The sequence below is a fragment of the Thamnophis sirtalis genome, unplaced genomic scaffold, assembly GCF_051295495.1.
Source record: "Thamnophis sirtalis isolate CommonGarterSnake01/CBP01778 unplaced genomic scaffold, rThaSir2_p1.2 scaffold_7, whole genome shotgun sequence".
In the NCBI taxonomy this organism is placed as follows: domain Eukaryota; kingdom Metazoa; phylum Chordata; class Lepidosauria; order Squamata; family Natricidae; genus Thamnophis; species Thamnophis sirtalis.
The window spans coordinates 95689285-95759656 of NW_028261387.1; the positions used below are offsets into that span (position 1 = coordinate 95689285).

General features: G+C 46.5%; 2 protein-coding genes across 2 annotated transcripts; both read left to right on the forward strand.

The window, feature by feature from the left end:
- Positions 1-2407: 2407 nt before the first annotated feature.
- On the forward strand, positions 2408-25123 carry LOC148044803 (BPI fold-containing family B member 3-like). The gene is made up of 16 exons (XM_087720896.1): positions 2408-2519; positions 5142-5378; positions 5487-5604; positions 7331-7432; positions 9624-9764; positions 11252-11315; positions 11698-11758; positions 13389-13480; positions 14112-14294; positions 15280-15333; positions 16579-16749; positions 18343-18410; positions 20070-20106; positions 22124-22187; positions 23627-23703; positions 24855-25123. The coding sequence occupies exons 1-16, from the start codon at positions 2408-2410 to the stop codon at positions 24885-24887; spliced, it is 1614 nt and encodes a 537-aa protein (XP_087577022.1). The 3' UTR covers positions 24888-25123.
- Positions 25124-34253: 9130 nt separating this feature from the next.
- On the forward strand, positions 34254-59913 carry LOC148044804 (BPI fold-containing family B member 4-like). The gene is given in 18 exon segments (XM_087720897.1): positions 34254-34500; positions 35401-35517; positions 36157-36340; positions 38215-38273; positions 38276-38318; positions 39638-39781; positions 41834-41894; positions 43042-43102; positions 44440-44531; positions 47263-47317; positions 47320-47474; positions 48516-48569; positions 50523-50693; positions 53152-53219; positions 55884-55926; positions 57065-57128; positions 58561-58637; positions 59815-59913. Coding segments are annotated over 18 exon segments (1713 nt in total). The 5' UTR covers positions 34254-34259; the 3' UTR covers positions 59839-59913.
- The last annotated feature ends 10459 nt before the right edge of the window (positions 59914-70372 follow it).

Here is a 70372-nt window from a genome sequence, read left to right on the forward strand (position 1 = left end):
CTACCTAGTTGGGTAATGAAACGTTTGCAAGAAAACAATCAAGCTCAGAGAGCAGCAAGGACCCCGGGTTTTTCCTCCTCTCCCCTACCTCCTCTCTGCAAACCCCACCACCTTCTACCACTGATGATGTTACCCAGTTGGGTAATGAAACGTCTGCAAGAAAATAACCGAGCCCAAAAACCACCAAGGACCTCATAATACAAGCATATTTCATATCCCTCCACGCTAAAACCAGAGATTGGAGAGAAATCTCCCTTCCATGAAGTTTCAGAGAGCAGAGCCACAATCTCATCCGGGATATCCGGAGGTCATTGGAGGGGAGATGGCTGTGAAACAGGATCTCGGCTTTCCTGGTTAGGTTTGGGGGTGGGGAGGGGGGGTGGGATTGAGATTAGCAATCGGCATCCCCATTCAAGTTGGATCAAATGCACCTGCTGAGATGTTCCACACACATTGCTCAACTGACCCATTTTCAAGATTTCTAAAGGTATATTTGCCTTGGGAATAATCGCTTGCTATTTTACACCAAAGCAAATATCACAGCCTTTCCCCCCGAGAGACTCTTTTCCTCATTCCTGACACAGATCTTTGGTAATAAAAGGACCATCAGTTTTGGGTCCCTGACATCCTCCTTGGTGACGGACAGGAACTGGGGAACACCTCCTTGTAAAGCCTCTAGTTGACAAAGGTAAGGATCTTCGTTCACCTCCATGGGGAGAGATATTTCAAAGTTCTCTTATTTCCGAATTAAATCGAGAAGGTAAGGATGATTCTCAAGGATCCTCTTTACCTCATCTTTGAAGAAATGGTCTAGGGTCTCCTGCTTGAGCAGGGGGTTGGACTAGAAGACCTCCAAGGTCCCTTTCTTTATCCTGTAATTCCATAAGGATCTCCTGCTTGAGCTGGTGGTTGGACTAGGAGACCCTGCACCATTTCTGACCGATGGCAGCCCAGTGTCTTCTTTTTTTATTTTATTTTATCAATTTCATATATACATTCACAATTATATGATCTCATAACTGTTATTAATAATATGTATTTATAACAATTTTCCCTACTGTTGACAATATACTTGAAGATCCATCTTATCTTACAACGGTCCTACTTCTTCTTCCCTCCCTCCCTCTTTCCTTCCCTCGTTTCTTCTCTCCTACTCCCCTTCCTTCCCTCCCTCCTTTTCTCCTTCTTCCTTCCCTCCTTTCTTTTCTCATTCTCTCCTTCCTTTCCCCCTTCCTGTCCTCCTTCCTTCCCCCCTTCCTTCTCTCCTACATTCCCCCCTTCCTTCCCTCCTTTCTTCTCTCCTTCCTTCCCTCCTTTCTTCCCTCCTTTCTTCTCTCCTTCTCTCAGTCTCTTCTTGAAAGCCTCCAGTGATGAAGCTCCCACAACTTCCGAAGGCAACTTCTATTCCATCGGTTGATTGTTCTCACTGTCAGGAAATTCCTCCTTATTTCCAGGTTGAATTACACAATAACAGCGTTGGAAGGGACCTTGGAGGTCTTCTAGTCTAACCCCTTGCTCAAGCAAGAGACCCTATAACATTCCAGACAAGCGATTGTCCAGTCTCTTTCTAAAAATCCTCCAGTGAAGAAGCAACCACAACTTCTGGAGGAACCTCTTCCACTGGTTATATCCACAAAATATTTAAAAGTATTAGAAATTTTTAAAATATTGCAAAAAATATTCATGCCTCTGACTTATTTGTAAACCACAAAAGGAGACAGAATGATAATTGCAGTTCAAAGCAATTAAAAAAACATTCCAGGACAATAGCCAAAGTGACGCAGTGGTTAGGGTGCAGTACTGCGGGCCACTTCAGCTGACTGTTATCTGCAGTTCAGCGGTTCAAATCTCACCGGCTCAAGGTTGACTCAGCCTTCCATCCTTCCGAGGTGGGTAAAATGAGGACCCAGACTGTGTTGGCGGAGATATGCTGACTCTGTAAACCGCTTAGAGAGGGCTGAAAGCCCTATGAAGCGGTATATAAGTCTAACTGCTATTGCTATTATTTGTAATTCACAAAAGGAGACAGAATGATAATTGCAGTTTGAAGCAATTAAAAAAACAACAACATTCCAGGACAATAAAAAATGTCCAATGCAGGGTAAAACTTGACAACAGTTGCAAGCGCCTTTTCAAAATGTCCCTTCAGTTTTCTCAGGATTGTTCCATATATTAATTTTAAAAAATTGTATTCATGATTCCTTCATGATTATTTAGTTAATAAAGACTGGCATCTTTATAAATATGCAGAGAGAAAAGGCAAACATCTTTGCAAACGGAGCTGTATTTCATTCGCTAGAGAAAGAGAAAGGGAAAAAGACTTCAGCATTCTGCTCTCTGCAGACCTGTTGATGGATCTCCATTCCTACGTTATCCTATTTTTTTCCCCCCAGGCACCAGAATCAACATGCTGAAGGCTTTGGTCCTTCTTCTCCTCGGTGGCCTCCTGCCCGTCTGCCAAGGTGGAGCAGAAAGCTTATTATCTGTGGCTCAGGTGGACAAGGCTGTTCTGGAGAATTGTGAGTCTCCTTTTTCCTTCTCTCCTTGCAAACCAAAACTTTGGAAAAGAGATTCCAAAGACTGTGTTCTGAAGCCTTTAACTCCTGAATGATTATTACGGAGCCCCAAAGGTGCTTTTTCCAAAAGGCAACTGGCCTTTCTTGATTTTATTTTATTTTTCTTTGGAAATGTTCCACTTCTCATCCAAGAAGCTTCTTCAGTTCAGAACTGAAGAAACGTCTTGGGTGTGAAGTGAAACATTTTCAAAGGGAAAAAAAAATCCATGTTTTTGTTTTTTTGACCAGCTGCCTTTCGGAAAAATGGTTCCTTTGGGACAATCATGACCTGGATGGTTGAGATGATCTGTGGGAGATGACAGAGAATGGAAGGATCTATTGGGTGGGGGAATCCAATTATACATTTGCCTCGGATTTTTATGACACAGCCTTTTCCAGATTGAGTGTCATCCAGTAATGTGGACCTCTGCTCCCAAGGTCCTCTTCAGGCAAGTATCCAAAAATGAAGATGATGGGGGTCCTTGGTGCTTCCTGAGCTTGGTGGTTTTCTTGCTGACGTTTCATTACCCAACTGGGGAACATCATCAGTGCTAGAAGGGAGTGCAATTGGCATAGTGCAGGAGGAGAAGGAAGAAGGAAGAAGAAGGGAGGAGAAGGAGAAGGAAGGAAAATGAAGACAGGAGGAGGAGAAGTACCATATGTGCTCTCTGAACTTGGTTGTGAAGAGGAGGAGAAGGAAGACTGTGGGATTTTTGGTGCCCCCTGAGCTTGGGGGGGGGGTTCCATTCAAGGTTTTTATTTTTTAATACAAATTATACGTATTATAGGAAACAAAGAGGGTCTTTTCTTTTACATCCTCTCAATCACATCATCCTTATTATATCATAGTTTTTGTTTTCACTTTCAGCCAAATTATTCTCTTCTATTATTTTCATCTGTGTACTTATTTTTCTTACTACATAAACAATTTCTTCAATTGCCCCTTTAAAGTTACACCAAATTTTCCTTTCTTATTTTCTCCGTTGGTATATTTTGCTATAAATAGCATACATTCTCTAATTCAATTTAAGCGTAGAGAGCGTTTCTTTCAATTTTTTTTCTGCAATGAGCAATATACTCTCATTTCTTTATTTCTTAATTAGTTACATCACAATAACAATCTTACTACTATTCTCTTTAGTCTACTACTACCCTTTCTTCATCTTCTAACCATTTTCTTTTGGGCTCTCAAAAACCCCAGTTTTAATTCTTTTCCTTCCTCTCCCCCTTTCCCCTAACTTCTTCTTTTTCTTTTCCCTATTTTGGAGTTATTATATCTTATCTTCGGCGTATTTAATTTTATTATTCTAGTAACTTTCCCAATGGTTTTCCCCAGACATTTCATTACCCAACTAGGGAACATCATCAGTGCTAGAAGGTTGGATTGAATCTAGTTGTGTAATGAAAGGTCTGTAAGAAATCAGCCAAGCTCAGAGAACAACAAGGACTACTCAATTCATTCTTGGCTACTAATATTTCCTTCTATAAGTCAAGATAGTGCCTAACAAAGCATGATTGAATCCCTGCTCCTTTTTTTAATGTGCGCTCAACTTTCATCCCAAAGGTGTTTCTTCAGGAGGCAATTGGACTTCCCTTGTTGTGTTTTTTTAATAGTGTATGCTTTTTTGTTCTGTAACTTGTTTGTTTATCCCCCTCCCTTGAATTGTGAGCCGCCCTGAGTCCCCTCAGGGAAAAGGGCGGCATACAAATAAAGCAAATTCCAATCAAATTCCAATTTTCTTTGAAGACGTTTTGCTTTTCATCCAAGAAGCTTCTTCAGTCCAGCTCTTCAGTTCTCAGAACTGAAGAAGCTTCTTGGAGGAGAAGCGAAAGGTCTTCAGGGAAAAACAGAGAAACTCCAGTTGCCTCCTGAAAAAGCACCTTTGAGACAACTAAGACCTGGAGGACTGAGAATCTCCAAGGCTCAACTTTCATCCTGGCTATCTTGCCCCTCCATCTTCGACAACATTCTAGCCCGTTCCAAAAAGGTCATAGGCAGATCATTCAAGGTCCTCCTAATGGAGGGGTCTGGGGAGGTCTACAGTGTCTCAGTGGTCAATCATGGAAATTTTAAGACTAAGCTGTAGACGGACATCTCTGCCCAAATGCTGAAGAGCAGAGCAACCGGGTGGCTTTCTTCTCCTGAACTTCTCCAGAACTTCTTTCTTCATCCAATTTGAGTTGGAAGGTGCTGCAGGAAATATTTTGCAGAAGACTGTGCTGGTATGGGCTACCCTCAGCTCTGTATTTGGGGAACATTACCTAAGGATTTAGGGGGATTCAATGTGTTTTCCCAACACATGTTCAAACTTATCTCCTCATCCGTGAAGACTGATGCTTTAAAAAAAAAAAGTTAATCTTTTGGGAATTGTAGCAACATACGTCAAATGTTCTGGTTTTACTACATTAATAAAGGTGAGTTTGGCCAAAGGGAAGAGACAGGCGTGTGGGATGGAAGACTAAGAACAATCAAGAATAACTTTAGTAACTCAGCTAAACTATGCTTCAGCTGCTAATAACAATAGCTCAGTGACTGAGTTTAACTTTAATTTATCTCCTGTAATAATTGCTCTCAACCCTCTACAGTGCTCTCAAATGTCCTGGCCAAAGATGACCTGCTTCAAGGACTTACTGGAGGAGTAGGTAAAAATGTCCTAGGAGGGTTGAGTGGAGGCCAAGGTGCAGGACCTCTTGACGATGTCCTTGGAGGCCAAGGTGGAGGTCTGCTTGGTGGTGTCCTTGGAGGGCAAGATGGAGGACTTCTTGGTGGTGTCCTTGGAGGGCAAGATGGAGGACTTCTTGGTGGTGTCCTTGGAGGCCAAGGTGGAGGACCTCTTGATGGTGTCCTTGGAGGCCAAGGTGGAGGTCTGCTTGGTGGTGTCCTTGGAGGCCAAGGTGGAGGACCTCTTGATGGTGTCCTTGGAGGCCAAGGTGGAGGTCTGCTTGGTGGTGTCCTTGGAGGCCAAGGTGGAGGACTTCTTGGTGGTGTCCTCGGAGGTCCAAATGGAGGACTTCTTGGTGGTGTCTTTGGACGTGAAGGTCTCCTGGGGTGAGTTACCTATTGTCAGACTTTATACCTAGGCTTGATGTTAAATAATAGATCTTCAGCTCTTTAGGTCTTGACTTGAATCAACAGAAGACTCCAACAATGTAGAAACTTGCAGACATGTTGCAGACATGACTTAAACTTTTAAGGCAACATCTGGTTGTCTTCTGCAGAGCAAATACTTCGGATAATTAGATTTCTGAGTTCTAAATTCTGAGTTTCTTTCTTCTTCCTTCTGAATTGGTCAGCCTTGGAAAACTTCACCTAGTCACTTAAGGGTCGTTTTCATCCTGACTTTGAGTAGATAGAGATGAAGACTATTCTCCTCGTCCTAGTTCTCTCTCTGTCCCACACTTTGTACACACACACACACACACACACACACACAGAGAGAGAGAGAGAGAGAGAGAGAGAGAGAGAGAGAGAGAGAGTCCATTACATACATAGACCCCAAATATTATTTTTAATATCAAGTTTTTATTTTATTTTTTGTTACACATACGTATTTATGAACAAAGTGTTGTCTGGTGTTTTTCCTTTTTACATCTTCCCATGTACATAATCTATTTTACATCATAATTCTGTTCAAATCCCAGCTCTCTGTTGTTCTCATTCCATATTTTCCATTTAACCCTTATTAACTTTTTAATACATCTTCTGTATCATTAATTGGCCCTTCAAAGTTAATCCAAGTGATCATTCCCTGTTTCATCTACTAGTCTATTTTACTCCAATGAAAACCTCTAGCTGTTTTCCATTCCTTTTCCCTCCATATTCTTTTTTTTAAAATATATTTTTATTGTTTTAACATTAATTTACGTTAATTCTCTGTATATCACTAACTGCTTTAATACAATTCCCCTTTCCCAATTAACTAATTTAAAATTTTCAAGACCCCAAATGTTGATCAGCAAACCCCAAGTCTCATAGGAAAGTTAGATTTAAGATGTCTGGGGTTATGATGTCGAATCATCATCTCCTTTTAATGACCCCATAATCCCTTGCGGGGTGAAGTCTGGGCAACTGAATCGAGCTAGCAGAATGTTTGCTGGCCAGATGCCTTTCTTGTTGCCAATGCGGAGTTTTGTTCAGCAGATAAATTCTCACTGTGCCCAGAGAGAGAAATATCTGCCTCTCCCTAGCATCGAACTCCTGATTCTGATCCTGATCAGAGCCTCTGGATTATGAGGTGGCAGCTTCCCCTCTAGGCCACCGCACCACTCAGGGTTATAAGAGCCGAGGTGGCGCAGTGGTTAGAGTGCAGCACTGCAGGCTACTTCAGCTGACTGCTAGTTCTGCAGTTCGGTTGTTCAAATCTCACCGGCTCAGGGTTGACTCAGCCTTCCATCCTTCCGAGGTGGGTGAAATGAGGACCCGGATTGTTGTTGGGGGCGATATGCTGACTCTGTAAACCGCTTAGAGAGGCCTGAAAGCCCTATGAAGCGGTATATAAGTCTAATTGCTATTGCTATCTATCTATCTATCTATCTATCTATCTATCTATCTATCTATCTATCTATATCTATCTATCTATCTATATCTATCTATCTAAAATGAGGACCCAGACTGTGGGGGCGATATGCTGACTCTGTAAACCGCTTAGAGAGGGCTGAAAGCCCTATGAAGCGGTATATAAGTCTAATTGCTATTGCTATTGCTATTATGACGTTGGATGTCCTTCATAATTTTAGTTTCTGTTCTTAACCATGAAGCTCATTTTTATCTGCAGGTTGAAGCTGGTGGATATCATCCTTCCTAAAGTTACCCTGAAGCTTTTTCCAGTTGGAGTTCGATTGAACATTTACACCAAAATAGCCCTCAAGGGCAACACGTGAGTTGTGAAAATAGCAAACCTTGCTACCTTTCTTGGATGAAATTCCCACAGGTAGCATTTCCTAGCCTCTTTCTTCCTTACAGCTTTAGTTTTGATGTAGTTGGAGACAGAGTGGAGTAGAGTGAACTTTCTTGAGCTCCCAGCAAAAATGTTTGGGATATAAACCTAATAAATAAATATTTGGTTTTTTATTTTTAAATATACTTTTTTATTTTCCATTTTCATAACATACAATCACATGTACACTATTACATAGCCAGTATCCTATTGTATTAAATAGCAATTACATCAGTTCCTCTTGTCATCAACACCCAGAAAGATAAAAACCCATTATTAGCTCTTCTGCTCTCCATACACCTCTTTCTTCTGCCTCTCTCCTACCTCCTTTCTTCCCTCCATCATCCTTTCCTACTCTACTTCCCCTTCCTTTCTCCTTCTCCTCTCTCTTCATTCCACTCCTCCTTCTCCTCCTCATCTTCCCCCCTTACCCTCTCTCCTATCCCTCTCTTCCCATCTTTCTTCTCTCCTCTGTTTCCCACTCTTCCTCTCATTGGTGTATTTCAGCTTCTGAACTCCAATCTATGTTGATGGTATTTATGCTTCCATATCCATAGAAAGTTTTTATTTTCCATTTTCATAACATATAAATCACATGTATACTATTACATAGCCAATATCCTATTGTATTAAGTAGTAATTACATCAGTTCCTCTTGTCATCCACGCCCAGAAAGATAAAAACCCATCATTAGCTCTTCTGCTCTCCATACACCTCTTTCTTCTGCCTCTCTCCTACCTCCTTTCTTCCCTCCATCATCCTTTCCTACTCTACTTCCCCTTCCTTTCTCCTTCTCCTCTCTCTACCTTCCACATCTCCTTCTCCTCCTCATCTTCCCCCCTTACCCTCTCTCCTATCCCTCTCTTCCTAACTTTCTTCTCTCCTCCGTTTCCCACTCTTCCTCCCATTGGTGTATTTCCGCTTCCATACTACTCTACTTCCCCTTCCTTTCTCCTTCTCCTCTCTCTACCCTCCACTCCTCCTTATCCTCCTCATCTTCCCCCCTTACCCTCTCTCCTGTCCCTCTCTTCCCATCTTTCTTCTCTCCTCTGTTTCCCACTCTTCCTCTCATTGGTGTATTTCCGCTTCTGAGCAAACTCCAATCTATGTTGGATATGCTTCCATATCAATATACTTAACATATCTTAGTTTTAAAGAAGAAATAAGAGAAGACAGTATACATGTGAAATCACATTACATTAAAATCTAACACCCCTCGTCAAACCTCCCTCCCCCCCTCCCCCACCCCCCCAGCCTTCCCTCCCCCGACTTCCCAGAACCCCTACACGGTATAAATCTTTAACAAAAACAGTCTAAAATATATTGGGAAAAAGAATAGAAAATTGATAACAATTTATTGATATTATCAATCAATAAATATTTGTGATATTTGTAAGCTACACCGTGTACGGGCTCTGGGAAGTCGGGGGGGGGGAAGGGAGGTGGGGTCTTAGGGGGGAGGGGGGAGGGGGAAATATAGTATGTGCTAGATTTTAAAGTAACACGATTGCACTTGTATACTGTTGCTCTTTAATTCTAGTGTAAAAATAGGACAAGCTGAATATATTGATAGATTGTAGAAATACACCGAAGGGAGGAGCAGAGGGATAGAAGAAAGAGGGGCAGAGAAGGCGGGAGAGAGGATTGGAGGGAGGGAGAGAAGGAAGGGAGGGAGTGTATTGGGAGAGAGGAGTGATAGAGGGGGAGGGGAAGTAGGGTAGAGGGGAAGGTTGGAGGGAAGAAGGAAAGTTGGAGGAGGGCGAAAGAAAGGGTGTATGGAGGGTCGAAGTGGTACATTGGTTTTGTATTTTGGGGGGTATTGTTGACAAGAGGGATGGCTGTGTTTATTGTTTAATGTTATATGGCCCCGGTTATGCACAGTATATATGTGACTGTACAAAATGAAAATGGAAAAGAAAACATATTTATAATAAATAAATAAATAAATAAATAAATAAATAAATAAATAAATAAATAAATAAATAAATAAATAAATAAATAAATAAATAAATAAATATTTGTGATGGATGGAAAAAGCCAGTGCTCTCTCTGAACTTGAAGATTTCTTGGGAAACTTTTGGCTGTTGGCCCAATAAACAGCCTCGTATTTACTTCTTTCGGATTTTTTCAGGATTCTTGGGGGCCCGTTGACTCTCCTGGTAGAAGTGAACATCACAGCCGACGCCCGGATGGTCCAGGGTAGGACGGGAGCTCCCAAGCTTCTCCTTCACAACTGTAGGACCAACCTTGGTGGCATCCGGATCTTGTCTGGGTGAGTCTTCCTACATCACAAATAGACACTTAGCGCCTGTGTGTTTGGAGGACAGCTTTTGAATGGATGGGTCAGGGATGCTAAACCGTCCAATAAGGTCAGTCTATGGAGCAAAAGGGGACACGGTGGCTCAGTGGCTAAGACGCTGAGCTTGTCGATCAGAAAAGGTGGCAGTTCGGCGGTTCGAATCCCCAGCGCCGTGTAATGAAGTGAGCTCCCATTACTTGTCCCAGCTTCTGCCAACCTAGCAGTTCGAAAGCACGTAAAAACAGAAAAATAGGGACCACTTTGGTGGGAAGGGAACAGCGTTCCGTGCGCCTTTGGTGTTGAGTCATGCCGGCCACATGACCACGGAGACGTCTTCGGACAGCGCTAGCTCTTCGGCTTTGAGACGGAGATGAGCAGCGCCCCCCAGAGGTGGGAACGACTAGCACATATGTGCAAGGAGAACCTTTACCTTTACCTTATGGAGCAGCATCGCCCTCCAGATGGGTAAAGAGACTACTAAGAGCCGAGGTGGCGCAGTGGTTAGGGTGCAGTACTGCAGGCCACTTCAGCTGACTGTTATCTGCAGTTCGGCGGTTCAAATCTCACCGGCTCAAAGGTTGACTCAGCCTTCCATCCTTCCGAGGTGGGTGAAATGAGGACCCAGACTGTGGGGGGCGATATGCTGACTCTGTAAACCGCTTTAGAGGGGGCTGAAAGCCCTATGAAGCGGTATATAAGTCTAACTGCTATTGCTATTGCTAAATCCTAGACTTCCCAGCCACCCCGAGATGGAAAAGCTGAATTTGGCGAATGTATAATTTCCTCCCTTGAACCAAAACAAAAGGTTTTCTCACCAAGAAAATCATTGAGTCAGTCAAGGAAGGTCTTCAGAAAGAGGGAAAAATCAATAAATAAATCACGATGGCCGCCCCAATGGTGTGATCCCAGCCTTGCCCCAATTTAACAGGTGTTGCAAAAAGCGATAGGACTTGGATCCCACAGATGTGGCTGTCATCCATCTTGAATGTTTCAGGGACATCCCTGATTGAGCACCAAGTGGTTACAGATCATCCTGGACTTACAACCATTTAGTGACCTTGGAAGTTAAATAGCACTGAAAAAAGTGACAGTTTTTCACACTTACGTCCCATAATTATGTGATCAAAATTCAAATGCTTGGCAGCTGTTTCATATTTATGTATCCCAACATCCCATGATTCTCCTTTTGCAACTTTCTGGCAAGCAAGGCAATGGGGAAAGCCAGATTCACTTAACAACTGTGCTACTGACTTAACCACTGCAGTGATTCACTTAACGACGATGGCAAGAAAGTTTATAAACTGAAGGCAACAACCAATACCAATTTTGGCGTAATTGTGGTCATAAGTCGAGGATGAAGCTTGATTTTTCCCGCTTGTGGGACAACAGTAGCTTTTATGTGGCAAAGCATGATAGGGCGGACTTTTTAATAATGTTTAATAATTCCACTCATTTTCCAGGCTCCTTCCATTGTCCTTGGACAACGTCCTGAATGGTCTCTTGAATGAACTCGTCCCTGGTTTGGTGAGTCTTCCTACTGAACTATAGCCTGCCCCCCCGTTGAGTACCGTAGGGTCAATGAACCCAAATGCACCATCTGGGCCATCAATCAGAGGGGACAACACTAGAATAGCCTTGTAGGGGTCATTAAATGCATTAGATCAGTGTTTCTCAACCTTGGCAACCGAAATCCACGGCTTGGCAGCCGTTCTTCACATGTTTTAATCTCCAGGCCTTTAATCCTCTTAGTTGATCTTCTCTGCACTTTCTCCAAAGTCTCAACATCTTTTTTGTAATGTGGTAACCAAAACTGGATGCAGGATTCCAGGTGTGGCCTTACTAGGGCTTTACAAAGTGGTGCTAATCACTTCACGTGATTTTGATTCTGTTTTCTTCTCTCCCACAGCTGTGCCCTGTTGTCGATGTTGTCCTGAACCTTCTCAACACTATTCTTGGCACAGTCAACAGTAAGGATTGTTCTTGTGGTCGGGATGTATTCTGCCTCTGTTACTTATTTATTTTTAAATTTTCAGAAGCCACTTACCTGATGTTTGACCACCAGGGAAGCTCCATTAAATTTGTGTGTGCATTTCGGTGTGCAAAGCAGAATTGCTCTGGCATGTACAGCCCTGTGATTGTAAAGCCTTACGTGTACGCAGAAAAAGCCTCCCTTGAAGACAGAATATCATAGGACATCAACAGAGTTGGAAGGGACCGTCGAGGTCTTCTAGTCCAACCCCCTGCTCAAGCAGGAGACCCTGATCAAATGATACAGGGTCTACAAAGTTGAGGTGCACCAATACCAGGGGAGGAACATACTTGCAGATACTGACAGTAGTCCTCGGCTTACGACCACAATTGAGCCCGAAATTTCCACCGTTAAGCGAAACGGTTGTTGTAGAAATAAAAGAATATAAATTGTAAAGATACAAGCAACAGGATTATAGTCATAAGTGGGAAGAGATAGGCACTAAGAATGATGAGAAGACGAATAGTAATAGTAATGCAGCTGTAGTGAATAGTTAGACAGTGGTGAGGGAATTATTTGTTTAGCAGAGGGATGGCATTCGGGGGAAAAACCTGTTCTTTTTTTAAATTTTTTATTTATTTATTTTCAAAACAAACATACAACTCCTCCTTCTTTACATACTGTAGAAAGTGTTATCAGCTGGTTACAAAAGGCTTTTGTGCATCTCTTCCGCCGTCATCAAGTATAATTCGTATTAATTCGAATATCTTAACTCAAATATTTATTATATTAACATCATCATGCCTTCACTTTTATTTGACTACAGTTATTTAAAACGTCCTTCATCCTTAAATATACCAAGATTCAATACATAACCACATGCTGGCATTTCATTTTACTTATTTGTAAAGCCCTCCATTAACATTGAATCCTCATATCCTGTTTTAGCTAAACATCCATAATATTTAACACCAAAATTTTCTAATCCTCCATGTATGTAATTTATTATCATTATCCTTTCTTTATTTAACTGTATCCTATATCATAACCTTTAGGGGGAAACCTGTCCTTGTGTCTAGTTGTCTTGGTGTGCAGTGCCCTATAGCCTCGTTTTGAGGGTGGGAGTTGAAACAATTTGTGTCCAGGATGTGAGGGGTCTGTAGATATTTTCACAGCCCTCTTTTTGACTCCTGCAGTGTTACAGGTCCTCGGTGGAAGGCAGGTTGGCAATAATTGTTTTTTCTGCAGTTCTGATTCTGAAGTCCGTGTCTGTCTTGTGGGGTTGCAGAGCCAAAGCAGACAGTGATGGAGGTGCAAATGACGGACTCAATAATTCCTCCGTAGAACAGAATCAGCAGCTCCTTGGGAAGTTTGAGCTTCCTGAGTCGGCGCAGGAAGAACCTTCTTTGTTGTGCTTTTTTGATGACGCTTTTGATGTTAGGTGTCCGTTTTAAGTCTTGAGATGTGATAGAACCTAGAAACGTAAAGGTTGGTCCTATGTTGAGGACTAGCCGTATCCTCGCAGTCGGGTCATGTGCAGCACTGGCCCTTCTAAGAGAATTCCCCGAAGGCGCTCGGCAGTTGTGTTTTTCCTCCCTCTCAGTCGCTTTTGGCTTCACCCCTGACAGGTGTCTGTCCGTTTGGCATTCTTGGAAATCTGCATTACACTCTGGCTGGTTTGCCTCTGTTCAAGGGCCAACAGATTGTTCTGAATCTAAATGTAAGTCCCGTTTTCCACTTGTCTCCAATGCCTGAGTAACTCCTCCTCCTCCTCTCCCTTTCTCTTCCCCTTCCTCCTCTTCTCTTTCTCCTCCTCTTCCTCCTCCTCTTCTCCTCCTCCTCCTCTTCCTCTTCTTCTTCTCCTCCTCCTCTCCTCTTCCTCCTCCTCCTTTTCCTCCTCCCCCTCCCGCTCCTCCTTCTCTTCTTCTTCCTCCTCCTCCCCTCCTTCTCCTCCTCTTTCTCCTCTCCTTCTCCTGCTCCTCCTCTCCTCCTCCTCCTCTTCTTCTCCTCCTCTCCCCTTCTCTTCCTCTTCCTCCTCTTCTCCTCCTCCTCTTCCTCCTCCTCCTCCTCCTCTTCCTCTTTTTCTCCTCATCCTCTCCTCTTCCTCCTCCTCCTTTTCGTCCTCCCCCTTTTCTTCTCCTCCCCTCCTTCTCCTCCTCTTTCTCCTCTCCTTCTCCTTCTCCTCCTCCTCCTTCTTCCTCAGTCGCCTTTACAGCCTGAGAAACTAGGGAAGGTTTCTTCAGAGACTCTTCCACCTCCCCCACCCATTGCGCATCTATGGGCTGTGTGGCCTCTTATCTGATGGATGGCTTTGTGCTCTCCAATAAATTCTCTCTCTTGACCTTCCCCAGCTTATGATGACCGACCTCAACGGCCAACCGGTGGATTTTCCTGGAGCCCGAAACAGCTCTTTGCCTCTGCCTCCCGCGATGGGCCGTTCTTCTCAGCTGATGCTTCCCCTCGACCTGCTTTCCTCGGTGCTCCGGATGCTCATCTCGAAAGGAGGGTTGAACATGGACCTCACTGAAGTGGAGGTGAGCCATCTCGACAAGCGACTAAGCTAGTTTCTGGCTCCTATTTGTGAACCATAGATATGAGAGGGGTGGCGGCTCGTAGGGAAGACTCTCGCCTCCCACTTGTGGGTTGGGTGTCCAATCGTAGGTAGCGGCGGATGTTTCTCTATCAGGGTACAAAGAGAACATATGGGCTGCGAACTCTGTGTAGGCATCAGGAAGGGAATCCAGCCAGTAAACGCTCAGCTCCATCCAGTTGCCCTGACTCTACCCTGTAATCCCAAATTAAGGGATTATGGGTTTACGAGCTTGTAATCCCAAATTAATGGATTATGGAATTATGATCCTGTAATCCCAAATTAATGGATTATGGGTTTATGACCCTGTAATCCCAAATTAATGGATTATGGGTTTATGATCCTGTAATCTCAAATTAATGGATTATGGGTTTACGACCCTTTCAGCCCTCTCTAAGCGGTTTACAGAGTCAGCATATCGCCCCCAACAACAATCCGGGTCCTCATTTTACCCACCTCGGAAGGATGGAAGGCTGAGTCAACCTTGAGCCGGTGAGATTAGAACCACTGAACTGCAGATAACAGTCAGCTGAAGGGGCCTCAGTACTGCACCCTAACCACTGCGCCACCTCAGCTCTTGTTGGTCTTCTCTGCACTTTTTCCAAAGTCTCAACATCTTTTTTGTAACTTGGTGACCAAAATCAGTGGCAGTATTCCAGGTGTGGCCTTACTAAGGCTTTACAAAGTGGCATTAATACTACACCTGGTCTTGTTTCTATATGCCTCTGTTCGTTTTATGCCTCGGTTATCTTGCTTAACGTGTAATTATTCTCTGGGCAAAGGAGTGGATAGGATTTGTCTTTTGGTGTGGGAGTCTGAAGTGAAAGGAACCCCCACATCAGATAGAAAAAAAGGCGGGGGCAACTGCAAATGGGACATTTAAGGAGTTGTGTTGTGTGACTCTCCTGTGTGGTTGTGATTTCTTCTAGCTTCGTGGCTCTGTTCCAATGACAACATCGGCTCTTCGGTCTGTGCTTCCTGAGGTAAGATCTTCCTACAACAGATCTCATAATCATAATTGGCCTTTCCCCTCTAAGGCTCCAGGGGGTGTCCAAACTTGGGGACTTTAAAACTTGTGGACTTCAACCAGTGTTGGGTTTCAAACATTATTGGAACCTACTCTGTGGGTGTGGCCTCCTTTGTGGGAGAGGCTTGCCACCCATGTGACCAGAAAATCATAATTATGAAATTATGAATTAGTACTTAGGTCGGTCCAAGTAGCTATTCAGAAGTTAGTGGTTAGAAGCAATCGTAAAGCAAGAAATGGAATTAAAACCAGAAATATTTTGTTGGCTATTTGAAAGGGAGTATAATATATATTTAATTTTTTCACATGTTAGCAGCTGCTGGAATTGTGTTTGCACAACAGTGGAAAAACAGAGATATATGTAAACGAATAAATATTACAATGGGCAGGAATAAATAAATTGACAATTAAAATCAAGAAGGCTTTGAATACTTTTTTCACGTGGGATTGGTTTTAGCAATTGCCAATTAACGGAAACAGAAATTAGAAATCCAAAAGTATTTTGGATACTTTCCAATTATGTAAGGAAAGGTCCTTAAAATGTATAAGGAAATATTACTAGATCATTATTAATGCATAGATAACTGCGGGACATTACACACCCACCAGTGGTGGGTTTCAAAAAATTCTGGAACCTCTTCTGTAGGTGTGGCCTGCTTTCCGGGTCCACTGGTGGAACCTCTTCTAACCGGTTTGGTAGATTTGACGAACCGGTTCTACCGAATAGGTGCCATCTGGTAGGAACCCAGCTCTGACTTCAACTCCCCAGCTGCAATGGAGTTGCAATGGAAGACAGGCTGAATTTTCCCTAGAATTCTTGGCAGGCTGAGCTGACCCATAACTGGGTTAATTATTTTGAACTATTGGGAACACCTGGAAGCTTTCAGACTTGGGTTTCCCCAGATGTGCCAATAGGACATCTCTAATAAAATGGAACTCTGAGGAACCTCAGGCCTTGGAGTCTTCTTGCTTTGGGGGGTGTTACTTGGGACCCTGGCAGCAGATGAATTTTCTTGGTTTTTATTTTTGAAGACTTTTCGCTTCTCATCCAAGAATCTTCTCACCCAAGAACTGAAGAAGCTTCTTGGCTGAGAAAATACATGTTTGAGCAGGGAGGGGGGAATAGTCCAGTTGCCCTTTGGGGAAACTTTCTGCCCCTCCTGCTGTGTCCTAACCATTCCTCCTGTCTGACTGTCCACAGTTGCCTCAACTTGGGACAGGAGAGCTGCCCTTGGTCGTCAGGATTAGAGTCCGCGGCCTCCCGCTGGTCTCTTTGCAAAATGGGAAGGCCAAGATTCAACTCAGTGCTGTCCTCCAAGTTCTCTCCCTTCACTCCAACTCTACACTCACCTCGCTCTTCGCCGTGAACGCGGTGAGTAAGGAGAGAAGTACCAGGTTCCTGATGCTAGTTGGGGGGATCCTTGACTTGGAAAGGGCCGCCAGACGAATGTGCGAGTCTCAGGTTCTGATGGCCTTTGGGGCCTCCTCTTTCTAATCTCTCGACTTCCTTGTCCCTAATTACTACCTGCTTTAATTCTGTCTATCCCCGATAAGAGTAGTTGTTGCAGCCAGTGGGTCTTTGCGGCTCCTAAACCCGGCCACCTTATCAGAGGTAGGTCTCCTGCTCCTTGGCAAGCTCTCTCCAAGCACAATGGGGCATTCACCGAGTGCCAGCATGTAGGGGCACTACTCAACCCTACTCAGGTTTTTCTGCCGACAAGAGAGAGCCATTCACTGGAGCCGAAAAGGGTGTGGTTCTCCTGTGTTACTCAGATGGCTTCCTTCCTGCTGAGCTGGGTTCTGGAAGTAATGAAGCTTCCTAGTCTCTGAGTAGCTGACGTTGGGGAGTTAGTGGGCTGGGTAGGCACTAATTGAGTAGATATTGGATCACCAAGTACAAAGGGGTAACCCAAGGTCTCTGAGTAAGGCCATGGGGGGGCTACAAAAGGCAGACAGTGTCAGTGGCAAGTTGTAGGGACAAGGAAGTTGTAAGAGAGTTTGGTCTACTGGTGAAGGCACCTGGCTAGAAAGAAGGAGACTGTGAGTTCTAATCCTGCCTTAGGCACAAAACCCATCTAAGTGACTTTGGGTCAATCACCAGGAGACAGTGAGTTCTAGTCCTGTCTTGCAAAACCCAGCTAGGTGTCTTTGAACCAATTACCAGGAGATGGTGAGTTCTAGTCCTGCCTTAGGCACAAAGCCCAGTTGGTGACTTTGGGCCAATCACCAGGAGACGGTGAGTTCTAGTCCTGTCTTGCAAAACCCAGCTAGGTGTCTTTGAACCAATTACCAGGAGACGGTGAGTTCTAGTCCTGCCTTAGGCACAAAGCCCAGTTGGTGACTTTGGGCCAATCACCAGGAGACAGTGAGTTCTAGTCCTGTCTTACAAAACCCAACTAAGTGTCTTTGGACCAATCACCAGGAGACGGAGAGTTCTAATCCTGCCTTAGGCACAAAACCTAGCTAGGTGTCTTTGGGTCAATCACCAGAAGACGGTGAGTTCTAGTCCTGCCTTAGGCACAAAACCCAGCTAGGTGTCTTTGGACCAATCACCAGGAGACGGTGAGTTCTAGTCCCAATTAAGACACAAAAGTTAGCTGGGCTTTTATTCTTGGCATGATCTTATCAATGACAAATTAAATCTTCAGGAGGCGCGGCTTTTGCATTATAACGAGTTTACGATTCATTAAACTTCAACGTCGTTGTCTCTAGCAAGTCTCACCTGAGAGTCTTCTCAGATTCTCACATTCCTGAATGTTGCTTCAAAGAAACTGGAAACATTAATCTAAAGAGCTTCTTCTTAACTGAAAACATTACCCAGAGAGGCCCTTTTCTCCTCCTCTAATCAAAACTAAACTGGAGCTAATATATAGCCCTCTGGAGTAAGGGCTACTATCCGCCTTATCCTCTATGATGTCAGTTACTACTAGGGACCAAAATCACGCACTCAATGTTATGATTACAGAATATCAGCCTGAGTGGAAGCTTCAGTGTTACCCGAACCAAGCTGGGCATCTCATTGGCCTTAGAAAGGTAAGCAAACACCAAATCACGCAGGGGATCATAACCTTTGGACCAGTGGTGGGATTCAATTTTTTTACTACCGGTTCTATGGGCGTGGCTTGGTGGGCGTGGCTTGGTGGGCGTGGCAGCAGGGGAAAGTTATCACAAAATCTCTCTTCCCTCCCGATCAGCTGGGACTTGGGGGGGGGGGCAGAGAATAGATGTGGGTGGGGCCAGCCAGTGGTGGCATTTGCCGGTTCTCCGAACTACTCAAAATTCCCGTTACCAGTTCTCCAGAACTGGTCAGAACCTGCTGAATTTCACCTCTACTTTGGACTAACACGACTTATTTATAGATGTGTTGGTCATTTGTTCCCTTCATCCTGATTCAGAGCAACAGAAGTTGGAGGGGACCTTGGAGGTCTTCTAGTCCAGCCCCCCAGCTCAGGCAGGAAACCTTATACCATTTCAGACAAATGGTTGTCCAATCTCTTCTTAAAAACCTCCGGTGTTGGAGCAACCACAACTTATTTGTGGTTGCGAGGTGGCCCAGTAGGTAGAGTGCAGCACTGCAGGCCACTTCAGCTGACTGCTATCTGCAGTTCGGCTGTTCAAATCTCACCGGCTCAGGGTTGACTCAGCCTTCCATCCTTCCGAGGTGGGTAAAATGAGGACCCGGATTGTTGTTGGGGGCAATATGCTGACTCTGTAAACCGCTTAGAGAGGGCTGAAAGCCCTATGAAGCAGTATATAAGTCTAACTATTGCTATTGCTATTGCTATTCAGCTTGCACAGGAGAATTTCCAACCTGTAGTGTCCTGCTCTTAGCATAACCATCCTGGAGGGATAGCTGGTCTTTCTTCTTAGACCTCCTAGGAGTAAATTGGGAAGATACACAAGCTAGTTAAGGGGGTAAAACATACGCAGGAATTGGGTCTATAACGTCCATAAGGAAAATAAGAACTAGGGATGACATGATAGCATCTTCCAATATTTGAGGGGCTGCCATCCAGTTTTGGTCCCTACACTATAAAAAAGATGTTGAGACTCTAGAAAGAGTACAGAGAAGAGCAACAAAGAGGATTAGGGGACTGGAGGGTTGCAGGAACTGGGCCTGGCTGGTTTAGGGAAGAGAAGGACCAGGGGAGCCAGGAGAGCATCTTCCAATATTGGAGGGGCTGCCACAGAGAGGAGGAAGGGGGTCAAGCTGTTCTCCAAAGGCCAGACAAGGAAGAATGGATGGAAGGAGAGATTCAACTTGTAAACAAGGAGGAATTTCCCGACAGTGAGGACAATCAACCCATGGAAGAGAAGTTGCCTTCAGAAGTTGTGGGAGCTTCATCTCTGGAAGCTTTCAAGAAGAGACTGGACTGCCATCTGTCAGAAATGGTGTAGGGTCTCCTTCTTGGGTGGGGGGTTGGCCTAGATGATCTACAAGGTCCCTTCCAACTCTTTTAATCTGCCACATAGAAGTGGGGGGGGGGGGAATCAATCTATTTCCCAAAGAAGGCCTGGAGTCCACAAAGAAAGTGGCCAAGCTTGGAGACCCCAAACCTGGATAAAGCAGACAGCAGGTGCTTGAAATGTGCAGGTCAGGTGCTGCTGACCCACCACGATGGACCTCTGGGGCCTGTTCAGACACATCAGATGCTTCTACCCGTGTCTTCATTTTCATATTTCTTCCCACAGTGTCTCACTCAATGTCTCCAACGTGGGCTCCTTTGACGTAAGTCTATGTCCTGGAATCCATTTACAGCACACGCAGAAGATATAATGTCATTGATTTCATTAAATTAGAAATAGCTGGGTGGAGGCTTCAGGCTCTCGTTAGAGGGAGGGAGTTCTAGTCCCACCTTAGGCAGGAAAGTTACTGGGTGACTTTGGGCCAATCACCAGGAGACGGTGAGTTCTAGTCCCTCCTTAACCATGGAAGTCAGCTGGGTGTCTTCGGGCCAATCACTAGGACAGTGGTTCCCAAAGTTGGCAACTTTAAGACTTGTGGACTTCAACTCCCAGAATTCTCCAGCTGGCTGGAGAATTCTGGGAGTTGAAGTCCACAAGTCTTAAAGTTGCCAAGTTTGGGAACCACTGCACTAGGAGACAAAGAGTTCTAGTCCCACCTTAGGCATGGAAGCCGGCTGGGTGTCTTTGAGCCAGTCCCTTCCTCTCAGCCGAACCCACCTCACAGGCTTGTTGTTTTGGAGAAAATAGGATGAGGAAAGTGTGTTTGCGCCTTGAGTTATTTATAAAGTAATAAAGACAGAATAGAAAATAAGTCCCTTTTTCCAGTGCTGCTGTGACTTCAAACAGCCACTAAATTGAATGGTCTCCCTCTATATGAATAAATAGGTTTCCCTCTGCAGGATCTGCAGAGATGGGGTAGCTCTCTATGGGGGTTTAATTATTATTTTATTTTTTGTTTATTTTACTTTATCTTGTTTTATTTTACTTTACTTTAATATTTTACTTTATTTTTTATTTTGTTTTTCTATTCTGTTTTCTATTTTATTTTATATTATATTATTCTATTTTATTCTGCAATGCTCTTTTCTGTTTATTTTATTATTTTATGTTATTTTTTATTTTTGTTTTACTTTGCTTATTTTATTTTATTATTCTATTTGTTTATTTTATTTATGTATTTATTTATTTAATGTATGTGTGTGTGTGTGTGTGTGTGTGTGTGTGTGTGTATGTATGTATGTATGTATGTATGTTATATTTGTGCTGATAAATAAGATATGGAATGGAAGTGTGATCTTCCTCCCATATTTGGGCATACCAGGGGTTGTGACTTTATATATTTACAACCCCTGGTAAGCCCCAATTATGGGAGGAAGCTAACTGCTTCCATCATCTGTCAATTGGCTCATCACAAGAGTTCATCAGTAAGAGGCCTAATGGCTAAGAAGTCTGCCTAGTATGTAATACAACCCAGGTTCAAATCCCAGTAAGGGTATGGCTAGCTGATGAGAGCTAAATAGCTTGAAATAGATCTATACTAGTCTCCCTTTATTTATTTATCAGCACAAATTAATATATATATATATATATATATAGATAGATAGATAGATAGATAGATAGATAGATAGATAGATAGATCAATCGATCTATAGAATATATATATATATATATATATATATATATATATATATATATATATATATATATATATATATATATATATATATATATATATATATATATATATATATATATATATATATATATATATATATAAAACATATTGGCCGTCTTACTTAGAGCCGAGGTGGCGCAGTGGTTAGGGTGCAGTACTGCAGGCCACTTCAGCTGACCGCAGTTCTGCAGTTCGGCGGTTCAAATCTCACCGGCTCAGGGTTGACTCAGCCTTCCATCCTTCCGAGGTGGGTAAAATGAGGACCCGGATTGTTGTTGGGGGCGATATGCTGACTCTGTAAACCGCTTAGAGAGGGCTGAAAGCCCTATGAAGCGGTATATAAGTCTAACTGCTATTGTTATTGCTATTACCACAGGATAACTCTGGGCTGCTTACGATATTAAAAAGATAAAACTATGGAAATAAAAACCCCATAAAATCACAATGCTTCACCCTAGCTAAGAGATGGGGAGGGAGGGAATGTGCTGGGTGTGGGTGTGGGTCAGGAGTTGAAAACGTGAAATGCAGCCTATGTGCTACTAACTGCAGAATCCTTTCGCAAAGGATTGCAGTAATTCTTTTTCACTCTTTTTTTCTTTCGCAGGAAAACGCCCTTAAGATCTGGGTCATAAACATCCTTGAGATGGGATACGTGCCTCTGATTAACGGTGGGGTTTCTGGTGCTGTAGAGAATTGCATTGCAACAAACTTTGTGTTCTGAGCAGGGTCTCTGTCAGGGGAGGGGGCCAGATATGTGATGCACTTGCACAGCAGCGTCATTGTGCAAATAACACACATTAAGTAGGGATGCAGTGCAGTGGTGGGTTTCAAAATTTTTTTAGAACCTCTTCTGTAGGTGTGGCCTGCTTTGTGGGAGTGGCTTGCTGACCATGTGACCATGTGGGAGTGGCTTGCCAGCCATGTGACTGGGTGGGTGTGGCCAACTTGTAAAATGTGGTGAAGCTCACTTAACAACGCTCTTGGTTTAGCAACCAAAATGTTAGCTCAGAAAGTCTGGCATTTGAAACACGCAAGTCTTAAAGCTGTCAAGTTACAAGGCCCTTCTTGCACCCCTAACCTTTTAGAGAGAAAAAACCCAGGGGTGTTCAAACTTGACAGCTTTAAGACTTGTGGACTTCAACTCCCAGAATTCCTCCTCCAGTCATGTTGGCTCAGGAACTCTGGCATTTGAAGCACGCAAGTCTTAAAGCTGTCAAGTTACAAGACCCTTGCACCCCTAACCCTTTAGAAAAAAAACCCAGGGGTGTTCAAACTTGACAGCTTTAAGACTTGTGGACTTCAACTCCCAGAATTCCTCCTCCAGTCATGTTGGCTCAGGAACTCTGGCATTTGAAGCACGCAAGTCTTAAAGCTGTCAAGTTACAAGACCCTCGCACCCCTAACCCTTTAGAAAAAAAAAACCCAGGGGTGTTCAAACTTGACAGCTTTAAGACTTGTGGACTTCAACTCCCAGAATTCCTCCTCCAGTCATGTTGGCTCAGGAACTCTGGCATTTGAAGCACGCAAGTCTTAAAGCTGTCAAGTTACAAGGCCCTTCTTGCACCCTTAACCCTTTAGAGAAAAAAAACCCAGGGGTGTTCAAACTTGACAGCTTTAAGACTTGTGGACTTCAACTCCCAGAATTCCTCCTCTCGCTCTTCATCTTGATGATGTGCGGACGGGTACAAGGAGGGAGCTGGAACCGGTTCTAAACGGCACTGTAGATTTGTGGAACCTCTTCTATAGAAGAGCTTAGAACTGGCAGGAACCCACCCCTGATACAGTGGCTGAGTAGCTAAGACGCTCAGCTTGTCGAACAGAAAGGTCGACAGTTCAAATCCCTAGCGCCGCGTAACTGAGTGAGCTCCCGTTCCTTGTCCCAGCTTCTGCCAACCGAGCAGTTCGAAAGCACGTAAAAAATGTGCTTCGGCTTTGAAGCAGAGATGAGCACTGCCCCCAGAATCGGGAATCACTAGCACATCTGTGCGAGGGGAACCTTTTACACATTACGTAATTTGCAAAAAGCACAGTAAGTGACACCATGTTGGCATTGAACAAACACCTACGATTTGGGACCTAATTCTGTGGTTTCTTTGCTTTCATTTAGTTGGCCTGAACCTCGGAATCCCACTCCCGAATATTTTCAACCTGAACTTTGCCGACGGCGTGGTTAAAACCGTGGATGTAAGAGCCTGGCTGTTTATTTCCTGAACAAAGGATTCCTTCAAGGCTGCTGGCCGTTGTCTTCAAGAAATTAGTCATAGGTTGCTGGGAACTTTTAAGGAAGAAATGCCATGTTTTTATCTCCACATTCAAGATGAAACTTACCTTCACTTTGTAAAGTCCAGGATTTAGATGTTGCAAGAGAGGGAGGGAGGCAGGAGGATGGAGAAAGGAAAGAAGGAAGGAAGATGGATGGTGGAAGGAAGGGATAGAGGGAGGGAAGGAAGGAGGATGGATGATGGAAGGAAGGAAGGAAGAAAGATGGTTGGTGGAAGGGAGGGAGGGAAGGAGGGAGGGAGGGGAGGAAGGAAGGAAGATGGAAGGAAGGAAAGGAGAAAAGGAAGGAAAGGAAGATGGTGAAATGAAAGAAGGAAGGTAGGTAGGAAAGCCAAGGAGGATGGAAAGATGGCAGAAGGAAGGAAGATGGATGGTAAAAGGAAAGAAGGAAGGGAAGGAGGAAGAAAAGAAGGAAAGGAAGAAGGAAGGTAGGAAAGGAAAGAAGGAAGGGAAGAAGGGAAGATGGATGGTGGAAGGAAGGAGGGATGCTGGATGGAGAAAAGAAAGAAGGAAGGGAAGGAGGAAGAAAGGAAGGAAAGGAAGAAGGAAGGTAGGAAAGAAAAGGAAGGAAGAAGGGAAGATGGATGGTGGAAGGAAGGAGGGAAGATGGATGGAGAAAAGAAAGAAGGAAGGGAAGGAGGAAGAAAGGAAGGAAGGAAAGAAAGAAGGAAGGTAGGAAAGAAAAGAAGGAAGGAAAGAAGATGATGGTGGAAGGAAAGAAGGAAGTTAGGGAGGAAGGGAGAAAGGGAGGAAAGAAGGACGGGAGGGAGGAAGGGAGGGAGAGAGATAGAAGGAGAAAGAGAGGGGGAAAGTATTTATTTGACTCAGATCAAGGCCTATGCCAGCCAGATCTCTCTTCAAACCTGTGGTCCATCCAATATTCTAGAATGAAGTCATGGATGTGGACAATAAGACTCCCCCCCCCTACTTGAAGTTCTGGAGACCATATTAATCCCACCACAGCTGCCATCACAGCTAGAAGCCCTTCCCCTCCGTGCATCTGTACTTTAGATCTCTTTGGCCCCTTCTGAACGGTCCTCTTTTCTGCTTTCCAGGACATGGTGGTGATCAATAAGACCCCGAAATAAGACCCCGAAGGAAGAAGACTCCAAGTCAGGAGAAGACCCTCCCTTCCCTCGACCTCCTGCCCATTCCCGAAGCGAGTGAATCTCAGCCCATCCTAACTTCTCCCTCCGTTGTTTCAGCCCAATTCAGATTATGCTTTCATCTGTCCAACCAACCTTATTATCCCTGAAAATGTAGAGATCTACCTTCCTCTCTAAGAATGCATGATTTGCTTCCCTAATAAAGTGTTTACAATCTCTATGCCTGACTGTGGTTTCCTCTCTCATACCAGGTGCATTAAATAAGGCATTGGAGGCTAAAATATACCATGAACAGTTGCAGGAACTGGGCCTGGCTAGTCTGGGGAAGAGAAGGACCAGGGGAGGCAGGAGAGCATCTTCCAATATTTGAGGGGTGGCATCCAGTTTTGGTCACCACCACACTATAAAAAAAGATGTGGAGATTTTAGAAAGAGTGCAGAGAAGAACAACAAAGAGAATGAGGGGACTGGAGCCTAAAACATACGAAGAACGGTTGCAGGAACTGGGCCTGGCTAGTCTAGTGAAGAGAAGGACCAGAGGGGACATGATAGCATCTTCTAATATTTGAGGTGCTGCCACAGAGTGGAGTGGTTCAAGCTATTCTCCAAACCACCTGAAGGCCAGACAAGGAAATTGATCAAGGAGAGATGCAACCTAGAAACAAGGATGAACTTTCTGACAGTGAGAACAATCAACCCATGGAACAGAAGTTGCCTTCGGAAGTTGTGGGAGCTTCATCACTGGAAGCTTTCAAGAAGAGACTGGACTGTCATTGGTCAGAAATGGTGCAGGGTCTCCTGCTTGGGTGGGTGGGGGTTTGGACTAGATGACCTACAAGCTCCCATCCAACCAATGGAACAGAATTTGCCTTCAGAAGTTGTGGGAGCTTCATCCCTGGAGGCCTTCAAGAAGAGATTGGACTGCCATCTCTCAGAAATGGTGTAGAGTCTCCTGCTTGGGCGGGGGGTGGTGGATTAGATGATCTACAAGGTCCCTTCCAACTCTGTTAGTCTGTATTATTCTGTTATTCAGAAGTTGTGGGAGCTTCATCACTGGAAGCTTTCAAGAAGAGACTGGACTGCCATCGGTCAGAAATGTTGGTCTCTGAGTGTGGTTGATTTTCTTGCAGATGTTTTATGAATCAATTATGTAACATCTTTGGTGCTAGAAGAAAGGTGGCTTTGTTGGCCGGGGGAGGAGGGGAGAAGAGGAAGAAAAATGTGGGATACTTGGTGCTCTCTGAGCTGAATTGTTTTCTTGCAGATATTATATTATCCAACTACTATATTTTTCAGAGTATAAGACACACCTCAGTTTTGGGGAGGGAAATAGGGGAAAAAAACTTTCTGCCCACCAGGTATTCATCTGGTTAGCGTCCTTAGTCTGGTCACCTTCAGCACATAAGTTTGCTGGTTTTGAGTGCGCATGTGTGTGCTTTTTATCCCCTGGTTGGGGATAAAACTCATGTCAGCGTTCCAAATATCATCCAGAATTAAATCAGAGTCCAAGGCATATGTCAGATCCTCTCCATTAGATAATTAGGAAAGAAGACCACGAGACTCCATGAGTAGAAATCAAGTGTACTTTTACTAATTATAAATGATTAAAGGCATAGCGAAGTGAAGTCTGATTATTTAGGTGCGAAAGCGATTGATATATAGAATACCCCATTCCCCACCCCTTGGCATCACAGTTACAGTCCAATCATAATTCTCCCAAGTGTCAGGTGTGAGATAACTTCAAAAGGCATCACGAAGATGGAATGTCGGTGCCGTTAGTCCTGGCGGGAACCTCCTCCGCATGCGCAGTCCGACAGGCAGCTGAGCTCCAGAACCTTCCTCCAGCACAATGAGTAACCCCTCCCAAATACCATGCCCTCCCTCCCCGTTTCATGGCAGCCGAAGCAACAGCAAAGCAGAGGCTGACAGCATAGCTTTCTTCAAAGTTCCAATTTAATAAGAGAGACCTGTTGGTACAAACTGTAGAAACCTGAATCTGAAAGCTTCCTGGGTTCCCACCCAGTTGAAAGTTCAAAACCTTGTCCCCTACACCCACAAGTCCATCCCATGGTCCAATCTTCCTCTGCCACGCTGGCATGACCACGCATCTGGTTCCGGTCAGGTGCAGAGGTGCGGAGACAAAAGATGACCTTGGGCTTCTAGAAAGGAATGTTTTATTTTTACAACAACACATTCTACAGTTCTACTCCCCCCCCCCCCAATGAAACAGCATAGTAAAGATGAAGAGAGGAATGTGTGTGGCAGGCCAAAGATTCTAAAAGGAATATGACTTATATCAGTGTTTCTCAACCTTGGCAACTTGAAGATGTCCGGACTTCAATTCCCAGAATTCCCCAGCCAGCGAATGCAGTTAGACTTAGATACCGCTTCATAGGGCTTTCAGCCCCCTCTAAGCGGTTTACAGAGTCAGCATTCGCTGGCTGGGGAATTCTGGGAATTGAAGTCCGGACATCTTCAAGTTGCCAAGGTTGAGAAACACTGACTTATATATACAACTTCTTAAAGTCGCAGTAACCCTGCTGAATCATCCTCATGTCATAATCTCGGTTTACAACCTTACAGCAGCTGGTCAGCTATTAAATCATCATTACTCTGACAAAAGTCAAGTTTGAAGTTTGAAGTTTTATTTTATTTATATGCCGCCCTATTCCCTAAAAGGGACTCAGGGTGGCGAACAACTCCAACGGCAAGGGGAACATGCAAATACAAAATAAGTGTTAAGTCAACACTTAGCAACCGTGTGACTAACTGAACCATTCAGCGATTCACTTAACAACTGGGGCTAGAACGGTTGTAAAAGGGGGTAAAACTCACCCAACAGCTGTCTAGCTTAGAGACAGAAATTGTTGGGGGTCACTTGGGGTCGTGAGTGGAGGACCAACCCAACCGAATGTGGTTTTACGGGAAAGAGATTACATGTTTTTCCGGGTTTAATCGGGAAAGTGATCTGATGAGATTGCTTTCATCTGGACAGCTAATCCCCCTTCTTATGCAAAGACGGGAGCATTCACAAGTTTTATCTCGCCCGAGGTCTTAACTGTTCAGTTTAGAAGGACAAAGGTGCCTTTTGTGGCCCTGGGAGTGTTGACTGAGAAGCTGGCATGAATCCCAACAGTCTAACATCTCTTGGAGAAACCCAAGGTGTCAAAAATCAGCCCTCCATTAGCTCAGTGTCAAGTGGGAGGGCCTCCACGCATTTCTCAAAATAATGCTCACATTAAGCGACAAGAAATCTGGGCTAAAACAGACTTCATGGTGCTTACAATGGACCCTCCCTTCTAGAGAAAGCTTTGATCGATTTCAGATGGAGACCATATTTTGAAATCCTGGGCCAGATCCCAAGTCACCTCAATCGATCAGTGGAACAGCTGGTCTATAGAGGTTGTGGGTGCTCCATCTCAGGAGACTTTCAAGAAGGTCCCGGATAGCTATTTGTCTGACATGTTATAGGGTCTCCTGCTTGAGCAGGGGGGGTTGGACTAGAAGACCTCCAAGGTCCCTTCCAGTTCTGTTATTGTCTTATTCGGTGGAACGACTCGCCTTCAGAAGTTGTGGGTTTCTCCATCACGGGAGGTTTTTAAGAAGAGACAGGACAGCCGTTAGTCCATAATGGTGTAGGATCTTCTGCTTGAGCAGTGGGTTGGACTAGAAGACCTCTGGTTTCTGGTTATTCTGTGATAACCAGAAATGGACACAGTATTAAACATATGAAGAACAGTTACAGGAATTGGGTATGTTTGGTCTAATAAAAAGAAGAACTAGGGGAAACGTGATAGCAGTGTTTCAATATTTGAGGGGCTCCTACAAAGATGAAGAGATTAAACTATTTTCCAAAGCACCAAAAGGTAAGAAGAGAAACAATGGATAGAAGGTAACCAAGGACTGAAGCAACCTAGAATGAAGAAGAAGGAGGAGGAGGAGAAGGAGGAGGAGGAGGAGGAGAAGGAGGAGAAGGAGAAGGAGAAGGAGAAGGAGAAGGAGAAGGAGAAGGAGAAGAAGAAGAAATAGAAGAAGAAGAAATAGAAGAAGAAGAAATAGAAGACAAAGAAATAGAAGAAGAAGAAGAAGAAGAAGAAGAAGAAGAAGAAGAAGAAGAAGAAGAAGAAGAAGAAGAAGAAGAAGAAGAAGAAGAAGAAGAGCAATCAACCAATGGAATAGCTTGCCTTCAGAGATTGTGAGTGCTCCATCACTGGAGGCTTTCAAAAAGAGATGGGTCTCCTGCTCCAGCAGGTGTTTGGACTAGAAGACCTCCAAGGTCCCTTTGCGTTCTATCAGTCTATGTCCCAAGTGTGGTCTCACCAAAGTAGTATAAAGCAGTACTAGAACTTCACATGATCTTGATTCTATTCCTCTCTTGATGCAGCCTAGGATTGCATTGGCTTTTTTGGCAGCTGCAACACATCGCTGGCTCATGTTTAAGGGATTATCCACTAGGACTCCTGCCTAGCTACATAGCTACATGGCATAGCTGGCTGGTGAATTCTAGGAGTTGAAGTCCACATGCCATAAATTTGCACATTTGAGAAAAACTCAACTAGACTGGGAGTCACACAATATTCCCAGTAGTTGAAATTCACTAAAAATTAATGAGCTATGCAAATTCATCCAGAATCAGAATAGAGCTGGAAGGGATCTTGGAGGTCTTCTAGTTCAACCCCTGCTCAAGCTGGAGACCTTATACCATCCCAGACTAATGGTTGTCCAATCTCTTCTTCAAAACCTCCAATGATGGAGCACAACGTCTGAAGGCGAGTTGTCCCACTGGTTGATTGTTCTCACTGAGGAGAAGTTTCTCCTCAATTCCAGGTTGCCTCTCTCCTTGATTCATTTCCATCCATTATTCCTTGTCTGGCCTTGAGGTGCTTTGGAGAATAGGTTGACCCTTCTCTCCTTTGTGACATCCCCTTAAATATTTGAAGACTGCTATCATGTCACCCCTGGTCCTTCTTTTCTTCAGACTGTCCAAACCCAATTCCTGCAACTGTTCTTCATACTTAAGTGTCCACTTCTTCTATAATTCACCTGATGAAACATGGTTGTCTGAACCCAACCAGTGAGTCACCCTTACCAGCTAGTGGTCAGCTTTCCCCTTCTCTGGCTTTGTACCCTGAAGTCACGGGGACAAATGTTGTGGATTGTCACCTAATATAGTAAGGAGGAGACCTTTGAGAGCTCTAAAACCATGTGCTGGATTTTCTTGGCCAGATCTTTCTAGAGAAGTCTTGACGGAGGACCCCTTTCCCACAAGGAGGGTGGAGGACAAAGTTGCAGTATTGAGGGTCCCCAAGTCAGTGGGGGGATTCAGCCAGTTCTCACCACTTCAGGAGAACCAGTTGTAAACTTTCTGAGCAGTTTGGTGAACTGGTTGTTGGAAGAAATCATTAGGGCAGAAATCATTAGGGTTGTTAAATTATTTGAATCCTACCGTTGCCAAGTAGATATTTCAAGAAAAACCCAAAGTGCACATACAGACTGCGTGATACCAGGCTTAATAGCAGGGACTGGGAGAGGGATCTTGGCATCTTAGTGGATAACCAGCTAAATAGGAGCCAGCCGTGTGCAGCAGCAGCCAAAAAAGCCAACACAATCCTCAGTTGCATTAACAGAGGGATACAATCAAGATCAAGGGAGGCACTAACATCATTCTATAAAGCCTTAGTAAGGACACACCTAGAGTCCTGCAACCAGTTTTGGTCACCACACTATAAAAAAAGATGTTGAGACTCTGGAAAAAGTGCATAGAAGAGCAACCAGGATGATGAGGGGACTGGAGGCTCAAACATATGAAGAACTGTTGCAGGAACAGGGCCTGGCTAGTCTAGGGAAGAGAAGGACCAGGGGAGACATGATAGCAGTCTTCCAATATTTGGGGGGCTGCCACAGAGAGGAGGGGCTCAAGTTATTCTCCAAAGCACCTGAAGGCCAGACAAGGAATAATGGATGGAAACTGATCAAGGAGAGATTTAACCTAGAAATAAGGAGGAATTTCCTGACAGTGAGAACAATCAACCCATGGAAGAGAAGTTGCCTTCGGAAGTTGTGGGAGCTTCATCCCTGGAGGTTTTCAAGAAGAGACTGGACTGCCATCGGTCAGAAATAGTGTAGGGTCTCCTGCTTGGGTGGGGGTTTGGACTAGATGACCTCCAGGGTCCCTTCCAACTCTATTAATCTGTATCTGTATCTTCCAAATTTTTGTAAGTGTGAAAAAACCAACACTTCCATCCTTCCTGTTAGAGACAATGCGTCTCAGATTGTGGAACTGGCTGGGCATTTGATACCTCTGGTTTAACACCCTCTTCCAGAATTACAACTCATTACAAAGACTGAACTTTGAGAAATCAGATAAAAAGAGAAGACTGTGCCCATTATCCCCATATCCCTGGCACCCAATCCGTGACCACCCACAGCCTCCCATCGATATAAATGGTGGTGCCACTCCTCCAGTTCTAGAACCCGGAGAAGGAGGAGGAGGAGGAGGTGAGGTGGCTATGAACAGCCTAGAAACTGACTGAACATTAGCAGGTTGAAAGCGACGGTTTCTCCATTCTCAATTTCCCTGAGAAGAAGGAAGCGCCCAGGTAAAGGAGGGTGGTACATTTCTTTGATTTATTCCTTCTATTCCTTTGATTTCTTTATTAAATTTAGCAGCCAGCCATCTTCCCAATAAGGTGACTCTGAATGGCTCACAGATCTTTAAAAAAATGAAAGAGAAAAAGAGAAGTTGTTAAATTATGTCATATTTTTTTTAAAAAAATGAACTATATGGAAAACCAGGAAACCAGAGAGAGACAATACAGGGGTGGGGTCTTTTTGCCCTTTCAATCACCTTTTCTTCAAACCTTCCCAAATTATAATTTTGAATAGGAACGAGAGAATTATTGCATCCACGCGCAAAAATCCTAATCACGCAATGTACTTTAGCTCAGGGATTATCCGGGACCCAGAGTTCAGAATTACGGTACAGATTAAAAGAGTTGGAAGGTACCTTGGAAGTCATCTAGTCTAACCCCCTGCCCAATAGCAATAGCAGTTAGACTTATCTACCGCTTCATGGGGTTTTCAGCCCTCTCTAAGCGGTTTACAGAGAGTCAGCATATCGCCCCCAACAACAATCCGGGTCCTCATTTCACCCACCTTGGAAGGAGGGAAGGCTGAGTCAACCCTGAGCCGGTGAGATTTGAACCGCCGAACTGCAGTTAGCAGTCAGCTGAAGTGGCCTACAGTGCTGCACCCTAACCACTGCGCCACCTCGGCTCAATCAGGAGATCCTACACCATTTTCTGACATGTGGCTGTCCAGTCTCTTCTTGAAAGCCTCCAGTGATGAAGTTCCGAAGTTCCAGCATTCGCTGGCTGGGGAATTCTGGGAGTTGAAGTCCGGACATCTTCAAGTTGCCAAGGTTGAGAAACACTGATATAGAGTGTACTTATAGAGTGTACTTATGTTAACTCCGTTTCAGGAAAAGGCTCTTAACGGAGGTAAAAAAATCAATATCAGAGTAATTAGTAATTTAGTAATTTAATAAATTTATATGCCAGCCAATCCCGTAGGACTCTGGGCGGCTTACAGAAACAAGATAAAAGTTAAAAATAAAACAGAGAAAGAAATTTAAAAACAACACACCATACATTCCGTCTAGGTGGGGCAATTCACCAATGGGTCTCCTGTTCTTGGCCACAGCAGTGAGGTGGCCAAGGAGGGCTCAGGTGTCCGAGTGTCCTATCTTTCATTTTGCTATGTGCCTATGGGCATCACTCCACCATCCAAGTCGTGCTTGTCCCAAAGGGGCTTTTTCCATAAGGAAAGTGGACCTCCTTGTTTTTGATTTTCCTTGAAAAAGACTTCACTTCTCATCCAAGAACCTTCTTCAGTTCTAAAGTTCTTCAGTTCTTGGATGAGAAGTGAAGTGCTTTCAAGGACAAACCAAGAACTAGCAAGTCCACTCGCCTGATGGAAAAAGCACCGTTGGGACCACCTGTTACGGTTTGCCACCTCCCGAGACTTCCAGTCTTCCATTCCATCCCAAGGGAAGATCTCAAGAAGAAGTCCTCCTGGTGGCCTTTTTCAGAAAGATCTCCCCGTACCCCATCCCCTCCGCTGGAGCTCTTCAAAATTGGTTGGGCCAGCTTCCCCTTCAGAGAAATCTTCCACTCAGTTTCTCTCCTTGCTAATTAGATGGAGAGAAATTTTGAGAGGACGTCTGTCACTCAGCTCCGTCTGCATCTCAGCAGGTCCCACTTGACCAAAGATGTTAACGGCCTGGGGCGTCTTCGTGGCTTGTGCTTTGCTGACTCCCTCCCAAAGTCAACTCCTTCCAACCGACGCGGTCATCCGAGTCAACCAAGGCGTGTTGCATAATGGTAAGTCGAAGAGAGCAAGCAAGGGGCAAGGAGTTCAAATAAGTCTGGGTTGTTTTTTGGGGGGAGGGTGGGGGGTGGGGTCAGCTTTAGAAATGACCTCCTCAGGCAAATGAAAGAGAAGAAGATTTTGTCAGCCCTGCAGCCATCTTTCCTTTTGGGCTTCAGGCCTGCCACACTTTCTATTCTTCTACGATGCCTTTTTCTATTGTGGGAAAATGGGATTGTACGGAGTTAGATGCTATGTAGCCATAACAACATTCCTTTCTGGAAAACCAAGGTCATCCTTTGTCTCTGCACCTCTGCACCTGACTGGAATTGGATGGGTGGAAGCTGCCAGCATGGCAGTGGGAGATTGGACCATGGGATGGACTTGTGGGTGTGGGGGGCAAGATCTTGAACTTTCAACTGGGTGGGGAAAAACCGGGAAGCCTTCAGATCCGGGTTAATGTCAGGGCTGTGACAGATTTTGAGTTGGTGGTCATTAGATGCATGGCTGCTTCCATAATTCAACTCCAGCTAAAAAAAATTAGGACCTTTGGTAGTAGATCCTCCTCTTTGGGGAGTACGCTACCCCTAGAGGCGCACATGGTTTTGAGTGTTCTGACTGTCCATGGTCTTCAGGGGGTAGAGAAGGTCCCTGTTTGGAAATGCTGGGGGTTGAAGCTGGGATCTTTGCATCTAAAGCAAGTGGTCGACCTCAAAATCACTCTGGTAGGACGCTCCAAGGGATCCATCCAGGACATCCTCCTATTCCTGATTTTTGGGGGCAAGAAAGGAAAGAGATGAACAAACAATGGAAGGTGTTCCCCTGCTTTCGAAATAAAAACTAGGTCTTATTTACAAAAGGGCACCTCAGGTGTGGAACCTGCTAAACCCCAAAGAGCCAAGAAGGAACGGGAGTGAGGTTGTCTTGTCCGTCCCCGTTGTTGTGTGCAACCTCCTTGTTCTTTTGTTTTCCAGCTGTCAGCAACTCGATGGCCCAAAGCAACGCCCTGCGAGGCGCCATGAGAGAAGTGCCCCTTGGCGATGGAGGTGGTGGAGACGGTGGTCTGCTAGGAGGCCTCCTGGGGGGCGGCGGGGGTGGAGGCCTTCTGGGAGGCCTCACTGGAGGCTTACTCGGAGGAGGAGGAGGTGGTGGAGGAGGAGGCCTTCTTGGAGGTGTGCTTGGTGGTGGAGGAGGAGGAGGAGGCGGACTTCTTGGAGGTGTGCTTGGTGGTGGTGGAGGACAAGGAGGTGGAGGAGGAGGAGGAGGTCTTCTTGGAGGTGTGCTTGGTGGTGGAGGAGGAGGAGGCGGACTTCTTGGAGGTGAGCTTGGTGGTGGAGGAGGAGAAAGAGGTGGTGGTGGTGGAGGAGGTCTTCTTGGAGGTGTGCTTGGTGGTGGAGGAGGAGAAAGAGGTGGTGGTGGTGGAGGAGGTCTTCTTGGAGGTGTGCTTGGTGGTGGAGGAGGAGGAGGCGGACTTCTTGGAGGTGAGCTTGGTGGTGGAGGAGGAGAAAGAGGTGGTGGTGGTGGAGGAGGTCTTCTTGGAGGTGTGCTTGGTGGTGGAGGAGGAGAAAGAGGTGGTGGTGGTGGAGGAGGTCTTCTTGGAGGTGTGCTTGGTGGTGGAGGAGGAGAAGGAGGTGGTGGTGGAGGAGGAGGTCTTCTTGGAGGTGTGCTTGGTGATGGAGGAGGAGAAAGAGGTGGTGGAGGAGGAGGAGGTCTTCTTGGAGGTGTGCTTGGTGGTGGAGGAGGAGAAGGAGGTGGTGGTGGAGGAGGAGGTCTTCTTGGAGGTGTGCTTGGTGATGGAGGAGGAGAAAGAGGTGGTGGAGGAGGAGGAGGTCTTCTTGGAGGTGTGCTTGGTGGTGGAGGAGGAGGAGGAGGTCTTCTTGGAGGTGTGCTTGGTGGTGGTGGAGGAGGAGAAGGGGGTGGTGGAGGAGGAAGAGGTCTTCTTGGAGGTGTGCTTGGTGGTGATGGAGGAGGAGAAGGAGGTGGTGGTGGTGGAGGAGGTCTTCTTGGAGGTGTGCTTGGTGGTGGAGGAGGAGAAAGAGGTGGTGGTGGTGGAGGAGGTCTTCTTGGAGGTGTGCTTGGTGGTGGAGGAGGAGAAAGGGGTGGTGGTGGAGGAGGAGGTCTTCTTGGAGGTGTGCTTGGTGGTGGTGGAGGAGAAAGAGGTGGTGCGGGAGGAGGTCTTCTTGGAGGTGTGCTTGGTGGTGGTGGAGGAGAAGGAGGTGGTGGTGGAGGAGGAGGTCTTCTTGGAGGTGTGCTTGGTGGTGGTGGTGGAGGAGGTCTTCTTGGAGGTGTGCTTGGTGGTGGTGGAGGAGAAAGAGGTGGTGGTGGAGGAGGTCTTCTTGGAGGTGTGCTTGGTGGTGGTGGAGGAGAAGGAGGTGGTGGTGCGGGAGGAGGTCTTCTTGGAGGTGTGCTTGGTGGTGGTGGTGGAGGAGGTCTTCTTGGAGGTGTACTTGGTGGTGGTGGAGGAGAAAGAGGTGGTGGGGGAGGTGGTCTTCTTGGAGGTGTGCTTGGTGGTGGTGGAGGAGAAAGAGGTGGTGGGGGAGGAGGTCTTCTTGGAGGTGTGCTTGGTGGTGGTGGAAGAGGTGGTGGAGGAGGTGGTGCACTTCCTGGAAGTATGCTTGGAAGTGGAGAAGGAGGTGGTAGAGGACTTCCTGGAGGTGTGCTTGGTGGTGGCAGAAGACGAGAAGGTGGTGGTGGAGGAAAACCTTCTCAAAGTGTGCTTGGTGGTGGCAGAGGTAGAAAAGGTGGCAGAGGAGAAGGACTTCCTGGAGGTGTGCTTGGTGAAGGCGATGGTGGTGGAGCAGGAGGAAGGGTACCTCTTGGTGGGATCCCTGCAGGCATGTTTAGAGGGAGGAGCATCAATGCTGCTGCGGGGGGCAACAGTGGAGGTCCAGCTGCTGGAGGTCTTCTGGGCCAAGGAGGCTTGCTCGGTGATGGCGGTCTGCTTGGCACTGCAGGACTTCTTGGTGGCGGCGGGGGCCTGCTGGGCAACGGAGGCCTCCTCGGTGGAGGTGGAGTCCTCGGCATCCTTGGGGAAGGAGGCATCCTCAGCACAGTCCAAGGACTGACGGGGTAAGAACCAAGTGTCGATTTATTCTCTTCACAGGGACCCCCGCTATAGAAATTGGGTCCTTGGGCAAGTAAAAGTTTAGTTTAGTTTAGTTTTATTGATCTTGTATGCCGCCCACTCCCGAAGGACTCCGGGCGGCTTACAATAAAACAAGGGAAGGGGATGATATACAAACAACATATTAAAATACACAACAGTCACAATTTCCGAGGGGCTGGATAATTCGAAAGCCCCCCGGCCTGCTGGAGCAGCCAGGACTTAACGGCTTAAAAGCACAACACTTCTACACATGAATCCAGAAAGCTTCCAGGCGGAGCGGCATTAATCCACCTCTGCATCTAATGCGTCGCAACTTCCAAAATGTAACTCAAATTAAAAATTACTGGAACTTTTCTAGCACAGTGTTTTTCAACCTTGGCAACTTGAAGATGTCTGGACTTCAACTCCCAGAATTCCCCAGCCAGCGTTCGCTGGCTGGGGAATTCTGGGAGTTGAAGTCCAGACATCTTCAAGTTGCCAAGGTTGAAAAACACTGTTCTAGCAGACTTCCTCATTGTTTATCCCCAGTCCTGAGTGTTCTAACATTCCAGAAGATACCATATTTTTCGGACTATAAGACGCACCGGAATATAAGTATACTTAGATTTCGAAGAGGAAAAGAAGGGGAAAAATAGTTTTTGGCCTCCGTGGAGTCCCTCCCTGACCCCCCAGGAGCACTCCGCAGGACCCCCAAACCCTTCGCACACCTTGGGGGGTGCAGGGAGGAGGGGTTTTGGGAGGGCAAAAACAAGGCCGTATTTGGTCTATAAGATGCACCGACATTTCCATTCACTTTGGGGAGGGGGGAAGTGCATCTTATAGTCCGAAAAATACAGTAAGACTATATAGTAGTAACTGTGAGAGGGATCTTGGGGTCCTGGTGGACGATTACTTAAACATGAGCCAGCCGTGGGCAGCAGCTGCCAAAAAAGCCAACACAGTTCTAGGCTGCATCAACAGAGGGAGAGAATCAAGATCCCGTGAAGGGTTAACACCACTTTATAAGGCCTTGGTAAGGCCACACTTGGAATTCTGCATTCAGTTTTGGTCACCACGATGTAGAAAAGATGTGGAGACTCTGGAAAGAGTGCAGAGAAGAGCAACAAAGAGGATTAGGGGACTGGAGGCTAAAACATATGAGGAACGGTTGCAGGAATTGGATATAGTTTAATAGAAAGAAGGACCAGGGAAGACACGATAGCAGTCTTCCAATATCTCGGGGGTTGCCCCAAAGAAGAGGGAGTCAAGCTATTCTCCAAGGCACCTGAGTGCAGAACAAGAAGCAATGGGTGGAAACTAATCAAGGAGAGAAGCAACTTAGAACTGAGGAGAAACTTCCTCACAGTTAGAACAATTAATCAGTGGAACAGAAGTTGCCTCCAGATGTTGTGAATGCCCCAACACTGGAAGTTTTAAAGAAGATGTTGGACAACCATTTATCTGAAGTGGTATAGGGTCTAGGCAGAGGGTTGGACTAGAAGACCTCCAAGGTCCCTTCCGACTCTATTATTCTATTTGATTTTATACTATCTTCTTCATCAGTTTTGGTCAGAGGTGAGGGTTTTGGGTGGATCTTTCTATGGAGTGTTTTCTTGATTGCAATCGTTTCCTGTACTGGTCCTTTGCTTGGGATTTGAGTAATTGTGACAAACTAGAAATATGATAAAACAAGCATATAAATTAAATTTATCTAATTGTAACATGAAACGTAACTTGGGATTGGAAGGCGGACGTCAATCCTGATGTGCATTTAGCCAGGAGTCTTTCTGATTTCCAGTCTACACTGGAAGCCTCTACAGGGGATGGCTACTGACTCTGTCGTGGCTTCTACCTGCAGATTGCGAATTGTGGAACTGACCCTTCCCAAGATCAGCCTCAGGCTTCTACCTGGCATTGGGTTCACCTGGATTTGTACACCCGAGTGGCGCTTAATGGGAAGAGGTAAGCAGAATGGATAGGGAATGGTTGTGTGGCCTTCTATCATCTGTGATAGAAGGAAGTAGGGTTTGTGGAGAGGAGAGGGATAGAGGAAGGAAAGAAGGAAGGAAGGAAAGAAGGAAGGAAGAAAGGAAGGAAGGGAAGAAGGGAAGAAGAAAAAGAGGGAGGGAGGGAAGGAGGAGGAGGGACTGTGGGGCCCTTTGTGTTGAGTTGTGTTGTTTCATGTCCCAAACTAGATAACATCATCAATGCTAGAAAGGAGTGGGATTTGTGGAGAGGAGGAGGAAGAGGAAGAGGAGGAGGAGGAGGAGGAGGAGGAGGAGGAGGAGGAGGATTATTGTCCTGGTTTCTCTCTGGGCTCAGTTGTTCTCATGTAGATGTTTCATGACCCAACTAGGAAACATCTTCAGTGCTAGAAGGGATGGGGGTTTGGGAAGAAGAGAAGGAAGAGGAGGAGAAAAAGGGGGACAGAAAAAGGGAAAGAAGAAAGAGGAGAAAAAGGGGAAGGAAAAACGGGAAGGAGGAGGAAATGGAGGAGAACTGTGGGGTCCTTGGTGCTCTCTAAGCTCGGTTGTTTTCTTGTAGATGTTTCATGACCCAACTAGGGAACACCATCAGAGGGGAGGGGGCTTTGGGAAGAAGAGGAGGAGGAGGGGGAGGGGGGAGGGGGAGGAAGAGGGGGAGAGGACGCAGAGGTGGAGAACTGTGAGGTTCTTGATGCTCTCTAAGCTTGGTTGTTTTCTTGAAGATGTTTCATGGCCCAACTAGGGAACGTCATCAGTGCTAGAAGGGAAGAGTGTTTGTGGAGAGGAAGAGAAGGAGGAGAAGGGTGGGGAGGAGGACTGTGGGGTCCTTGGTGCTCTCTGAGCTCGGTCGTTTTCTTGTAGATGTTTCAAGACCCAACTAGGAAACACCATCAGTGTTAGAAGGGAGGGGGCTTTGGGAAGAAGAGGAGGAGGAGGGGGAGGAGGAGGAGGAGGAGGAGGAGGAGGAGGAGGAGGAGGAAGAGGGGGGGAGGACGCAGAGGAGGAGAACTGTGAGATCCTTGAGGCTCTCTGAGCTTGGTTGTTTTCTTGAAGATGTTTCATGACCCAAGTAGGGAACATGATCAGTGTTAGAAGGGAGGGGGCTTTGGGAAGAGGAGGAGGAGGAGGAAGAGGAGGAGGGGGTAATTTCTGAGCTTGGTAGCTTTCTTGCAAGACATCTCCCATGTAGTTCATGAAACATCTGTAAGAAAACCACCAAACCCAGAGCGCACCCAGGACCCCACCAACCAAACCGCCTGTGACCTGGAGAGCCTGTTCTTATCCCTTCTCTTTCAGCCTCCTGGGTCTGCTTGACATTGCGGTGGAGGTGAACATCACAGCGATTGTCCGTCTGACAATGGACGGCACTGGCTACCCCACCTTGGTGATCGACCACTGTGACACGCTCCTGGGAGGCATTAAAATTAGGCTCCTTCGAGGGTGAGCATCATCGGCCCCTCCTGCGCCATCACTTTCCTGGCCACCTTTGCATTTTCACTTGTAACATCTGTCCGCGCTTCTTACAGCTTGTGGCATAAACGCAGGTGGGCCTCACAACAGCCGCTCCTCCGGCAATTGTTCCAAATCACAGTGCTGAGTGAATGCAATTTGTGTCTGATCCGCACAGTGGCGGCTGTCGCAGCGTCCCCTGCGGTCACCAGGTCGCAGTTTACGCGCTCCTTGACCAGCTCGCAATTATGACGTTGCGGCGTTCCACACTCATGCGACTTCCATTTGTGACCTTTCCTGCTGAGTCACTGGGGAAGCCGGCAGGAAATAACAGGTCCTCGGTTAACAGCCCGTGGCGATGCGCTTAACAAAAATAACCGGGATTGCTGGAACATCCTTTGCAGTTGTGTGAAGTCACGCTTAATGACCACATTGTTTAGCACTAGAGTTTTCAGTCCCAGTTACCATCATTAAATAAGGACTACCTATGACAGTGAGGGCCAACCTTTCTTGTCCTCGCGTGCCAAAATTGCATGCGCATGACAGCACACGTGTCCACTCCCATAAAGCAAAGCACCTGTACATGCATACATGACCCCCCCATGTTCCCTTGTCTCCACCCCCTACCCATGCACGCAATCCCCCCTGCGCTGCCCCATACATGCACATACCCCCGTGGCCCATTTTGGTCCTAGCAGGCCTCCCGGAAGCCTCCTGGGACCACAAATGGGTCATGGGGGGAACGGTGCAGTTCCCCATGCTCCCCACACATGCGCACATGACCCCCTCCCCCCACGCATGCGTATGCGTCTCTTGCATGCACAACACACACACACGCACATGACCCTCCTCCCCCTGCGCATGCCTATGCGTCTCTTGCATGCACAACAAAGATCTGAAAATCAGCTGGCTGGCAGGAGGTGAACGCACATGTATTTGTTCAGCTGGGCAACAGCTCATGTGCCCACAGAGAGGGCTTTGTGTGCCACGCATTCGCCCTCACAGGCCTATGAGGACAATTGTGTTTATTTCAGCCAACTCGAAGGCCACCATTTCAGTCTGTCCTTTAATGAGGCCTACTTATTCTTTAAAAAGTCATATATGTGCCAGGAATGACTCTTCCTACTGACTTCCATGCCCACCAACACACAATTAAAGGTGGCTTTGAATGTTTAGCAAGGTCCTGTGTGTTTTCACAGCTTCGTAAAGAGGCACAAAATTAGGGAAAGATGATCTGAAGCGCTCAGTTGGAGAAGGCCTTCTTGGACCACACACGGACAGCTTCCATGGGGCCCCTGAGACTCTTGCCTCCTCCAAGAAGAGCTGAAGGCTCTCTCTCTCTCTTGGTCTTCTGAACATCAGATCTAATAGCCTGGAAATGCTTGTCAATTTGAAGTTTCTTTCTTGGCAAGAAGGCTTGAAGATTTGTGAGAGCTAACATGAGAAGATCTTAAAGTAGGACGTAAAGTGAGATTTGGACATTAAGTGTGAAACATACTGGGTCAGGCTGGAAAGCCTCTCAGGGTCCCTTTACTTCTATATTAAAAAGCCACATAGACAGAGTTGGAGCTTGCAAAAGAACAGGAAGGCAATGCCTAACCACAAGATGTTCTAAGCCAATGTCCCTCTGTCAAAACCTACGTCAAAACTCCAAGGTTCAATTAAAGTTCGTTAATGACACGTACTCCATAAACAAAAGGAGAAGTAAGACCCCCATCTCCTTATAAGGCTTTCTCCTCAAGGTAACCACTAAGAAATGAGTTAAGGGTTTCCCTGTTGCAATGCTTTTGAGAATGTATAAGAACGCGCTTCGATAATTAAGGTTGTTCAGAACTTGCAATGCTAAGCCATGGGCTCGCTTTCTGAACTTGGCTGCCAAATAAACTGTATCCTGAGAAGTCTAAAGCCTGTCATTTCCTGCAACAATCTGACTCAATCAGAGTCAGCAGCGATGCTAACGGAGATGCTACTTTGCTCCTCAAAACGTCTTCCGCCAGTTTGTTAAATCTCTTTCTCACGTCCTTGCTCCGTTCTTCTCTGCAGCCTTCTTCCAATTGTGGACAACCTACTAGCCCGTGTCCTGAACAGGCTCCTTCCTGATCTGGTAAGTGAGGTGATCCGTCTGGAGACGCAACTAGCTCAGAACCATCAACCCAACAAGACTTGTGTGGCAACGAAGACCCCCAGAGGACACAAATAGCAATAGCAGTTAGACTTATATACCGCTTCATAGGGCTTTCAGGCCTCTCTAAGCAGTTTACAGAGTCAGCATATCGCCCCCACAGTCTGGGTCCTCATTTCACCCACCTTGGAAGGATGGAAGGCTGAGTCAACCTTGAGCTGGTGAGATTAGAACCGCTGAATTGCAGATAGCAGTCAGCTGAAGTGGCCTGCAGTACTGCACCCTAACCACTGCGCCACCTCGGTTCTTGGAAAGGCTCCCAATCACACAACATCATGTCTGTGGAGTTTCTCAACCATCCAGGTCATCGTTGTCCCAAAGGTGCTTTTTCAAGAGGCAACTGGAAGTTCTTGTTTTTCTTTGAAGGCAGATTTGTACACTGGGGAAACAAAACAGCCACGTCACAAATCCATGGCACAACATAGCAGAACAAACCCATCAGGACTAGATTCAGCTGTCCATCTGCATTTAAGAGGCAAGGGTCCCTCTTTTGAAGATAGCAAAGTCCACATTTTGGACAGAGAGGACCACTGGTTTGGAAGAGGGGTCAAGGAGGCCATCTGTGTCCAAATTGAATCGACAGAGGGGGAGGGATACCACACCACCCATCTCCAGTCTACCACACAGTCCTTTCAACAGTTCCAAAAAGGCTCCACATCCTTTTTGCACCACTCAGGTGACCCTGAGGACAGAGATAAACCTCCAAATGGCCTCAACAGCCCTCCAAAAGGATGCAAATGACCAGCTTTGTCTGCAAGGAGTTTAAATCCTTCCCTTCCCCTCCGTCCAGTCAGAGCTGAAGAAGCTTCTTGGATGAAATGTGAAATATCTTTAAAGAAAAACCAGAAAGTCCAGTTGCTTCCTGGAAAAAGCCCCTTTGGGACAACCCCAAAACTTCTCCCGGTGTGGCTGTGACCTTGGCTGCCTTCTTCCATGGAATGAAGAAACTAGCAAGGACGGAAGACATGGAGATATAACCATGAATAGGGTGGATTCTTTGTCTCTTTTGCCAGTTTCTTTCCTGATAATTGCTGCAAGAGAGTCACACGCATATTTTGAATTTTTGCAGCTTTGTCCCGTCCTTGACGTTGTCCTGGGCCTTGTAAATGATCAGCTTGGACTTGTGAATTGTGAGTTTTTGCTTTCTTCTTTCCATATATTTGAAAGCTCTTCTTCATGTTAGAGAGACTGAAAAGATACCAGGAGGCAGGGCAACATATTCTCTCTCTCTCTCTCTCTCTTTTTATTTCTTCTTCTTCTTCTTCTTCTTCTTCTTCTTCTTCTTCTTCTTCTTCTTCTTCTTCTTCTTCTTCTTCTTCTTCTTCTTCTTCTTCTTCTCCTTCCCCTTCCTTGTCCTTATCCTCCTCTTCCTCCTCCTGTTTCCATCTTCCTTCCTTCTTTCTCCTTCTCCTTCTTTCTCCTTCTCCTTCTTTCTCCTTCTCCTTCTTCTTCTCCTCTCCCTTTCCTCTTCCTCTCCTTCCTCCTGTCACCATCTTCCTTCCTTCCTTCTCCTTCTTTCTCCTCCTGCTCCTCCTCCTTCTCCTCTCCCTCTCCTCTTTCTCTCCTTCCTCCTTCTGTCTCCATCTTTCTTCCTTCCTTCTCCTTCTTTCTCCTTCTCCTGCTCTTCCTTCTTCTCCTCTCCCTCTCTTCCTCTCCTTCCTCCTCCTGTCTCCATTTCCTTTCTTCCTTCTCCTTCTTTCTCCTCCTCCTGCTCCTGCTCCTCCTCCTCTCCCTCTCCTCTTGCTCTCCTTCCTCCTTCTGTCTTCATCTTCCTTCCTTCTTTCTCCTTCTCCTTCTTTCTCCTTCTCCTTCTTTCTCCTTCTTCTTCTTCTTCTTCTCCTCCTCCTCCTCCTCCTCCTCCTCCTCTCCCTTTCCTCTTCCTCTCCCTCCTCCTGTCTCCATCTTCCTTCCTTCCTTCTCCTTCTTTCTCCTCCTGCTCCTCCTCCTTCTCCTCTCCCTCTCCTCTTTCTCTCCTTCCTCCTTCTGTCTCCATCTTCCTTCCTTCCTTCTCCTTCTTTCTCCTCCTGCTCTTCCTTCTTCTCCTCTCCCTCTCCTCTTCCTCTCCTTCCTCCTCCTGTCTCCATCTTCCTTCCTTCTTTCTCCTTCTTTCTCCTCCTCCTCCTCCTCCTCTCCCTTTCCTCTTCCTCTCCTTCCTCCTCCTGTCTCCATCTTCCTTCCTTCCTTCTCCTTCTTTCTCCTTCTCCTTCTCCTCCTCTCCCTCTCCTCTTCCTCTCCTTCCTCCTCCTGTCTCCATCTTGCTCCTCGTTCTTTTTTGTTCTCTTTTTTCCTCCCCTTCCTCCTCCTCCTCTCCTCCTCCACTTCAGGAGAGAAATGGAGCTATAGATGGCACCTACAAAGGCCAGACCATGTTGCTCTGTGGCTGAGCCACCTGATAATGCCAGTATAGGGAGCTGCCAAGTGATGCCACCTGTTCCATGGTACCTGTTGACCTTCTCGTCCTCTACAGCTCTGGTTCCTCTGGGCATACTGGGAAGCGTCCAGTATACAGTCTCCAGCCTTCCGTTGGTCACCGGACATTTCCTGGAAATTGATTTAAACGTAAGTCTTCAATGTGAGTTTGTTCGGCCGCGTTGCTTCAGCTGCCTTCTGGTGCCACCCACAAGGCCCGAGAAGAACTGGTCTTCTTCATCGGTCATTTTTTTTCATCATTGCCGTTGTAACTTCGAACGGGCACTAAACGAACTGTTGTAACTCAAGGACAACCTGTACTAGATTTCTAACTGACCCCATTTAAGCTGATTGGGCAAATACACCCAGGGGATTTTTTATATATATATATATATATATATATATATATATATATATATATATATATATATATATATATATATATATATATATATATATATATATATATATATATATATATATATATATATATATATATATATATATATATATTACACACACACACACACACACACACACACAAAACCCATCATCACATACAGCATGTCGTTTGGTTACAGGTGTTTTAACATTTATCATTCTTATACATTTATTATTTTCATTTAATAGGTTATAATATACAGTTTGGGTTGCTTTGTTTACCATCCCTTCCTCCTGTTGTAACACCACCTTATTTTCCCTTTCTTTTCTCCCTCCCTCCCTTCTCTACTTTCTTCCTTCCTCCTCTCCTTTCCCTTCCTTCTTCCTGTACCTTTCTCCTACTCCTGCTCTTCCTCTTCCCCTTCCTACCTTCTCTCCTCCTCTTTCTCTCCTTTCCATCCTCCTCTCCTTGCCTCTTTCTTTCCACCCTCTCTCCCTTCTCTACTTTCTTCCTTCCTCCTCTCCTTCCCCTTCCTTCTTCCCTTGCCTCTCCTTCGCTCCTGCTCTTCCTCTTTGCCTTCCTACCCTCTCTCCTTCCTTTTCTCTCCCTTCCATCTTCCTTTCCTTTCTCCCTCCCTCCCTTCTCTACTTTCCTCCTTCCTCCTCTCCTTCCCCTTCCTTCTTCCTTACCTCTCCTTTGCTCCTGCTCTTCCTCTTTGCCTTCCTACCCTCTCTCCTTCCTTTTCTCTCCCTTCCATCTTCCTTTCCTTTCTCCCTCCCTCCCTTCTCTACTTTCCTCCTTCCTCCTCTCCTTCCCCTTCCTTCTTCCTGTACCTTTCTCCTACTCCTGCTCTTCCTCTTCCCCTTCCTACTCTTTCTCCTTCCTTTTCTCTCCCTTCCATCCTCCTTTCCCTTCCCTTTCTCCCTCCCTCCCTTCTCTACTTTCTTCCTTCCTCCTCTCCTTCCCCTTCCTTCTTCCCTTACCTTTCTCCTACTCCTGCTCTTCCTCTTCCCCTTCCTACCCTCTCTCCTCCTCTTTCTCTCCTTTCCATCCTCCTCTCCTTACCTCTTTCTTTCCACCCTCTCTCCCTTCTCTACTTTCTTCCTTCCTCCTCTCCTTCCCCTTCCTTCTTCCCTTACCTCTCCTTTGCTCCTGCTCTTCCTCTTTCCCTTCCTACCTGGGCGAGATTTGCAGGTGTGGTGGCGGTGGGAAAAACCCAACTCTCTGACAAAGACCTCCAAGTAGTTTACACTGACGGTAACCCACACGGAAGATGTTTACGCTGATATTTGAGAAGAAGGAGAAGCCGTGATAGATAGCGGGGGACAGAAATATTATTATTATTATTATTTTGCAATCCAAAGTTGAAGTGAAGATCACATTACTGAGAACAGGGATGTGGTTTGCTCTGAGGAGGGCAGGTGTGTTGTCCTAAATACAGGTCCCCCACCCAGGTGAGCCTCCTCCTCTGGTCTCTCCTGCCAGGAGAAGAGCCACTTTGGCCCTATGGAATGAGCTGCCCGCAGAGATCCGGGCCCTGCCCACTCTCATGGCCTTTCGCAAAGCCATTAAAAGCTGGCTTTTCCGGCAGGCCTGGGGCTGTTGACCCCTTGATTGAGGTCCAGCTCGCTTTCGATTGGGCGTTTGTTGTGTTTCCCTTCTTTAACCTTGTTGTGTCCCATTGTTTTTAAAAATTCTTTTAAACTTTTTTTCGTTTCTGTAAGCTGCCCAGAGTTCTTCGGGATTGGGCAGCATAGAAATTCAGTAAATGAAATGAAATGTAAAAGAAATGAACTTTTCAGGTGATCGAACAAAATTTCAGGAGGAGGAATCATTGCAAATTGGGAAGTCCGGCCGAAGTCTTTCTGCTTTTGTAGAGAAGATGGGATCTTTTTATTTCTTTGTTTGTCTGTTTGTTTGGACCCGCCTTTATTATTTTTAGAAACAACTCAAGGGGGTAAATATAGTCCAGGCACCTTCCTCCTTTTGCCATAACAACAACCCTGTAATGTGGATTGGGTTGAGAGAGAGAGAGGGACAGGCCCCAAATCACCCAGCTGGCTTTCATGCCAAGGTGGGACTATAATTCACCGTCTCCTGGTGATTGGCCCAAAGTCACCCAGCTGGCTCTCATAATGAAGGCAGAACTAGAACTCACTGTCAGTTGTTAAGTTAGTCACACGGTTGTTAAGCAAACCCGCCTTCCCCATTGAACTTCATGGGTCCGAAGGTCGCAAGAGGGGATCGTGTGACCCCCCCCCCCGGAACACTGCAACCGTCATAAATATGAGTCAGTTCGCCAAGCGTCTGAATTTTGACCACGCGACCACAGGAAAGGCTGCCATGGTTGTGTGGAGAAGGATCACAGCCCACTTTTTCCAGTGGCCGTGGGAACTTCGGTCACTAAATGAACCGTTGTAAGTCGAGGAAGACCTGTAATCTGAAAAGGCTCCTCCATCATTTTCTGGCATTCACCACTGTTTTCCCTCTTCTTCCTAGACTGTGGTGGGCCAAGTCGCCGGCCCCCTCATCGACTACCCCCTGGGCAAGCCGGAATCCCCCCTCGGCCATCCCGGGTGCCCATGCCACCGATGCCCCCCATGGAAGACACCGCCAACTCTCAGCTGGGACTGTCGGTCAACTTCCTCAGCTCCGTGCTGGGCGTCCTGCAGAAGCAAGGGGCCTTGAACCTTGAACTCTCCGATGGGATGGTGAGTTCGCTCGACTCCCGATGTATTCCAAGACTCGATAGGGAGGCCTTTATCAAGGCTGTTGGTCAGGAAGTCCAAGATTTGGGTAGCCTTCAAGCCACACACAGAAGAAGGTGGCTCCCCGGAGCCTTGAAGAATCCAGAACTTTCAGCCAACGGGGATCCTTGGTTCCTAAAGAGGAGATCTCTATGGAGCTTCTCAGTCATCCAGGTCATGGTTGCCCCAAAGGCAACTGGATGTTCTGGTTTTGCTTTGAAGATGTTTTGCTTCTCAGCCAAGAAGCTTCTTCAGCTGAAGAAGCTTCTTGGATGAGGAGCGAAAGATCTTCAAAGCAAAACCGGAAAGTCCAGTTGCCTCTTGAAAAGGATGTTTGGGATTAAAGAGGGGATCTTCTGACTTCTGAATCCTGTAAGCTGGATGCCACTTTGGTTAGCTCCCAATAGTTGGGTGTTGTGGCCCAGCAGGAGCCGTTGGAGCTGCCACCAGATTCCGACAGCGAGGGGAGCTATGAGTCGGCCCTGGAGGATGTGGAGGACCCTGGACAGGGTTCCAACTCTGAGCAGGGCGCAGAGAGGCTGGTTGGCCACCAGAAGGCGCCTGAGCCTTGGACCAGTGGGGAGGAGACAAGGGAAAGTGATCAGGACATCAGCAGTGAGGAGGAGCCAAGGGAGTTGTTCCTAGATGCCCTGCACCGGAGAACTAATAGGCGTAAGGAACAATTACGCAGTTACAGGAGATAATTGCACTCAGCTGGTGGTAATTAGGCTCTTCTCCAGACTATAAAAGGAATGCTTGTGCACACGCCTCTCTTGCAGAAGTCAACACATTAACTAATGTTGGAGAACAATATTGTGAGCTTGGCAGGCTGGATTGCTGCCAAGGCTTATCTGTGCTGGATTGCTGCCAAGGACCTATCTTATCAGAGGAAAGGGGCTAAAGTTTGGAGCACGGGTGGAGACGAAAGCCCTTGTAGCAAGAAATAAATAATGCACCACAATTATTTGTGTACAATCATTGATTTATTGTGTTTCCTTCTGCCAGTATCCCGAGCTTCCTCCTCTGATGACCTCGACTCTGGGGGCCCTGATTCCGGCGGTAAGTCTCCTCGGCTTTAGGGGGGAAATGGAAATAAAGCCATGCTTTTTAAGACCTTAGCTGGGCATTGATGTGCGTGGATAGCTTGCACCGTGTCCTTCCTATTGTACCTCCTAACCTCTGGCTCAGCAGTTGCGCCTGTGAGTGGGATGAGTGTCACACAAGAGGCTTGCTCTGACCATGTTGGGGTGGGGGGGGGCATTTGGTAGCTCCTTGGTTGGGGGCTTGGATATATGTTTCAACCCTGACAATAAGCAGAGAGCAGAGCCCTTCCTTTCTAGCCGTGATAACGTTACTTAGTCGGGCAACGAAATGTCTGCCAGGAAGCAACGAAGCTTCTCCTTCTCCTCCTCTCAACCCCCCCTCCCTTCTGAAATGATGATGTTACCTAGTTGGGTCATGAAAGGTCTGCCAGAAACCCCCACATGCTCCTCCTCCTCCTCCTCCTCCTCCTCCTCCTCCTCCCCACAACCCCCTCCCTTCTGAAATGATGATGTTAGCGTTTTGGATCATGATACATCTGCAAGAAAACCCACAATCCTGTTCTTCTTCCTCCTCCTCCTCCTCCTCCTCCTCCTCCTCCTCCTCCTCCTCCTCCTCTTCCCCTCCCCCTAGCCTTCCTCCTCCTCCTCCTCCTCCACACAACCCCCTCCCTTCTGAAATGATGATGTTAGCATTTTGGATCATGAAACATCTGCAAGAAAACCCCACAATCCTGTTCTTCCTCCTCTTCCTCCTCCTCCTCCTCCTCCTCTTCCCCCTCCCCCTAGCCTTCCTCCTCCTCCTCCTCCACACAACCCCCTCCCTTCTAGCCCTGATGATATTCCTTAGTTTGGGTCAGGAAACATCTGCAAGGAAACCACCAAGCTCAGAAAACACCAAGGACCCCACAGTCTTCCTCCTCATCCTCTTCCTCATCCTCTTCTTCATCCTTCTCCTCCCCCTCTCTCCTCCCCTCTCCTCTCCTCAACCCCCCCCTTCTATCACTGATGATGTTACCTAGTTGGGTCGTGAAATCTCTGCAAGGAAATCACCAAGCTCAGGACCCCAGTCTTCCTCCTCTTCCTCTTCCTCTTCCTCCTCTTCCTCTTCTGCACTGGTGGTATTACCTAGTTGGGTCACAAAACGTCTGCCAGAAACCCACCAAGCTCAGAGAGCATCTGGGACCCCACAGTCTTCTTCCTCTGCCTCCTCCTCCCTCCACAACCCCCCATTCCCTTCTAGCACTGATGATGTTCCCTAGTTGGGTCATGAAACATCTTCAAGAAAACTGCCAAGCTCAGAGAGCACCAAGGACCCCACAGTTCTCCTCCCTCCCTCCCTCCCCCTCCTCCTGCTTCTCCACTCCAAGAATCTCCCCTCCCTTCTGGCACTGATAATGTTCCCTAGTTGGGTCATGAAATGTCTGCCAGAAACCCACCAAGCTCAGAGAGCATCTGGGACCCCACAGTCTTCTTCCTCTGCCTCCTCCTCCCTCCACAACCCCCCATTTCCTTCTAGCACTGATGATGTTCCCTACTTGGGTCATGAAACATCTGCAAGAAAACAGCCAAGCTGAGAGATCACCAAGGAACCTATAGTCCTCCTCTTCCTCCTCTTCCTCATCCTCGTCTTCTTCTTCCTCCTCCTCCACACTGGTGGTATTACCTAGGGTCATGAACTGTCTGCCAGAAACCCACCAAGCTCAGAAAGCATCTGGGACCCTACAGTCCTCCCCTTCCTCCTCTTCCTCATCCTTGTCTTCCTCATCCTCATCTTCCTCATCCTCATCTTCCTCATCCTCGTCTTCCTCTTCCTCCTCCGCACTGATCCTACTACCTAGTTGGGTCACGAAACGTCTGCCAGAAACCCACCGAGCTCAGAGAGCACCAGGGACCCCAGACGTAATCCCGAGCTGCAGAAGATTCATCTCCTAATCTTACCTCTTTTCTCCGGGGGGGGGGGGATCCCCAGATCTTCCAGAAGTTCCCCGAGCCTCGTCCCCTCCTGCTGAAGGTCTCGGTCTCCGAGGCTCCCATCGTGAAGCTGAAGAAAGGCATGGGGTTGATTCAACTTCAAGCCACTGCAGAAATCTTGGCCACGGAGCCCGGCGGCGCGGAGAAGAATCTCTGCGTGGTGAACATTGTGGTAGGGAAAGATGATGGCGGCATTCCGGGAACTGTTTTTCCTGATGTGGGAGTGGAGGAGGGGCAGGCGGAGATTCCATCCCGGGAACATAGCAAGTTGGCCATCAGTCTTCTGAATCATGTTCCAGGTAGTCCTCAACTCATGACAATTTGCTTAGTGACCTCTGAAAGTTCCCACGGGCCTACGTGGGGAATGCTTACGACTGAGAGCCAGAGTTCCAGCATTTATGACCGTTCGCAGCATCCTGGAGCCACGTGACTCCCGTTTACCGACATAGCCTTTATAAAATAATTTTTTAATCAAATCTATTGGCTGCCCATCCCACCCCAGGCTCATACAGTATCATTGTTCTGACCGAGGCTTCCTGAGACAGAAAAAAGCACACGCTTAGTTCCCCCCAAAACCCTCTTTTTTATTTCAAAGTCTGCAAATTATGTTCATTCCCAAATAGTTTGCAAAGAGTCCTACAGAAGTCTGCCAAAGTCTTTCGGGATAAGGCTGATAAAGCACCCAGCTTTGCTTTCCTTGAAAGGCTGCCAAAGACCTGATTGGCAGTTAGCTTTGCAAGGCCACACGGAGCACAGAGTCAGAATGGAGCTTCAGAAGGTAAACTGACCAGCACGAACCAAGTTGCTTCCTGCAAAGGCTCAAGTGTCTTTGCTCCGCCTTTACGTCCTATGGGAGGGGCCAATCACCTCCAAGCCTTACTCCCAAGTCGTCCTTTCTGTCTTAGCTGTTCTTGCCTTCTGGCAGCTCTGCGCATGCGCACACTGGGAACAGGGGGAGCCTGTTCCTCTGCCTCGTTGATGTCCGACTCTGGAGGCTCCAGAGGCAGTAAATAACTGGCCCCCTCTCTCCCTCCGACACAGAGCCCTCATCCGAGCCTTCCCCAGACTCCAGACTGGCCCATCTTCCTCCCCAACCTCCTCACTGTCCGACTCTGCTGCCAGCTCTGCTGGACACTGGTGGGCTACAACAAATATTCAGCTTGAATATTGAAAACAAAACTTAAAGATCTCAGCACTTGTTCTAAGGATCGCTCCCCAAAAATAAAACTAATCCAAATTTATGACCGTCATCCCCTGAAGAGGAGAATATGTAAACACAACAACGGATAGAGTGGATGGAGGGAGGAGTAGAAGGAAAGATAGGAAGGAGAGGAGAAAGGAGAGGAATAGGAGAAAGGGAAAGGCAGAGGAAGAATGGGAGGGAATGTAAGAGTAGGAAAGAGGGGAGGAATGGGAAGAAGAGGGGAAGGGTAAAGGGGAGGAAGGGGAAGGAGAGAAGGGAAAGGAGAGGAGGAAGGAAGGAAGGAGAGAAGAAAGAGAAGAACGGGGGTAGGAAGGAGGGAGGGAAGGAGGGAGGGAAGCAAGGAGGGAAGGAAAGAGGGAAGGAAGGAGAGAAGGAGAGAAGAAAGGAGGGAAGGAGGGAAGGAAGGAGAGAAGGAGAGAAGGAGGGAAGGAGGGAATGTAGGAGAGAAGGAAGGGGGGAAGGAAGGGGAAAGGAAGGAGAGAAGGAGAGAAGAAAGGAGGGAAGGAAGGAAGGAGGGAAGGAAGGAGGGAAGGAGAGAAGGAGGGAAGGGGGAAGGAGGGAGGGAAGGAAGGAGGGAAGGAAGGAGAGTAGGAGAGAAGAAACGAGGGAAGGAAAGAGGGAGGGAGGGAAGAAGAAGTAGGACCGTTGTAAGATAAGATGGATCTATGGGATGGTAAGAAAGCAATTTTCAAGTATATTGTCAACTGTAGGGAAAAAATTGTTATAAATACATATTATTAATAACAGTTATGAGATCATATAATTGTCAATGTATATAGGAAATTGATAAACTAAAATTTTGTAAAAAAATTTATGACGGTGTTGGGCAAACTCCATTATAGCCATAACACGAGGACGTGCTACCACAGCATTCCAGTCTGCCTAAATTTCACGCTAGCCGGATCGCCCTCCAAAGCCCTGCTTCTGTGTACAGCCGGTCCTCGACTTACGACCGCAATCGAGTCCAAAACCAGTGTGAGACAGTTACTAAGCGAATTTTGCCCCGTTTTAGGACTTTTCCCACCACAGTTGTTAAGCGAATCGCTGCGGTGGTTAAAGTCATTCACACGGTCGTTAAGTGAATCTGGCTTCTCCCACGGGCTTGTCAGAAGGTCGCAAAAGGGGACCACATGACCCCGGGACACTGCGGCCGTCATAAATACGAGTCGGGTGCTAAGCGTCTCAATTTTGGATCACGCGACTGTGGGGATGCTGCCACGGCCCTAAGCCCCGTTTTCCATGTGCTGTTGTAGCTTCGAATGGTCACTAAACAAAGCACTACTTGTACATTTTATTCCTGCACACTTAAGGCCAAACTTTGCCGACTTTGGGGAGGCGGGAAACACACAATAAAAGTGTGGGGTTTTTTGGAAAAAGCACCTTTGTGATATTGTCAGAATGTGTCGGATTTTTGTGATTCTAGGAAGCTTCTTTGCTGGCCAAATTCGCCGTCGAAGACAACAAGCTCAAAATCAGTGCTCAACTCGACAAGTAAGCCAAGGCATTTATCATGATTTCCCATTTTTGTTTTTAAAAAAACGAGTGGTTTTAATTGGATTTTCTCTGCAGCTGTTTTAACTTTTTAATTTTCTACTTTTCTTAAAATAAAGTAGTGGCCCCTCCGAGGATGACTTTGGGGGAGGGGGGGCATCCAGCTTCTCCCCTTCCCCCTTTTCTTCTAGGTGGGAGAGAAGCAGCCTGCAACTAAGGAGAAACTTTCTAACAGGGAGGTCAATTAACCCAATTAACAGAAGTTGCCACCAGAATAGCAATAGCAATAGCCATAGCAGTTAGACTTATCTACCGCTTCATAGAGCTTTCAGCCCTCTCTAAGCGGTTTACAGAGTCAGCATATCGCCCCCAACAACAATCTGGGTCCTCATTTTACCCACCTCGGAAGGACGAAGGCTGAGTCAACCAGGAACGAACTCCTGGCAGTGAGCAGAGTTAACCTGCAATATTGCAGATAGATAGATAGATAGATAGATAGATAGATAGATAGATAGATAGATAGATAGATAGATAGATAGATAGATAGATAGATGATAGATAGATAGATAGATGATAGATAGATAGATAGATAGATAGATAGATAGATAGATAGATAGATAGATAGATAGATAGATTAGCATAGCATAGCATAGCATAGCATAGCAATAGCAGTTAGCAATAGCAGTTAGACTTATATACCGCTTCGTAGGCCTTTCAGCCCTCTCTAAGTGGTTTACAGAGTCAGCATATCGCCCCCAACAACAATCTGGGTCCTCATTTTACCCACCTCGGAAGGACGAAGGCTGAGTCAACCAGGAACGAACTCCTGGCAGTGAGCAGAGTTAACCTGCAATATTGCAGATAGATAGATAGATAGATAGATAGATAGATAGATAGATAGATAGATAGATAGATAGATAGATAGATAGATGATAGATAGATAGATAGATAGATAGATAGATGATAGATAGATAGATAGATAGATAGATAGATAGATAGATTAGCATAGCATAGCATAGCATAGCATAGCATAGCAATAGCAGTTAGCAATAGCAGTTAGACTTATATACCGCTTCGTAGGCCTTTCAGCCCTCTCTAAGTGGTTTACAGAGTCAGCATATCGCCCCCAACAACAATCTGGGTCCTCATTTTACCCACCTCGGAAGGACGAAGGCTGAGTCAACCAGGAACGAACTCCTGGCAGTGAGCAGAGTTAACCTGCAATATTGCAGATAGATAGATAGATAGATAGATAGATAGATAGATAGATAGATAGATAGATAGATAGATAGATAGATAGATAGATAGATAGATAGATAGATAGATGATAGATAGATAGATAGATAGATGATAGATAGATAGATAGATAGATAGATAGATAGATAGATAGATAGATTAGCATAGCATAGCATAGCATAGCATAGCATAGCAATAGCAGTTAGCAATAGCAGTTAGACTTATATACCGCTTCGTAGGCCTTTCAGCCCTCTCTAAGCGGTTTACAGAGTCAGCATATCGCCCCCACAGTCTGGGTCCTCATTTCACCCACCTCGGAAGGATGGAAGGCTGAGTCAACCCTGAGCCGGTGAGATTTGAACAGCTGAACTGCCGAACTAGCAGTCAGCTGAAGTAGCTTGCAGTGCTGCATTTAACCACTGCGCCATCTCGGCTCTCTCCATCCCTTTGAAGAAGAGGCTGGACAGCCATTTATTCAGGATGGTAGAGAGTTTCCTGCTTGGGCAGGGGCTGGACTAGAAGACCTCCAAGGTCCCTTCCAGCTCCGTTCATCTGCTCCGGTATATAAAAGTTCTTAAGAATGCAATACAAGGGGTCCCTGACCTCCCTCCCTTTCTCCTTCCTTCCTTCCTTCCATGTCATTTCCTTCCTTCCATCCATCATTTCCTCTCTATCCTTCCCTCCCTCCTTTCCCTCCTCCTTCCTTCCTTCCGACATTTCCTCTATCCTCCCTCCTTCCTTCCTTCCTGCCACCTTTCCTCCCTCCCTCCTTCCTTCTTTCTTTCCTTCCGACATTTCCTCTCTCCTTCCTTCCTTCTCTCCTTCCTTCCTATTTTGTTTTTATCCTCCTCCCCCTCTGTCCCTTCCTATTTCATCTCTATCCTCCTTTCTTTCTTTCTTTCTTTCTTTCTTCCAACTACCTACTTACCTTCCTTCATTTGCTTTCTATCCTCCCTCCCTCCTTCCTTCCTTCTTTACTTCCTTCCTTCCAACATTTCCTCTATCCTCCCTCCTTCCTCCCTCCCTCCTTGCTTCCTTCCATGTCATTACCTTCCTTCCATCCATCATTTCCTCTCTATCCTTCCCTCCCTCTCTCCTTTCCTCCCTCCTTTCTTCATTCTTTCCTTCCTTCCTTCCAACATTTCCTCTATCCTCTCTCCTGCCTTCCCTTCTTCCTTCCTTCCTGCCTCCCTCCCTCCTTCCTTCCTATTTTGTTTTTATCCTCCTCCCTTCCTCCCTCTCTCCCTTCCTATTTCATCTCTATCCTCCTTCCTTCCTTCCTTCCTTCCTTCCTTCCTTCCTTCCTTCCTTCCTACCACCTACTTGCCTTCCTTCCTTTCTACCCTCCCTCCCTCCAAGTCCAACCATCTCGCAGGTGCCCTGCAGATCCCTCCGTCTTCTCATCCCCCTTTCTTTTTGCTCCTGCAGGTCCCGTGTTCAGCTGGTTTCCTCCAACGTTGGGACATTTGACGTAAGAATAGACTTTCGACTCTTTGTTGGGGGTGCGGGAAAAGCAGCGCCTCTCTCTGGGAGGAGGAGGAGGGTGGAAGAGGTCAACCTTCATCCTTGATGACCTGATGGGCAGCTGTGGAGACATGGCCAGAGGTTGCCCTCTGCTGGATCTGGACTTCAGGTTTTGGGTCCTCTGGGCCTCTGGGCTCAGCTGAATCCTTCAGATGGCAGAAAGTTTCCGCTGCCCCATTGCCAGTTTAATAACCATTTTAATAACTTTAATAGTAAGTTTAATAATAACTCAACGGGAAAAACAGGTTGACTTAACAATAGCCATAGCAGTTCAACTTATATACCGCTTCATAGGGCTTTCAGCCCTCTCTAAGCGGTTTACAGAGTCAGCATATATCGCCCCTAACAATCCGGGTCCTCATTTTACCCACCTCGGAAGGATGGAAGGCTGAGTCAACCTTGAGACGGTGAGATTTGAACCGCCAAACTGCAGTTAGCAGTTAGCTGAAGTGGCCTGCAGTACTGCACTCTAACCACTGCACCACCTCGGCTCTAACAACTATTTGTAAAGGAAGACCCATCAACCATCCAGGCCAAAAACACCTACAAAGACTTTCTGACTCTCGGCCTAACTAAGATTCTGATTTTGACCCAAGAAATGACTTGGATGATTAACGGAACGTCTTGTTTTTATAAACTTTGGTTCTAATTGCCATGATTTAACTTTTTGAGATACTTTTGGCCTGGAGGATTGAGTCAACTACCAGTTGAAAGTTCAAGATGTTGCCCCCGCCCCCAAGCCCATCCCATGGTCCAATCTCCCACTGCCACGCTGGCAGCTTCCCCCCATCCAGTTCCAGTCAGGTGCGGAGGTGCAGAGACAAAGGATGACCTTGGCTTTCCAGAAAGAATGTTGTTATGGCTGCATATCATCTACCTCCGTACAATCCCCCCCTTCCCATTTTCCCACAGTAGAAAAAGGCATAGTAGAAGAATAGAAAGTGTGGCAGGCCAAAGATTCAAAGGAAAAGAGGGCTGTAGGCCTGACAGGTGGGCTCATAACCGTAAACCAAGGGGTATCTCCATGGTCTTCAACCCCCTTTGGATGAGTTGAGGGCATTGAAACATTTGTCGTCTGGATGCAGGTCTCCCTGATGGAGGGACTGGTGGGCAAGATCTTTGAAGTGGCCTTCCTTCCTGCCATGAACGGTAAGAGAATTCCAGAACTTCTTGGAGGGACTTCAAGTCAGTGTTTCTTTTTTTTTTTGGAATATACTTTTTTTTATTTTCCATTTTCATAACATAAAATCACATGTATACTATTACATAGCCAATATCCTATTGTATTAAGTAGTAATTACATCAGTTCCTCTTGTCATCAACGCCCAGAAAGATAAAAACCCATTATTGGCTCTTCTGCTCTCCATACACCTCTTTCTTCTGCCTCTCTCCTACCTCCTTTCTTCCCTCCATCATCCTTTCCTACTCTACTTCCCCTTCCTTTCTCCTTCTCCTCTCTCTTCATTCCACTCCTCCTTCTCCTCCTCATCTTCCCCCCTTACCCTCTCTCCTATCCCTCTCTTCCCATCTTTCTTCTCTCCTCTGCTTCCCACTCTTCCTCTCCTTGGTGTATTTCCGCTTCTGAGCAAACTCCATTCTATGTTGATGGTATTTATGCTTCCATATCCATAGAAAGTTTTTATTTTCCACTTTCATAACATATAACCACATGTATACTATTACATAGCCAATATCCTATTGTATTAAGTAGTAATTACATCAGTTCCTCCTGTCATCAACGCCCAGAAAGATAAAAAAAACCATTATTAGCTCTTCTGCTCTCCATACACCTCTTTCTTCTGCCTCTCTCCTACCTCCTTTCTTCCCTCCATCATCCTTTTCTACTCTACTTCCCCTTCCTTTCTCCTTCTCCTCTCTCTACATTCCACTCCTCCTTATCCTCCTCATCTTCCCCCCCCTTACCCTTTCTCCTATCCCTCTCTTCCTACCTTTCTTCTCTCCTCTGTTTCCCACTCTTCCTCTCATTGGTGTCTTTCCGCTTCTGAGCAACAACCTAATTAAATGGATCCTCCATGAACCTATCTAGACCAAAATGCCTTCAGGTGAACAGAAGGGCCATTTCCCACATGCAAGCTGGACCTTTAAAGACTTCGGGTAGTGTGAGTGGCTTTCCCCAGGGAAGAGGAGAAGAACAGGATTTAAAATCCCCCGTTCTGAAAACATAAATTTCAGCCCTTAACGCTGATACCCCTGCCATCTTCCGAAGGCCCATAAATCCTTCGGCCAGACAGGAGGTCATTATTAATGTTTCATAGGTAGCCAAGTCGTGAGGTCTCCCTCTGGGGGAAGGTGGGCCTTAAATTGATGGCTCTTCGAGAGGACCACAACAGCGGAGATGTTCAGGTGGCAAAGAAACGGGCCCCCTTGGCAGCTAGGGAGAAATGCCCCCAGGCCTCACCCACTGGGCCAAAGGCTTGCCACATAAGACATTGCAAAAGGAAGAATTTATTTGAGGTACAGCAGAGGCCGTGGGGGGGGGGGGCGGAGAGAAGGAAGTCAAAACTCCCTGTTTGCTTTTGAGCTTAGAAACCTGATCCGTTTTTTTTGTCTCCGGCTGCAGAGATCTTGGGCGGAGGGGTCCCCCTCCCCAAACTGCTGAACATCGATTTCAACAACGCTTCAGTCGATGTCATCGAAGTAAGTGCTACAGGAGGAAGTAGGTGATGTATATGTGAGGGAGGGGGAGGGAGAGAGAGAGGGAGAGGGGGAGAGGGGAGGGATGGGGGAGGGAGGGGAAGGAGGAAGGAAGGGGAGAGAGGAGGGAGAGAGGGGAGGGAGAGAGAGAGGAGGGATGGTAGGGAGGAAGAAAGAGTGAGGGAAGGAGGGAGAGGGGAGGGGAGGGAAGGAGGGAGAGAGGGGGAGGGGGGAGAGAGGGGGAGGGAGAGAGAGGGAGGGAGGGGAGGGAGAGAGAGAGGTAGGGAGGGAGGGAAGGAGGGAGGGAGAGGGGAGGGAGAGAGGGAGAGATAGAGAAGGAGGGAGGGAGGGAAGGGAGAGAGAGAAAAGAAGTGAATGGTGGGGAGAGTTAGAGGGTCAAGATGTCCAATTGTCAGAACCTTTCATTGCTTTCTGGAAGACTTAATTGAAGACTAAAAGGTCTCAGTGCTTTTTGGCCACCATCATTGGTCAGTTTGTGGTTACCATCATTTGTGCATTTCTGGCCTAGGGTTAGGGTTAGGGTTAGGTGGCCTAGAGGGGGAATTATGGCCTCACACTCAGGAGGTTGTGAGAGTTCGATCCCTGGTAGAGGTGGATATTTTTCTCTCTCTGGGCACAATGAGAATGTATCTGAACAAAACTCCGCATTGGCAACAGGAAGGGCATCTGGCCAGTAAACACTCAGCTGCATTCAGTTGCTCCGACTCCACCCGGCAAGGGATTATGGGGTTGTTAAATGATCATTGCTGCACTATTGTGGTTGCCACTAGTGGTGCTTTGTGGTTGCCACCCTTGGTGCATTTGTGGCCACTATAATTGGTCTGTTTGTGGCCACCACCATCGGTACATTTTGTGGCCACCAATATTGTTGCGTTAGAAAGGAAGTTCTCACAAATTTTATGAGCCAATCTTCTGAACTTTTCGTGGAATGGCTTAGCAGACTCGTAGGAAACCCCAAGTTCTTGAGACCCTTCCCAGGTTTTGGGGATGTGGGTGCAGTGGGAAAGGATCCCAAGCATCCCGGGGGGCGTCGGAAGACCATTCCTCCAAATTCCTAGGCAGGATGATATCCCCCCTCCTCCCCCCCCCCGCCAGTGAAAGTTGCAAGAAGAAGGGACCACAATACGGGAGTTCATCCATTGGGGTCTGTTTTGCTCAGGATCTGCTGGTGTTGTCTGCGTAAGAGAAGACCTCGGTGGAGGACAACGATGGAGGAGGAGGAGGAGAAGGAGGAGGAGGAGGAGGAGGAGGAGGAGGAGGAGGAGGAGGAGGAGAAGAAGAAAGTTTCTTGTAGCAGGATCCGTCCTTCCCCTTCCTCATCACACACACAGCTTTGAGTTTCTCCTTCTTTCCGGACAGAAGGAAACCACAAAACTTCCTAACTTTGTACGCAGGAAGACAAGGAGTCGCTTCTCCAGAAGGGACGATGGTGGCCTTTTGAGCTGTCCTCACAAGGCCTCTCCACACAGCTTTGTCGTACCCAAGCGGGTGTGGACCAGGCCACCCCTGAACCAACACACACACACACACACACAGCCAACAAAGTTGCATTTCTCACCGCTTTAATAAAAGCTTCTGATTTCACTGCACTCCGAGTCTGTAGTCTTTAAAAGATCGTTGGCCGTTGGGAAAGAGGGTGGAGGAATCATCCTTCCAGGCAGTCCCCAACTTACAACAACTCGCTTAGTCACAGTTCGAAGTTACGACGGTGCCGAAAAAAAGTGACCTAGAACTGGTTTTTTCACCCTTATGACCGTTGCAGCAACCCCCGTGGTCAAAATTTAGACATTTGGCAACTGGCTCGTATTTATGACAGTTGCAGCATCCTGGGGGGAGGGGGTTTGAGTCACATGATCCCCTTTTGCGACCTTCCGGCAAGCAAACTGAATGGGGATTCACTGAACAACTCATCAACTGCAGTGATTCACTTAACAACCCTAAGTGCTATTGCTGTTTTCCTTCCTTCCTTTTTTCTTTCCTTCCTTCCTTCCTTTCCTCCCAGTGGTTAGAATATACCATATTTTTTGGAGTATAAGACGCACCTTTCCCCCCCACCACCAAAAAAAGCGGGTGAAAATTTGGGTGCGTCTTATACACCGAAGGTAGCCCCACCCACCCACCGGCCCCCACCCTTTGTCCTCTGCCTCCCAGCAATTTATCTCTTTGCAACAAAGGGGGGGGGGGAATGGGGCTTGCTGAGGCTTCAATAAGGAATAGCAATCCCTGCAGCCTGAAACAGCTGATGATCGGGAGAAATTGAAAGTGAAACTAGCTGTTTGCTCCACCTGGCAAATTGCTGGGAGGCAGATTTTTCTTTTTCTTGTGCTAATCAGGCTGTTCGCTGCCAGGAGGTAAGTCAACAACTATAAATGCCTATAGGATGTTCAAATTGTTAGACTTATTTTTTAAAGACTGGTTTATTATTGATCTAGGCAACTTAACAAAATGGAGAGGCTTTTTAAAATAAATGCTTGATCTAAAAAGGCCCAGTGCTATTCTTTTAAATAGTAGAGAATAGCTATACTTCCAGAAAGTACATTTTAACAGCATCTGTAGTCTGAAATATAACACTGAAAACAGTGTATATTGTCTGTAATGTTTGTTGCAAGGAGGCAAATTGCTTGGAGGCAAAGGCAGATATTTTTCCCTTGTTTTCCTCCCCAAAATCTTGGTGCGTCTTATACTTCGGAGCATCTTATACTCCGAAAAATATGGTAGCATCTCAGGGGCAATTCTGCCAACTGTCAGCAGTTCAGTTCTCAGTGGCTCAAGGTGGACTCAGCCGTCCATCCTTCCGAGGGGCGTAAAATGAGGACCCGGATTGTTGGAGGCAAGAGGCTGACTCTGTAAACTGCTGAGAGAGGGCCATAAAGCAGTGTGAAGTGCTATTAGCCGTCTCACTTAACAATGCTGGGCTCAATTGTGGTCGTAACTCAAGAAATACATGTAATATATAGGTAGGAGAGAGAAAGACAGACAGACAGAGATAGAGAAAGCAAAAAGAGAGACAGGTAGAAAGAAACAGAGAAAGAGAGACAGAGAGAGCGACGGAGAGATAGGCAGACAGACAGAGATAGAGAAAGAGAAAGACAAAGATAGAAAGAGACAGAGAGACAGACAGAGAGCGATGGAGAGATAGACAGACAGAGATAAAGAAAGAGAGAGACAGAGATAGAAAGAGACAGAGAGACAGACAGAGAACGATGAAGAGATAGATAGACAGACAGAGACAGAGAAAGAGAGTGACAGAGATAGACAGAAAGAGACAGAGAGACAGACAGAGAGCGACGGAGAGATAGACAGTCAGACAGAGAAAGAGAAAGAAAGAGAGAGACAGAGATAGATAGAAAGAGACAGAGAGACAGACAGAGAGCGACGAAGAGATAGACAGACAGAGAAAGAGAAAGAAAGAGAGAGACAGAGATAGATAGAAAGAGACAGACAGACAGACAGAGAGTGACGGAGAGATAGACAGTCAGACAGAGAAAGAGAAAGAAAGAGAGAGGCAGAGATAGATAGAAAGAGACAGACAGACAGACAGAGAGCGACAGAGAGATAGACAGACAGAGAAAGAGAAAGAAAGAGAGAGACAGAGATAGACAGAAAGAGACAGAGAGACAGACAGAGAGCGATGGAGAGATAGACAATCAGATAGAGAAAGAGATAGAAAGAGACAGAGAGACAGACAGAGAACGACGGAGAGATAGATAGACAGACAGAGATAGAGAAAGAGAGAGGCAGAGATAGAAAGAGACAGACAGAGCGATGGAGAGATAGATAGAGATAGAGAAAGAGAGATAGAAAGTGACAGACAGAGAGCGACAGAGAAATAGATAGACAGACAGAGATAAAGAGAGAGACAGAAAGAGAGAGACAGAGTAAGAGACAGAGAATAATTCATTTTAAGTCAAAGACTATTTGTATTCTAAGAAATGAGATTGTTCTTCCTTCTTTCCAACTCCTCCAATGTCCCAAAGGTGCTTTTTCAGGAGGCAACTGGGCATTTTTTGTTTTTGTTTTTCTTTGAAGAGGAGAAGCGAAAGGCCTTCAAAATAGAAAAAGAAAATCCAGGAAGTCCGGTTGCCTCTTGGGGAAAAAAGCACCTTTGGGACCACCCGGATGGCGGAGGATCTCTCCCCCCTGGGAGGGCCACCCAAGGGCCCGTGTCCCCCCTGCTTGCATCCGTTAGCTCAAGAAAGCAGCCGGTGGGAGAGCAAAACAGGGCAGGGCTGAGCATTCGTTCTGCTCCAGTTTGCAGGAGGAAGGAACGGAGGCTTCCCACCCTGGAGGCCCAACTTCTAAGGTCTTCTCGGAAACCCGGCCCCAAATCAAACAAAGGAAAGGCTGGAGCCTTTCCCACCCAGCTCCTCTTGAGGGCTCACGTGCAGATTTTGGGGCCATCCAAAGGAGCCTCTTGACTTTTGCATTTTGCATCCGCTTCCTTACAAGAGGGTTTTTGTTCTGCCCTTAATTGAGATCAAATATTTGCCCAGATATCTTCTTTCTACTCCTCAAGAGGGCTCCCACCTGACTCCCCAGGGTTGCATCACAGGCAGAGCAACTTTGGAGACTTGGAGAGTAGATAGGAAGGAGGGAAGAAGGGAGGAAAGGAGGGAACTTAAGAGAAGAGAATGGAAGGAGGGAAGGAGGAAAGGAGGGAGGGATGATATGAGAGAAGGAGGGGGGGAAGAAGAGAGGAAAGGGAAGGGGAAGGAAAGGAGGAAAGGAAAAGAAAGGAGGGAAGGAAGGAAGGAGGGAGGGAAGGAAGGGGAGTGGGAAAGAAGAAACAAGGGAAGGAAGGAGGGAAGGAGGGAAGAAAGGAGGGAACTTAAGAGAAGAGAATGGAAGGAGGGAAGGAGGAAAGGAGGGAGGGATGATATGAGAGAAGGAGAGGGGGGAAGAAGAGAGGAAAGGGAAGGGGAAGGAAAGGAGGAAAGGAAAAGAAAGGAGGGAAGGAAGGAGGGAAGGAGAGAAGGAGGGAGGGAAGGAAGGGGAGTGGGAAAGAAGAAACAAGGGAAGGAAGGAGGGAAGGAGGGAAGAAAGGAGGGAACTTAAGAGAAGAGAATGGAAGGAGGGAAGGAGGGAGGGATGATATGAGAGAAGGAGGGGGGGAAGAAGAGAGGAAGGGGAAGGGGAAGGAAAGGAGGAAAGGAAAAAGAAAGGAGGGAAGGAAGGAAGGAGGGAAGGAGAGAAGGAGGGAGGGAAGGAAGGGGAGTGGGAAAGAAGAAACAAGGGAAGGAAGGAGGGAAGGAGGAAAGAAAGGAGGGAACTTAAGAGAAGAGAATGGAAGGAGGGAAGGAGGAAAGGAGGGAGGGATGATATGAGAGAAGGAGGGGGGGAAGAAGAGAGGAAAGGGAAGGGGAAGGAAAGGAGGAAAGGAAAAGAAAGGAGGGAAGGAAGGAGAGAAGGAGGGAGGGAAGGAAGGGGAGTGGGAAAGAAGAAACAAGGGAAGGAAAGAGGGAGGGAGGGGAGAAGATACCCAATCTTTGAAGCCTATAAGGATCTTGATATTATGGGAATGTCTTGAAACACAGACAAATGTAAAGAGAAACAGTGGATGTTGTATTGTCTTTTACCAGTTATTGGTTGTTGTATTTTTTCTTTTTACCAATAAAAATACTATAATTTAAAAAAACAAACAAACTTTCGACTTGGAACAGAGAGGTGTGAGTTGGCTCTCTAAGGCCCCGTTTCAGACAAGGTCAATCGGGACAGAGCTGGAAAGGGACCGTGGAGGCCTTCTAGTCCAACCCTCTGCTGAAGCAGGAGCCCCTGTACCCTTCCAGACAAGTGGCTGCCCAGTCTCTTCTTAAAACCTCCTGGGATGGAGCATTCACAACTTCTGGTGGCAAGCAGTTCCACTGGTTAATTGTCCCCACTGTTAGGAAATTTCTCCCGAGTTCTAAGTTGCTTTTCTCCTTGATGAGTTTCCATCCGTTGCTTCTTGTTCTGCCTCTTCTGGTGCCTTGGAGAATAGGTTGAGCCCCTCCTCTTTGCAGAAGCCCCTCAGATATTGGAGATGAGGTTACCTTAGAACAAGAATCCAAGGAAGAAGCACAGAAGGATCCCACCTCATCTTTTATGGCCCCCCAGATAAAAACAGCCACAAGATTCTGGCAGTTTCTTTCTTTCTTTCCTTCCTTCTTTCTTTCTTTCTTTCTTTCTTTCTTTCTTTCTTTCTTTCTCCCTTTCTTTCCTTCCTTCCTTCCTTCTTTCCCTTCTTGCTCCCTGCCTTCCTTCCTTCCCTCCTTGCTCCTTGCCTTTCTTTCTCTCTTCTTCCTTCCTTCCTTTTTCTTTCGTTCCTTCTCTCTTTCTTTCTCTCACTCTATTCTTCCTTCCATCCTTCCATACATCCTCCCATCCTTCCTTCCTTCCTTCCTTCTTTCCTTCCTTCCTTCCTTCCTCTCTCTTCTTCCTTCCTTCCTTAGTCTTTCTTTCTTTCTTTCCTCTCTTTCTCTCTCTCTCTCACTCTCTCACTCACTCTCTTCTTCCTTCCATCCTTTCATCCATCCCCCTTTCCTTCCTTCCTTCCCTCCTTCCTTCCTTCCTTCCTCCCTCCCTCCCTCCTTTCTCTCTCTCTTTCTTTCTTTCTTTCTTTCTTTCTTTCTTTCTTTCTTTCGTCATTGGCCAAGTGTGATTGGACACGCAAGGAATTTGTCTCTGCTGCATAAATTCACAGCGTACCTATAAACATCAGGTAAATCGGTCATAGACCATAAATCATCGTTACAATCATTAATCATGTTATGAACGATTTTAACCTACGATTAATGATTAATATACATTTGACAAATAAAAAACAACAGGAGAAGATAGTAGGAAAGATGAGAAGATGAGAAAAGACGAGAAATGAGAGAGTGCTGTGGAAATTAGTTGTTCGGCAGAATGATAGCACACGGGGGGGAGGGACTCCCTTTATGCCTAGCTGTCTTGGTGTGCAGTGCCCTATAGCCTCGTTTTGAGGGTAGGAGTTGAAACGATTGATGTCCAGGATGCGAGGGGTCTGTAGATATTTTCTCGCCCCTCTTTTTGACTCCTGCAGTGTCCAGGTTCTCGGTGGAAGGCAGATTGGCAGCCAATGTTTTTTCTGCCGTTCTAATTATCCCTTAGAAGGATGCGGTGGCTCAGGGGCTAAGACGCCGAGCTTGTCGATCAGAAAGCTCGGCAGTTTGGCGATTGGAATCCCTAGCATCGCGTAACGGAGTGAGCTCCCATGACTTGTCCCAGCTTCTGCCAACCTAGCACGTCAAAAATGCAAGTAGAAAAACAGGAACCACGTTTGGTGGGAAGGGAACAGCGTTCCGTGCACCTTTGGCATTGAGTCATGCCGGCCACATGACCACAGAGACATCTTCACACAGCGCTGGCTCTTCGGCTTTGAAACAGAGATGAGCAGCGCCCCCTAGAGTCAGGAACGACTAGCACATACTGTATGTGTGAGGGGAATCTTTACCTTAATTATCCTCTGAAGTCTGTGTCTGTCTTGTTGGGTTGCAGAGGCAAACCAGACAGTTATGGAGGTGCAGATGACAGACTCAATAATGAAATGCATTTGAATATAATTCTACAGACTCAATCCTTCCTCTGCAGAACTGGGTCAGAAGATCCTTGGGCAGCCATTCATTCTTTGTTGTGCCTTTTTATCAATGTTAGTTGTCCATTTCAAGTCCTGGGAGATTGATCCCATGTTGCCTTTTAAGGATCAGCTTAAAAGGTCACCAGATTGAGTAGAGATGTTTGTGTCCAGAATAACACTCCAAAACAAGACCATGTGGAGGAGGAGGAGGAGGAGGAGGAGGAGGAGGAGGAGAAGAAGAAGAAGAAGAAGAAGAAGAAGAAGAAGAAGAAGAAGAAGAAGAAGAAGAAGAAGAAGAAGAAGAAGAAGAAGAAGATTTTTGCGCGCTGAATGAACAGTAATGCTGGTAGCAACCCATCCCTGAGAGATAGGGAATAAAGGCTTTGAGGTGTTGGAAGAAACATCCTTCTGAGTTCAGTTCCAAGTGGGGAAAAAGACACTGGAAACATGGAGGCTATTTGGAAAGATGGTTTAATGGTGGAGAGGAGCATATGGTTTGAGATCCTGGGCAAAATTGAACCCATGGGTGAGAGATTTATACCCTCTCTTGGTCCCTGCCTTACAGCTTCCTGTTCCTGTGTAAGGGAAGGTATTCTGATTGGTTGTCAGGCTGGGTACCTAAGATGGGCATTAGAGATAGCTGGGGAGATGTGTAGCCAAAATAACGTTCTTTCTCGTGGGAGCCAAGGACGCATTGCCAGATGTTGGAGGGGCATGGGCCATGTGATGGACATGTGATCTGGGGGGGGAGAGAGCAAGACCTTTGAGTTTCGATTTGGGTGGGGAAAACCCTGGTCCTTCAGAGTCGGGTTTTCGCCAGCTGTGCCAATATGACATCCCAAATAAAATCAGGCTTTGAGGAAACTCTAGGCCTCAGGGTTTTGATTGCTTTGGAGCTATGAATAGAACCCTGGCAACATTTCCAAATTAAAAAATAAATAAATCCCACTTGCTTGATTGATCAATGAAGACGTAGCACTGAATATTCCAGCATGGAACGTTCCAGAAGTCCTCGAAGTCATTCAAGATGAAATATCAACGACTGGGCGTGCCAACCAAGAAAGCATCCATCCATCCATCCGTCCATCCGTCCGTCCGCCCGTCCGTCTGTGGCTGCTTCTCCTGCTTTCTTAGGGACTCAGAGAGATAAATTTGAGCTTGCCGGCGATGCGTCTGCTCCAGTCTTGTCCCCCCAAATTTTAGTGGCTTCTTTGGTGAAGCCCCCCTCATCTGGTGGCACCTGCATTGCCTTGGCCCAGCACCAGAGGCTGGCTGGGAAAAAGCCACTCACTGTGAGTTCAGGAGGAGCGAGACGGAGCCCAGTGGATCTATGCGCCTAACGGTGCGAGAATCATATAACTCGAAATTTAAAAGAGAACCGGTTCATCCTTGGTAAGTACTTCTGCGGTGGCAATTTGATTTCAGAATGTCTGGCTTCGTTTAATGCAACCCCCTTTTTTTTTTTTTACAGATTACAGATTAAGAGAGTTGGAAGGGATCTTGTAGGTCATCGAGTCCACCACCCCCCACCCCACCCAAGTAGGAGACCCTACACCATTGCAAATTTGGTAAGTTCCCCTTCTATTCCCTCATCGAAGTCATTGATGAAGATATTGAAGAGTCCTGGGCTAAGATGGAACCTCATGGTACCCCCATTGCTTACTTCCCTCCATGTAGACGTAGACCCATTAAGGACTACTCATTGAGTACGGTTTGTCAGCCAGTTACGAATCCACCTGGTGGTGATGCTATCTATCCCCCTTTTTTCCAGCTCACCAAGAAGTAGGTTGTGGTCTACTTTAGCAATAGCAACAGCAGTTAGACTTAGATACCGCTTCATAGGGCTTTCAGCCCCCTCTAAGCGGTTTACAGAGTCAGCATTCGCTGGGTGGGGAATTCTGGGAGTTGAAGTCCGGACATCTTCAAGTTGCCAAGGTTGAGAAACACTGCTCTAGCCACTGTCACTCAACGAGGAGCTGGTTTACCCCTGACTTTGTTGAAGAAAAAGATTGTCCTGGGAGAACTCAATTTTGCACACTTGCACAAAGCCACGGGAGGAGGAAACGATCCTGCTGAGAGGTTTCAAATTCAACCCTCTTCTACCTGCCCACGGCTTGCTTATATAAGAACAGCAGCAAGGAAACCCTACTTACCAAAGCTGAAGACTCTCAGGTAAGTCCATTCGGTTTCTTCTCCTAGGACCAGACAGAGCAGAAGGTGGGTGAGCAGAAGAAGCAGGCAGGAGAGTCAGTTTTCAGTGGGGGTTTTGAGGACTAAAGCTCTGGAGAACATAGAATGACAGGGTTGGAAGGGACCTTGGAGGTCTTCTAGTCCAACCCCCTGCCCAAGCAGCAGACTGTATACCATTCCAGACTAATGGAACTCTCCTTGAAGACCTCCAGTGCTGGAGCACCCAGAACATCTGGAGGCAGGTTGTTCCACTGAACAACTGGAGGTTGAGATACTCCTCCACTGAAGGAGGCTGAGACACCAGCAGAAGACCCTCCCGTGTAATTTAGGTCCTGTCAGAAGTATCTCAGTAGAGAACAGAATAACAGAGTTGGAAAGGACCTTGGAGGTCTTCTAGTCCAACCTCCTGCCCAAGCAAGAGACCCTATGCCATTTCAGACAAATGGTTGTCCAATCTCTTCTTGAAGACCTCCAGTGATGGAGCAGCCACAGTTAATGGAGGCAACTTCTGTTCCACTGGTTCATTGTTCTCACTGTGAGGAAGTTTCTCCTCAGTTCTAAGTTGCTTCTCTCCTTGATTAGTTTCCACCCATTGCTTCTTGTTCTGCCCTCAGGTGCCTTGGAGAATAGGTTGACCTTCTCTTCTCTGGCGCAGCCCCTCAAATATTGGAAGCTATCTTTTTCATTAGATAGAATAGAATAACAGAGTTGGAAGGGACCTTGGAGGTCTTCTAGTCCAACCCCCTGCCTAGACAACAAAACCCTTATACCATTTCAGATAAAAGGTTATCCAACATCTTCTTAAAGACTTCCAGTGTTGGAGCATTCACAACTTCTGGAGCAAGTTGTTCTACTGATTGATTGTTCTAACTGTCAGTAAATTTCTCCTCAGTTCTAAGTTGCTTCTCTCCTTGATTAGTTTCCACCCATTGCTTCTTGTTCTATCCTCAGGTGCTTTGAAGAATAGCTTGACTCCCTCTTCTTTGGGGCAGCTCCTGAGATATTGGAAGGCTGCTATCATGTCTCCCCTAGTCCTTCTTTTCATTAAAGTAGACATATCCTATTCTGTTCTTCATGTGTTTTAGCCTCCAGTCCCCTTATCATCTTTGATGGTCAAGTCCATGTTCTAAAAGGGGCACAGCTCAGGGGCACCTGGGGTTTCCTCCCCCCTTTCAGACCCCCCCCCCCACAAAGACAGGCCCACAGGAAGGCGTCAACCATCTAAACCAAATCACAAGGTTGTGTGGATAAGGATCCATAAACCAATTAAGGCTGTAACCTTTTCATAAGGGCAAAAATTTTTGATTCATGGGTCCCGTCCATGCAACTTACACAGGGGGTTGTGACTGAACCGATCTTTCGGGGGGGGGGGAGAGATTCTGACTCATCAAGCCTGTAGTCCTCAATAGAACTGCATCTTCATGGAGGGAAATATGCAGGGGATCACCCCAAGGCTCTGTTTTGGGCCCAGTACTCTTCAACATCTTCATCAATGATTTGGATGAGGGAATAAATGGGGAACTCATCAAATTTTCAGATGACACCAAGCTGGCAGGAATAGCCAACACTCCAGAAGACAGGCTCAAGATACAGAAGGATCTTGACAAACTTGAACATTGGGCACTATCTAACAAAATGAAATTCAGTGATGAAAAGAGTAAGGTTCTACATTTAGGCAACAAAAACGAAATGCACAGGTATAGTATAAGTGGCACCTTTTGCTCAATAGTAGTGTGAGAGGGATCTTGGAGTCCTAGTGGATGACCACTTAAACATGAGTCAGCCATGTGCAGCAGCTGCCATAAAAGCCAACACAGTTCTAGGCTGCATCAACAGAGGGATGGAATCAAGATCACGTGAAGGGTTAAAATCACTTGGTAAGGCCACACTTGGAATATTTGCATCCAGTTTTGGTCGCCATGATGTAAAAAAGATGTGGAGACTCTAAAAA

What these genes read in the sequence shown, in the direction of transcription:
- LOC148044803 (XM_087720896.1), top strand. Translation starts at nt 2,408, where the DNA reads ATGCTGAAGGCTTTGGTCCTTCTTCTCCTCGGTGGCCTCCTGCCCGTC. An exon ending in CGCTCTTCGCCGTGAACGCG is followed by an intron (nt 16,750 to 18,342) that starts GTGAGTAAGGAG and finishes TTATGATTACAG; the next exon opens with AATATCAGCCTGAGTGGAAG. An exon ending in ATACGTGCCTCTGATTAACG is followed by an intron (nt 22,188 to 23,626) that starts GTGGGGTTTCTG and finishes GCTTTCATTTAG; the next exon opens with TTGGCCTGAACCTCGGAATC.